The sequence below is a fragment of the Xenopus laevis genome, chromosome 3L (genome assembly GCF_017654675.1).
Source record: "Xenopus laevis strain J_2021 chromosome 3L, Xenopus_laevis_v10.1, whole genome shotgun sequence".
Taxonomy (NCBI): domain Eukaryota; kingdom Metazoa; phylum Chordata; class Amphibia; order Anura; family Pipidae; genus Xenopus; species Xenopus laevis.
This window is the reverse complement of record NC_054375.1, coordinates 37,954,532-38,026,620: the sequence shown is the minus strand read 5'-3', so window position 1 is coordinate 38,026,620 and position 72,089 is coordinate 37,954,532. Positions and strand designations below refer to the sequence as shown.

General features: G+C 38.9%; 2 protein-coding genes across 4 annotated transcripts; one reads left to right on the top strand and one right to left on the bottom strand.

Annotated features, from left to right (window-relative positions):
- The first annotated feature begins 679 nt into the window (after nucleotides 1-679).
- Nucleotides 680-6,099, top strand: wnt8a.L (Wnt family member 8A L homeolog). Its single transcript, NM_001088168.1, is given in 6 exon segments — nucleotides 680-804; nucleotides 969-1,002; nucleotides 1,284-1,422; nucleotides 1,911-2,036; nucleotides 3,119-3,261; nucleotides 5,097-6,099. Coding segments are annotated over 6 exon segments (1,077 nt in total). The 5' UTR covers nucleotides 680-733; the 3' UTR covers nucleotides 5,661-6,099.
- Nucleotides 6,100-21,591: 15,492 nt separating this feature from the next.
- fam13b.L (family with sequence similarity 13 member B L homeolog) lies at nucleotides 21,592-71,843 on the bottom strand. 3 transcript variants are annotated; one of them, XM_041586145.1, is made up of 24 exons: nucleotides 71,533-71,843; nucleotides 63,618-63,682; nucleotides 63,288-63,390; nucleotides 62,154-62,316; nucleotides 60,726-60,813; nucleotides 57,256-57,454; nucleotides 47,175-47,387; nucleotides 44,857-45,034; nucleotides 41,185-41,320; nucleotides 40,595-40,731; nucleotides 38,818-38,953; nucleotides 38,576-38,661; nucleotides 37,830-37,878; nucleotides 37,057-37,186; nucleotides 35,161-35,362; nucleotides 34,163-34,292; nucleotides 32,471-32,552; nucleotides 31,933-32,147; nucleotides 30,193-30,276; nucleotides 27,426-27,521; nucleotides 26,084-26,167; nucleotides 25,847-26,004; nucleotides 24,753-24,854; nucleotides 21,592-23,426 (listed from the first exon to the last, which is right to left on the bottom strand). In XM_041586145.1, exons 6-24 carry the CDS (start codon nucleotides 57,407-57,409, stop codon nucleotides 23,291-23,293), a joined length of 2,508 nt encoding a protein of 835 aa, XP_041442079.1. In that variant the 5' UTR covers nucleotides 57,410-57,454; nucleotides 60,726-60,813; nucleotides 62,154-62,316; nucleotides 63,288-63,390; nucleotides 63,618-63,682; nucleotides 71,533-71,843; the 3' UTR covers nucleotides 21,592-23,290. The 3 variants fall into 3 exon arrangements, with proteins under 3 accessions (XP_041442079.1, XP_018107593.1, XP_041442080.1); XM_018252104.2 differs by lacking the exon at nucleotides 63,288-63,390; XM_041586146.1 differs by lacking the exon at nucleotides 63,288-63,390 and having other exon boundaries at nucleotides 60,726-60,810.
- Between the last annotated feature and the right edge of the window lie 246 nt (nucleotides 71,844-72,089).

The window sequence follows — 72,089 nt, the reverse complement described above, 5'->3', positions numbered from 1 at the left end:
CACTAGAACTTGACCTTTTTTTTAAATGATTATTTCTAATGAAATATAATACATTGACAGTATGAGAACTACTACTCAGCATGTGCATGACAACGAGCAGTTTGCCCTTCCATGCCTTAGTAGTGGGCGTACCTAATTGGTTTTAGAGGGAAATAAATGTAATCTGATTTACGGATATCTTCCCATTAAGGAGAATTACAGGATATATCTCACATTAATGAGATTACTAACACAGAGGATTAGATATGTGTAAAAGGCCAAAGCTGTGATCTTCTCCGACAATTCACAGCGGGAAGTGACTTAAAGCCGCTTGAGTTGCTTCCCCTTCGGCCTCAGCACAAGCTCAGCCTGGGCACGGCCATATCTCAGCTCCTATTATGTTATACAAAATGTCAGGGTTAATATACTCTTGTGTTTCTATTTCAAAGGACAAGGAAAAGTCTTAACTAAGCCATTTTGGGAATCTAATATAATTATAGTGGCCTATTGTAAGTTAACACCACCTTCATTATTGCAGCTCTGGGTGTTCTCCATTGTCTTCTCTAGTGTTGCAGTAGGTGTCTCCTTTTGTTCCATTGGCAAGCGAACCGCCCACTGCCATTGGTCAGCTGGAAAGAAACCCTACTAACTCTTTTCTATACAGTATAAATAACAGGGACATGCCTCTCACTTTTCATTTTGTTCATTTGCTGAGGATACTGTTCAAGCATTACCCCGGATAGCAGCCTTCATCATGCAAAACACCACTTTGTTCATCCTTGCAACTCTTCTGATCTTCTGCCCATTCTTCACTGCCTCAGCATGGTAAGTATTTATTTTATATATATATATATATATATATATATATATATATATATATATATATATATATATATTTTTTTTTTTATAGGTATAATTTTTTTTTTTTAAATTATCAATGGCATAGTCCAGAAAAGTCTCAATAATCTGCCTTCTATTTTTGTTTACAGGTCAGTCAATAACTTTCTGATGACAGGACCCAAGGTAAGTCAGAATTTATTTCATACTTTGTATACTAAGTGGCATATTTAGAAACAGTGGGGGAAACCATAGATCTCCCCAATGCTCTCCCAAACTCAATTATGGTTTATAGAATATTTTATGGAAAACGGACTTCCCTCCCTACAAGGAATCACCTTTAAGCACTTTTGTTATGAAGAGTTTTACCCGATAAGATAGTTATGCTCCTAAACATAATACTTATGCACCATACCATTAAAAGGGGGACATGATCTTTGTTCTAAATTTGGCATTTCCTATTAAAGGCATATCTGACATACTCAGCGAGTGTTGCCGTGGGTGCGCAGAATGGAATTGAGGAGTGTAAATATCAGTTTGCGTGGGAAAGATGGAATTGCCCTGAAAGTACCCTGCAGCTTGCTACCCACAATGGACTTCGAAGTGGTAAGTGCTTACACTTTATTCCTGTTACAATTTACACGCTTACTAGATTTGGTTGAAAGTATTGGGCGACATGGATCTCTGCTGCCTTCATATGTCCCAAGACTTATGTTCCATAGAGTTCAAACAACTCACTATTCAGATAAGGCATTGCGTTAATATATATATATATATATATATATATATATATATATATATATATATATATATATATATATATATATATATATATATATATATATATATATATATATATATATATATATATATGTAATAATGAAACATAAATGCTTTATCTTGGGCATTATGGACTGTTTTTTAATTGGATAGAGAACAATTTACCCAATTGTGATGATATCAAGTTTTTTTTAGCACAATTGTTTATCTATCTTGCACTGTTTTAAAGAAACACTGTAAGATTATAATATAAGCAAAATCCCAAGAATTGGAGATATGCTAAAACATCCCTTTTCCCCACAATGTCATTACAGCAACCAGAGAAACCTCCTTTGTGCATGCCATTAGCTCAGCGGGAGTTATGTATACACTGACGAGAAACTGCAGCATGGGGGACTTTGATAACTGTGGATGTGATGACTCCAGAAATGGCCGCATCGGTGAGTTTGCATCCTACCTCCTTCCTTTACAAGCTACTGCCATTTGCTCATGTTCTTGGTCTACCATGTTTTCAACACAATCTCTGTGTGTGATAATTGTACTAGCAAATATATATAAAGGGGAGGGAAAACACAGAAGGAAAAAAATATCTAATTATTAGTTTAAAGGAACAGTGTATCATAATGTTCACATTATATATACTTAAGTCTGATATATATATATATCACTAAAAATAACATTTATCATTCAAGCAAAATAATAACCTTCAAAATACACATTGAAATAAATGTGATTTAAATAAGCTGTTCTTTTTACTCTTGTCTTAAACCAAATACTGAGCAGCAATGCAGTGATTAGCAGGGGTTCCAGGTCAGCCTCTGGCCAGGGTTTTAGGATTAGGCCCCATTCCAAAAACATCCAGGCAAGTTAATTGGCCCCTGATAAATTGGCTCTAGTGTGTGAATGTGTTAGGGACCTTAGATTGCAAGCTTCATTGGGCACGGACTAATGTGAACCATGTATTATATATTTAAAATGCCACCCTATATGTTGGCATGATATACATAAAGAATCATATTAATCAGGCACACAATTCACAAAACTAATTTAAAAAATGTTGTATTATATTCTTAGTCTTACTTTCCATATAATATATTACAATGTATTACTTTAAATGTAATGCAAGGATAAATGTTAAACTCTGTCTGTATTCTTGTCTTCTATTGTCTTTATGATAACGTTATATCATCGATAAAATGTGTTTTTTACTCATTGGCAGGGGATATGTTAGTTATAGCTTATATACATCTTGACTTTTTAATACCACGAAAAAAGACATAGCCATCAAGTTCAGACTTTGCTGAAGCTTTTAGAAATTAAAATCTTTCTGCTCTCCAGTTTCTGTTGGAGAAAGCCATTTTTGCACTCAAGAGGCAATCAGTAGATGTATACAAGTTATCTTGTCTTTATCAGGCTCCATAGATGCTTATGTACAATGATCACTCACTGTATGTATGAGATATACTGATAAGTGCCCCAATAAAAAGCTGAATAGACGTTTATTATGCCATTGTTCCCATAGGTGGCCGAGGCTGGGTATGGGGCGGCTGCAGTGATAATGCAGAATTTGGTGAGCGGATCTCTAAACTATTCGTCGATGGCTTGGAGACGGGACAAGATGCCAGAGCCCTAATGAACTTGCATAACAATGAAGCAGGAAGACTTGTAAGTCCATTAACATCAGTAATGCTAATTGTATTCACTTGGACATTGTTTTGCACAATTGAAGCCCAATAAACGTTGTGACATTTGTTAGGTTTTAGGGCTTTACAGCAAGGGCCCACGAGATACTAGACAAGAGATACAACATTTGTTTCCTTTGTCTTTATTTACATGGAGCCCATTAGGAAGCAACTGATATTGGCCATTTCCCTGAGATTTCTATAGCACCCTCCCACCCAGTATGCAGGGGGAGCCCAATGTCCAAAAAAAAAAACCCCTGCCAGTACCTTCCCACTAAGCACTCACACTTGTATCCAGAGACCTTCCATGCCCAACAATGGACTTGAACAGGTTTCCAGTGTCTGAATAATTCTAAACTCTCATTCCCATTGTCAAAGGTGTTAAAGAAGTGTGGAAGGGGCTCTAAGTATGTAGCAATGTCAACACCTAAACACCATTAACATTCTGTGCATGAGGACAATAGCTTTCTTTAACACTGTAGGTTTCAGCATAGCAGCATCCATGGCACAAATACATATTTATACAGATAACATGGAGAAAAGTCTAAATGTTACATATTCTGGCTTTTTATAATTACAACTCTGATCTACTGTTTTGCTAAATGTTTTATATTAGATGGGATGTTATTGAGATGAGTCAGATAAGCCATACTACTGACACATGCATGAAACAAAAAACAAAAAACATATATATATATATATATACCCACTATATACATATAAATATATCTATACACAAACAAATATATATATATGTATAGAATATGCATGGTTAAAAAGAATGCCACACTGTAAGGGTTTTATTTCAAAAAGAAATGCAGAAATATCTTTATTATGATAAAGCCTTCGTCATTCCTCAATATTCATTTTTATTTATTATGTTACTTGAATACCAACTTAGCAGCAACGGATATTTTGAGATGTGTGTTGAGACACATATGCAAATATTTTTGCAGCTTTATGACTATGTATGCATTTTGACCCTTTAGAAAGATGTCCCCCAAATATGAATTTGTTGAATATTATTCTGTTTCAATTACATTTGCTGTACACTTATCGCTATAGACTTAGAGCAAGAATAGGACTAACTGTAAGGGTGGTGACGCATGCTAAGATTCCGGGGAGATTAGTCGCCCCCGGGGACAAATCTCCTCTTCGTGCGACTAATGTCCTTGAAAAGCCTTTCCTCCAACTAGAATGTAAATAGCAGGCAGGATGGCACTCTGAGCGCTTCGTTTTCCGAAGTCGCCCGAAGTTTTCTCATGAGGCTAATCTAATCTCCCCGGGAATCTTAGCGTGTGTCACCACCCTAAAAATCTTGACCCCTTTGTCCCAGATTTGTCCCTCCAGTTTAGTAACCTTCGGACATTGTAACTTTAATAAATGCAGCCCCAGCCCAACGAGCTATATTGCTTGGTTGATAGGGATGAATCAAGAGTATAATTTGTACAATAACACAATTGAAATAACAACTTGTACACTTGGTTCCAACCACAGTTGTGTGTGGTCTTCAAGTTTTCCATTCCTGTCTGGCATAATTTGTGACCAAACAACAGGACTCTAACCCCAAACAAGTATTTCAGATAAAAGGTCATTGATTCTGCCCTGTGTCCAGTTCTGGCCCTAAGTTCAAATCTTCATGGCTGGGCTCCTGTTTTTTGACTGGAAAGAGCTGGACTGTACCAACAGAATGGCAGTATCCTGTTCCACTTGACAAAATAACATTACACTAATATTTTATACCACCAACAGTTTTATTTAAGTATTTATAACAAAAAGATTAATATATTTTTTTTTTTTTTTTTTTATTTCAAACAGGCAGTGAAAGAGACAATGAAAAGGACTTGCAAGTGCCATGGAATATCTGGAAGTTGCAGCATACAAACTTGCTGGCTTCAGCTGGCCGAGTTTCGGGATATTGGCAATCACTTAAAGATCAAGCACGACCAAGCGCTAAAGCTTGAGATGGACAAGAGGAAAATGAGGTCGGGTAACAGTGCTGACAACAGAGGAGCCATCGCTGATGCCTTCAGTTCTGTGGCCGGGTCTGAACTTATTTTTCTCGAAGACTCTCCCGATTATTGCTTAAAAAACATCAGTTTGGGTCTCCAGGGGACAGAGGGACGAGAGTGCCTGCAAAGTGGCAAGAACTTGTCCCAGTGGGAGAGAAGAAGCTGCAGGAGGCTTTGCACAGACTGCGGCCTCCGAGTGGAAGAGAAAAAGACGGAGATTATCAGTAGCTGCAACTGCAAATTTCACTGGTGCTGCACAGTCAAATGCGAGCAATGCAAACAGGTAGTGATAAAGCATTTCTGCGCCAGGAGGGAACGGGATTCCAACATGCTGAATACAAAAAGGAAGAACAGAGGCCACCGGAGATGACGGCATTCCAGAAAATGTCTCCGACCTCAACTCGGGCCAGTGGATTTGTTTGCCTTCAGGATTTCTTCCTTAATTTATGGACTTAAAGTAACGTCATTAAAAGTATAAGCTATAAAGGTGGTCTGTTGTAAATATTAATATATATGCACTTATGAATATTCATTATAACCCCGTGTAGAGATTTCTACACCGCAGAGTATTCCATGAAACAGAAACATGCTTCCGTTCCGAAGGATATGTTGATTTGATGAACAATATATTAATTAATTAAATGGGTCTTTTTCATGAATTCATAAACGATTGGTCTGTCCTGAGATATCGGGAGATATATATATATAAATATGGAATTTGCAGACATTCTTTGCATTGCATCCATTCAGTTTTTTCTGTGCTCATGTTTTATGAACATCATCAGTATTTAATAAAAATATTTTACAAACAGGTTGTCTGTAAAATTGATCCACTGCATATTGTTTGGTTTTGAACCTTTGTTGCTTCTTCACAATATTCTGGAATCTGTATTTTGTACTTTGGGCAGTGAGACTCTCTCTCTCTCTCTCTGGTAAATGAATAACAAAAATATTATAAAAAAAATACTATATATATTTTAGTACTACATTTTTGGTTCAAAATCTTGTGTTGCCGGTTAAGGGTGATTCTCGTTCTTCATTTATAATCGGCTGATCTGCTAGCCTTCGCTACCTCCTGTGTCTCTACCAAGAGGTGCTGTGTTGGCCTGGGAGCAGATACACGGGCAGAATTCTGCACAAAAAGACATACTCAACGCAGAGGCAGGACCACCATCAGAAATCGCAGGGCCCCATACGACAAAATTTCCTGGGCCCACCGCAAGCCCCACCTACAGGTCCGCCCTCCCCACCACACAGTAAAAAAACAAAAAAAATATTGGTTCCCAGATGTTAATAAAAAATAAAAAGATATTTGTGGTCAGGGCCCCCCCATTAAAAAATATTCGTGGCTAGGACCCCACATGAGAAAAAAAAAATTGGTGGCCAAAATTGGTGGCCAGGGCCCCCCCTCCCACATTATAAGAAAATTGGTGACCAGGGCCCCTTAAACATCCATGCCTTCCCGAAGTCAGCAGTTCTCAGAAAGACGGGGGGCCCAGCTGATCAAGTAGGTGTGGCGTGGCCGGGCCCCCTTACCCTCGGGGCCCCCTACAACTCTCCCCCCTGTCCCCCCCTGTCCCCCCCTGATGGCTGCCCTGCGTAGAGGTCCCCAACCAGTGGCTCGTGACAAGTTGCTCACCAACCCAATTGGATGTTGCTTATTTTTGAATTCCTGGTTTGGAGGCAAGTTTTAGTTGCATAAAAACCAAATGTATTGCCAAATAGAGCATCGTGTAGACTGCCAGTCCACATAGATGCTACCAATAGTCAACCACAGCCCATAATTGCCACCCCAGAAACCTTTTTGCATGTAGATTATGGGTAAAAAAGTTTGAGGTTCCCTACTGTAACGTTTCATGTGTGTGCAACAAAGCCACCACAGCTCCCCTTGGTGTAAACACAGATGGGAGCAGAGGCCAATGGATCAGCCCATTAAAAACACAGGCCAAAAATCAGCCCCATCTGGCAGAAAACCAGGGGTCCCCAACCTTTTTTACTCATGAGCCACATTTAAATGTAAAAAAGAGTTAGAAAAACTCCATGGGGATGTCAAATTGGCTGTTTGGTAACCCCTATATGGACTGTAGCCTACAGGAGGCTCTGTTTGGCATCTGGTTTTTATACAACCAAAACTTGCCTTTAAGTCATGAATCCAAAAATAAGCTCCTGTTTTGTGGCCACTGGAAGCAACATCCAAGGGGTTGATGAGCAACATGCTGCGCACGAGCTACTGGTCATGGAACACTTGAACAAACTGGTGTCCAAAGAATCCGAGTGTTTTGTTCCAACAGCAATGAATGAGTTTGTAGGCGAGGAACACCAGTTGCAAAAGGGGCCCTATTTACATGTATGGGAATGACCTGGAAACATGGGTGCACTCGATTGTAAAGCAATGGTCTTTGGGAAACGAAATCTGAAAGTCAATAACCTGCCACTGAGCTAATTGGCCCATGTTCCATTTCCCTGTGTTTCCAGCTTTGAAGCTCCACCACTGCACTCTTGTTCGTCAATTTTTAAAATTTGCGTTTGAACAATGGAAACATGATTATGAGCCGCTTTTGGGGTTTAATCTCTCCTTTGCAGTGCAGACTTTGGTTACCATGCTATAGGGTTCCAACATGGCCAAGGGCAGTATCTTGATTTCCTATCAGCCCCCCATGGTCTCTGAATTGGTCCAACTATAGTTTGGGAATTCAACTTTACAAAAAACATAGGTGAAGGGTTATGGGCACTATGGATAAACAAGAGTTCCTGTTCAAATTTGTGTGGATTAGTACGAGGCTGTGGAACATCTTGAAAAATCCTTCTAAGATTTGGTGCTGTCCATGGAATGAGCTTTCTCTGTGTTAATGAGACGTGCTGCAGGGACGCCCGCTACCTCCCTTTTTCTCTACGGGCGGGGTAGAGCTTGGCTGCGGGGCTGAGAACTGCCTGTATCAGCGCTGCTATTTTCAGCACTGAAAGATAAATTGTCTCTTCTCACTATTCTCTATTTTCTAACTTAACCCTTCTACTAGCAGATTTCTCTTTGCTTTCTAGCTTCCTCTGATACTACGGCACTTTCCTGACCTTCTTCTATGTCACTTACTTTACCTTCTTCTACTGCACTTTCTGATTCTTACTCTCCCCTGCTCTGATTACGGGAAACATTCCTAGCATAGGGAGTTGATGGCTCTATGTATGCCATATGAGTTACAACCACTCAACTCTTGTGGGGCTAGAGCTTCTAATACATCACTTTAAATTTCCCATTTGATTCGATTATTCTTTGTTCGGACCAAAATTCTTTGTGTAAGCATTTAGCAACTTTGAACCATGCTTCAGCGGTCTCTACAAAACCCTTATCATTAAGATAGACAGAGTTGTATCAGCGTCCTATTGACGTCTGGATACCACACGCATTAATCATCTAATTCTACTCTCTCAGAAAGAGAATATCACAAAACATAAAACACAAACCCGGGTAATAGATAGCTCTATACAGGTTCAATAAAGAGCTGCAGGCAAGAAAATACCTGTTGTTGCTGGCTGCCAGGAGTCGATTTAGACAACAGGTATGAACAATAATAGCAGGTTTGACACGAGTAAGAAACTATAAAAATAGGTCTTCCCGTGTCCCGGAGGTGATCAGTCTCCGTCCCGTCCTCCATTGGTCAACCTGTGTCCTTTGTATCGGCTGATGAGCAGTCTGAATCTGCAGCCTCACTATGGGCATCAAAATTGATAAGGACACAAACAGTCCTGAGGATATCTATTCCCGTCTTAATTAGATTATGGGTGTACACCAGAAGAACCATACTGACACAAGATGTTCAGAATAGAAAAAGCTTCTCCCCATCATGCTATTTTATCAACCCAGGGATCAACATAAAACCCTCCTGTGGGACTGCATCTATACACATATTCTTTACAAGTTTCACCATTAGTGGCAATTTCTTTGAATCTTTCGCACCCATATTGAAATAAAACACGCTGTTTGCTTGCACCAAATAAGTAGTGAGTTTCTTAGTGAGAAAAGAAGAGAGGGCGGATAGAAATACTAAAATTAAATGTATGTAGTGTTATATGCAACTCGCAGAATCAGTAGTACTTAAAATACAAATACATGCTTGTCGGGTACACTTGCTCTACTACAATTTGAAACATGTATCTATATATCTTTGTTATGTAATTTTACTGAAGTAGGTATTACTGATTGCACTTAGAAAGGACCTTCAAACCTTGGGTCCAAGCTGTTCCTCACGTAATTTCTAATCACTACCCAGTCACCCGGTTTAAGATAGTGTGAACCAGTATTGACATTTGGATCTGGAATAGAATCAAAAACATATTTGTGTATTTCATTTAGACATTTCTGTACAATAGCTACATATACAATCCCATTCTTAGGGCTGACCCAGACAGAATGTCATAGGGTGACAGTTTGTAAGGGCCTTTTGGATTGGTGCATATTGAAAACAAAACAATGGAAGGAAGTTAACCCAAGATTTGAATGTTTCTTTCAGAATCTATTAAATTTTATTCTATATAACACCATTTAGGCTTTCAACCTTCCCAAAACTCTGAGGGTTATTTTTATTTAAGAACAAAGCAAGGGTTACATGCCTACGTGCCGACCCTTGTAGGCCTCTGTACTTGTTTTCCTGTACGACCCTGTGCTGTCTCTTCTTGGACAACCTTGCATAAGTATCATCATGTACCATAAACAATGTTATCAGCTTGCCTTAGCCAAAATATCTCAGCTAATACGCACGCACATATTTGTCTGTTATTTCTCTCTTTCCAATCCTGAATGCTGAACCTATTACAAGACATATACTTTGCTAATACGTCACTATATTAGGATGTCTTTGCTTATACCCTATATAAGCCTATGTTTGGACTACAATAAACGGAACTTGTTATTCTGATCCACTCGTTGGTGTTTCTTTGTGCAAGTTCCCCGGATCCGGAATACTAGGCATTGTTGGTCAGACGAAATCCAAAGGTTCCAGTAGCAGTCGGTTCGTTGTCCCCTTCAATAGGGTAGACATTAAATAAATAATAGATAATAGCGGGCCCCCAAAATGGCATTAGAAATATATGTAATAATATCCATATGTGTAACTATTAACGTATAAGAACTACCTACATTTGCTGCTCCAAGCAGACTCTTTATCAGCAGGGTTGCCAGATCCCTAAACATTCACACAATCATTTATGGCAGAACTTCCAATTCTAGCAGAGCGGGGACAAGGGTCAGAAGTAGTATGGGCTTCGGCAGGTCTGCAAGAGGGGCATATACAGTGTCAACTTTTATCTCTTACACAAAAAAAAAAGCATTTTGTCTTTAATTTGTTCCTGTCGGCTGTTCGGACTGTCACCATTAACTTTCATTTATTAGGCAGAGTGTCTGAGAACTGAGCAGAACAGGGACACGAGACTCATTGATCTTCCAGGCCAGCCCCAAGCCCCCTACTGGTTTTACAACACTATTTAAAGCTATTCTTATTCAACCTACGGGCCTGCAAGGCCTTATCTGTTCTTGATAAGGTTTCCTCTGCTTTGCCAGCCCTCCAGCACTGCATGGGATCTCCAGAACCCCATGCATATTAATGGCATTAGTCAGGGTAGATATAAGCAATGCTAAATGCATTCTTCTAATGACACATGGCTCATTTTCTCCACTGGTGCCTATCAATTGTGCAACTCAACTGGTAACTAATCAGTCAGCTATGTCAGTATCCCATGGGGCTAGTATTAGGATACAGTAAATTGTCATATGTAATTAAACTATAAATTGTAGACTTCCCTTGACCTTTTTGGGCAGAGACAGACGAGAATTAGTCGCCCGGCAGAAAATCTTTCCATTAACAAACCCAAGGGTGCTAATCCCAATGTGTACTGATTGTTTCATTATTCTAGCAGTTTACAAGGAAATTCAATCTGTTTACTCTGTTTTTACATATTTTATATCTTAGAAGTGTCAAAAAATTGGGACGAATCAAAGTTAAACAGTGTTTATAGAACTGGACTTCTGATGGTATTCTTTCCACTTCAGTGTTAGTAACGGGCACCTGTTGGGCTAACAGAGCCAAACTCCGGTTGGGGGTAACACCAGGGGGAGATTACAGTACAAGCGGCCATGTTGGGGCACATACATGCGCATAATGAGCAAATGCTGCAACTTTCTCATTATACGCATGCGCTTTGTACGACATGTCTGCTCGCATGGTGGTGCAGGTGGCCTAGCGATGGCAGGGTCTATTAGCATCTTTGCTAATAGACCCAACATCTTTGGTTGGGGATATTAGTTTGTCCAACAGGTGCTCTTTAAAGGAGAAGGAAAGCTAGTTGGCGCAAAAACCCTCCCCCTCCCGTGTGTTGCCCACCCTCCCCCCTGGCCTACCCGTCCCGCTGGGCAAATGTCCCTAACTTGTTACTTACCCTTCTGCGCAGGTCCAGTCCACGGAGTTCACAGACGACATCTTCTTCCTGCTTTTAACGGCGTTTTGGCGCATGCGCAGTAGGAGCATTTCGCCGGTATGGATCTACTGCACATGCGCCAAAAGTCACAAAGTTTTCCGATTTCACTTTGTGACTTTTGGCGCATGCGCAGTAGATCACACCAGCGAAATGCTCCTACTGCGCATGCGCCGGTCAAAGCAGGAAGAAGATCGCTTGGAAGAAGATGGCGTCGGTGAACTCAGTAGACTGGACCTGCGCAGAAGGGTAAGTAACAAGTTAGGGGCATTTGCCCAGCGGGTTGGGTAGGCCAGGGGGGAGGAGGGATGGTGGGCAACACACGGGAGGGGGGAGGGGATTTGCGCCGACTAGGTTTCCTTCTCCTTTAAGTAATATTGCTATTTTTTATTTTCTTGAAAATTCTTGAAAAAAAGAAATAGAAAGTTGATTAAATATAAGTGGCCTGTTTATTAAAGGTCGATTGTGTGTCGTTTTTAGAGGTTTTTTTCAACCACAACTAAACTCACATTTTAAAAAAGCAAGAATGTCTACTTATTTAATAAAATATCTGAATAGAAAAGCTCCCATTAATAAAAATGTGGATGAATAAGAATATGAAAACCTCAAACTCAAATTAATCAAGTTTACAGCAAAGAAAAAAAACATCAAATCGCTTGAGTTTTCAGCCAAAACCCTCCGAAAAAAACTCAATCGTGCAGGCTGTTAATATCATCAAATGATTCAAGGGACCTCTGCCATTGGCTCGTACATGACCTTGACAGGTTTTAGACGGTGTATTTTCTGATTCGAACTTTTTACAGGATCAGGGTATAATAAATCTCTAAAATCTGAGTTGTTTTTTTTAACTGAAAAATAGATTTTTTGACAAAAAAATACCCTTGAAAAAACAACTCAACCGTTAAAAAATCTACCCCTTAATTCAAACCATTTCAAGGCTTTATGAAGCAAGCTCAGAGCCCTTGAATGGACACAAAATGATGTGCAGGTACATACGCACTATTTACAGAGGGATCTCGCTCCTGTGCACTCTCCTTCCAACTTGCACTGAGCTCCAATCAATCAGTGAGGAATTGCATGTGATTATGCAAAAGTACAGGATGCGAGGGAGGAGGGCAGATTTGCCACTAAGTGCGGCCCTGAGGCACCTTACATGATGCCCCCCTCACTTACATTTTAAGGGGCAGATTTATCAACGGTCGAATTTCGAAGTAGAAAAAGCTTCGAAATTCGACCATCAAATTGGAATACTTCGTCTTCGAATATCGAAGTCGAAGTTTTTTACATCGAATTTGGCCGTTTGATCCATTTGATCGAACGTTTTTTCTTCGACCTCTAAAAACTTAGAAAATAGTTTGTAGAAGGTCCCCATAGGCTAACATAGCAATTCGGCAGCTTTAATTCGGCGAAATATTGAAGAGGCAGTACTCCGAACTTTTTTACTTCGAATCAAAGTCTAAGTCGTAGTAACCTATTCGATGGTCGAAGTACCAAAAAATTACTTAGAAATTCGAACTTTTTTACTTCGAAAATTCCCTCGAATTCACTTCGACCCTGGATAAATCTGCCCCTAAAGGTGGCCATAGACAAAAAGATCTGCTCATTTGGCGACATTGCCGATCTTTCCCCAATATGCCACTAACGGGCATGACTATATCGGGGGTAATCTGAACTTTCGGCCCTATGGCTGAACGATCAGATTATGTTGAGAACGCAATGGGCTCTGGCGGACGAAAAATGTCGGGACTCTCCACACACGATCCAAAAATTGTACAAATCATCGACTTGTATGATAGGATCTTTGCGTCTATGGCCAGCTTTAGTATTGGAGTGGGTTGAGGGCTGCAGAGAGCGCAATTGGGAGGGAGAGTTAGAGAATGGGTAGCTCTTGAGGTGGCAGCCCTTGTGAAATGCTGAACCCTTAGAATGTCTAACCACGAACTTGACCCGCTGTAAGAGGTACCTGATAAGAGTCCAAACGGGAGAGTTCCAGGTCATAAGGTTCCATAACTAAGTGACCACAAATAATAAATTCAGAAACGCTGAAAATTTCTCTTTACATTTGCTTTTAAAGGACAAGGAGTACCAATATATTAGGCACCCCCAACTGGGTGATCCAACGGAATCATCGGACAGTCTCTGGCAAGGGTGGGAGCTACAACATGGATCTGACCATTAAATATTTTTAGAAGCTTCACGCATAAAATGTCTCAATGTCATTAATATATTGATATTGGGTGCAGAGTATCTCTTGTATTTGTCTGTATGAATTTTGTGGTCATAGCCTCATTGCACCCCGCTTAATGGTTTAAAATTTAGATTCCACACTTTAGTAATGATGCCCCTATATTTTTCTATGCACATAGATATTTGTTTTGCATGAGAGGGAGCTGCCTTGTTACTTGCCAAGCTTGATGTATTCAACTACAACAGAAAAGCCCCAAGTGGGATGCAGGGATTCCTAAACCATGGCTCCTCATTTCCATGCAAGAGATAACAGTAATTCCAATAAGGCCCCCTGATAAAAGCAGCACTAAGGGTAGAGACACATGGGAAGATTGGGGGAGATTTAGTCGCCCATCGACTAATCGCATCTCCTTCGGGCGACTAATCTCCCTGAAAAGCCTTTGACTAGAATATAAATCGCCGGCGGGATGGCAATCAGTGCGCTTTGTTTTCCGAAGTCATCTGAAGTTGCCTGACAAGGAAACTTTGGGCGACTTCGGAAAACAAAGTGCTCTGAATGCCACCCTGCCTGCGACTTAGAAGCGGGAAGGCTTTTCGGGGAGATTAGTCGCCTGAAGGAGATGCGATTAGTCACTAGGCGACTAAATCTCCCTGAATCTTCCTGTGTGTCTCTGCCCTAAACACACACACAGCTGCAACAGCTTTTCTCATTCAGATACACTGGGAACACACGTTTTAATTCAGATATTCTTGCGGATATTCAGAGATCCCCAACCCCAAGGCGACTCTGCATCGCTGCAACAGCATCTCCCATCGAGTGCAGGTAGTTGGGGCTGTTCTGATCTGTAGGCTCGAAGACCCCCCAAAGCCCCTATTGACTGTACAAATGCATGGTTCAGTCTAAAAGATATTATGCCTTCCGTCAGTTAATAAATGCACTTAAGCATTAAAATGTTCTCAACTGGTTTCCAGTGTAACGTGAATACACATAGGACTGGGATTCTTTCTCTCTCTCTACAGAAGGGTAATGCGATGTCACTTACATGCAGGAACTTGGTTCCTTAAACAATGCCAGGACCCTATGGAGATCACAACTTTGATATGTTAAATGTCTCTGCCACAAGTGAGAATCATTATTCTAACTAATGTATTTAGCCCTTTGAACCTGGAGATAGAGATTTCCCCTATGAAAAGGCTGCAAGGTCAATTTGCTGTGCTAGCCTCGTCTCCTGCTGTCACTAGCCTACAGCCCGATGCCATGCCAGCAAAGCCCTTTCCTTTAGTTGCCGCTTTATAAGGGGAGGAATATGCAAAAGCAGAGAAAACCCGTCTTGCAACAAAACCTCAAATCACAGCAATCTGTTTACTGAAAACGCCAAATTAAAGAGCCACAGTGTCATGTAAAACATTAGGAAGACTTTGAAATTATCCTTGGAAGCATCTCTGGTATTATAGGGGTATGTTAGGATGTTGATTGCAATGGCTATGTTGGCTAATGGATGCAAAAATTGTGGCCTTAAAGGTGGCCATACACGGGCCGATAAAAGCTGCCGGCCCGTGTATGGGGGCCCCTGACGGGCTTCCCCGATCGAGATCTGGCCGAAAGTCCCATCGGATCGCGGCCGCATCTGTTCGTTGATGCAGTCCCGCGATCCAACCGCCCGTTTGCATTCGCTAGGATCCGATCGTTGGGCCCTAGGGCCCGCGATCGGATCAGCCCGATATTGCCCACCTCATGGTGGGCATATCGGAGGGAGATCCACTCATTTGGCGACATTGCCAAACAAGCGGATCTCTCCATGTATGGCCACCTTTAGAGTGCAGCTCCAACGTGCACCACTGATCTGGGGCAAGAATACAAGGGAGGCCTGGAATTAACACTCATCTCAGGCACGTTGGATGTACCCGGTGCCCAATGCTGTATCTTCTAGTGGCTGAGGCATGGTACTAGTTATGCACGTGGACAGTTGTGGGTCCGTGGCCTGTTATTTAATGTCAAAATCAAAAGATTCCATGTCAGTTGCCAACTGGAGGTACACAGCTGTTGGCAAAAAATGGAGGATTCCCGGTGGTAACATGCACTTTTAGACCACCACCCTATTAAATATGTGCCATGGCCAACAAATTCACAAAGGTGCAATTCAATTATTTGCACAAACACCATTGTCTTGTGGGTCATAGGGAGTTCTCCAGAATTTCAGCATCCCTTGTAACGTACACAATTTAGTTGCAAATCTAAGAATTGGGTCTGATCAGATGGAAACCTGTAGAGCTTAAACACATGCACGATATATAGGAATCAAACCCCGTGGTCTGGGCTCGCTGGATTCACCACTTGTCGCACAGCCAAGTATCCTCCATGCTGATGGTGACTATTTTTTGTTTATTGAGGGGCACATGGAAGTAGCCAGACAGAGTTCTGTGTCAATCCACATGCCCTTTTGAGGACTCCATTGTGCTGAAAACAGAGAGAGCATCAGCATTTTTATGGACCGCACTGAACATATAAAAGATTGTACAGTGAAATCAGAATAGTCTGGAGACCCCCTGTTGCTCCAGCAACTCCTTCCAGTGGCTTTTCAGTTACTGCCCAAACTATTTCCAGCAACTCCAATGTAAAACAATCATTTGCTTGGTTCGGCTCACTAGCCATAGGCGACCACTGCTATAAACAATCCCTTTTCTGTCATCCACCAAACCCGCGTTAGTCTTTGAGACCTATCAGTCATATAGGAGACATGATTCATTGCTTAGGAGAAAGTTATTTCCACCTTTCCAGAATCCTCCTGTCCCTTTAATGGTTTTGACAAATGAGGAAGCTCTACTGGAAAACAGGCGAGTGGTTGGCAACTGGAACAAGTTTGACATAAACAGGCCCGGACTGGCAATCTGTGGGTTCTGGCAAATGCCAGAGTGACTGCTGTAAGATGCCATAGAAAGTGACTATTGAGTGGGCTGGTGGGGACTGTTTGGGCCTCTGTGTACTTGGAATGCCAGGGCCTATTTTGAATCACAGTCCAGGCCTGAGTTACATTTAGGCAGGCACAAAGTAGCAGACATTGGGTCATCATTAGGGAAGACAAGGTACAAGGGCAGAATGCACCAGGCCAGGGCTTTAAAATAGGCCCTGGCATTTCAAGTACACAGAGGCCCAAACAGCAACCCTAAAAGTCCCAATAAATTGTGACATCTTACAACTGCCCCTTTGTGATTTGCCATTATCCACAGATTGCCAGACCTGGTAGGCACCGAAAAAAAGTTAAAAAGTAGTTCAGGAAGGGGAAAGTGCAAGACACAGTACAGTATGAGTTAAAAAGGCTCAGTGCTGGGTCAGGCAGCTGGAGGAAAGCTGGTAGGAGCCTGGGGGTCATGACACAGAAACAAAATGCTGGGGAGCTGGCACTGGAGCAAAAGGCTGGCACTGGAGCAGAAGCAGCAGGGAAGCGGAGAATGAATCATACAGCATAGCCTCCCATAAACAATTGGATTCTTCTATTGGCTTGAATCAGCATAGTAGGTTACTCCATGCATGCCCCAGATATTGCAGCTATTTTCATGGATTGAGCTCCATCTGTGGCCTTCTTGTATCGTGTTGGGACCAGGGTCCTCTACATACTGCCAGGATTAAGCAGCAAAAAGCAACTTGAGAAGAGAAATAAGCTTTATTGCAGAACATAAAACGGGATGGTAGGCACTGGCACAGGCTGGGTAGAAGGCAAGACACGGGTCAGATTAATGGGCAGTGTAGAAGGCAAGGCACAGGGAATTAAGCAAATTAAAGGGTTGTCAAAGCTGAAAGCAACAAGTTAGGACAGGCAGACTGAGAAGATTGAGAAGCAATAGCAACAGACCTACCATGGGCACAGCAGTGACATAGGCCAATGAGCTGATATTTCCTTGGGTCTGGTGGGCCTGTGCCATTCTACAACAACTAAATACATTGGTCTCTTTGTATCCAATCCAAACCTTTATGATGCACCTTTTAGTAGACTTCATCTAATGTCACAGAAAGTTCAGTTTATTTAATAAGATGTTATTGAAGCCACCATGTTGATTACCTCTTATAATCCAGAAACCTTCAAATAACTTCCAAATGCAGGTATCACACTAGTCTCAAATGGAGGATGAGACCAAGGACACATTTAAAGGCTTGGAAATACTGTAGATCCATTTTTATCCAATCAATTTGATTCTGGGATGGCAGTGGATGTGATTTACTTAGACTTTGCTAAAGCATTTGATACAGTGCCACACAAAAGGTTACTGGTTAAATTAAGGAATGTTGGCCTGGAACATAGTATTTGTACCTGGATAGAGAACTGGCTAAAAGATAGACTACAGAGAGTGGTGGTAAATGGAACATTTTCTAATTGGACAAGTGTTGTTAGTGGAATACCACAGGGCTCTGTACTAGGTCCCTTGCTTTTCAACTTGTCTATTAATGACCTGGAGGTGGGCATTGAAAGTACTGTTTCTATTTTTGCAGATGATACTAAATTGTGCAGAACTATAGGTTCCTTGCAGGATGCTGCCACTTTGCAGAGTGATTTGTCTAAACTGGAAATCTGGGCAGCAAACTGGAAAATGAGGTTCAATGTTGATAAATGCAAGGTTATGCACTTTTGCAAAAATAATATAAATGCAAGTTATACACTAAATGGCAGTGTGTTGGGAGTTTCCTTAAATGAGAAGGATCTAGGGGTCTTTGTAGATAACACGTTGTCTAATTCTGGGCAGTGTCATTCTGTGACTACTAAAGCAAATAAAGTTCTGTCTTGCATAAAAAAAGGCATTAACTCAGGGGATGAAAACATAATTATGCCTCTTTATAGGTCCCTGGTAAGGCCTCATCTGGAGTATGCAGTGCAGTTTTGGACTCCAGTCCTTAAGAGGAATATAAATGAGCTGGAGAGAGTGCAGAGACTAAGTGCAAATAAATTGGTTAGAGGGATGGAAGACTTAAATTATGAGGGTAGACTGTCAAGGTTGGGGTTGTTTTCTCTGGAAAAGATTAGAGGACATTATAGACAAATAGCAGGGGACCTTTTTACCCATAAAGAGGATCACCGTACCAGAGGCCACCCCTTTAGACTAGAAGAAAAGAACTTTCATTTGAAGCAACGTAGGGGGTTCTTCACAGTCAGGACAGTGATGTTGTGATGGCTGATTCAGTTAATGCCTTTAAGATGATTTCTTGGACAGACATAATATCAAAGGCTATATATATCTATATCTATAGTTAGAATAGGTATGGGTATATAGAATTTAATGAAAAGTAGTAAGGGGTGTGTGTATGGATGCTGGGTTTTCATTTGGAGTGGTTGAACTTGATGGACTTTGTCTTTTTCAACCCGATTTAACTATGTAACTATGTGACTATGTAACTATGGCCTGACCAAACCTGAACTAAATCTCAGGTCTTTTCCATCAGGCCCAGACACGTGACATGAATTGCCTCGAGTTCCTCAGCCCAGTGCAGTGATACAAAAGTTATTTGGGATAAAAAGTCAGAAAACTGGAAGGTTAAGATGTTTTTATTACAAATGATGAGAGGGAGAAAGAGCTGTACATCTGATGCAATAACATATACCCATTTAGCTCTGCCCAGTAACAGGGAACTCAAGAAAAATAGATCATATGAAATATATACATTCGCAGTGGCAACGGTTATGTATTGCATCACAGTCACGACTCACACAAGGTCGGCCATGCTGGTCTAATATCAGAGGCCACAGGCTAATAATCTATAAGCAACAAGCACATACTCACATCAATAGGAGCCATCAGCATTGCACAGTTACAACAGTTGCAGGAAAACAACAAACTGAAATGGGGGGGGGAATATATTAAAAATATTTGAGGAAAGCCATTTATCAATGCCTGCCTTACGTGTTATTGGAAAAAAAAAAACCCAAAACATTAAAATTATACACAGGTAGCAACTCTGTTTATTGGAGTCCGACCCCCGACCACTTCTCTTATTTAACGCAATAACAGATCTTAAAGTGAGACATTTTTATTTAAAATCATATAGAAAACTGTACGATGAAGCGCTGGAAAAGCGCGAAACGCATTGGGCTCCATGTGGGGGTCACTGTCATTTTATACGATGTAATTAACTTTTGCATGAATATAGAGACATTTTTTAAGTTTAGTTTTTATTTAAAACAAACTCAGAATTATATTTTTAATGTAACACTGTTTTTATTATTGGAAAAAAAAATTATTATATTAGAATGGGTTTTGCACCCCCATATGTAATAACAGGGTAAAGCCTTTCTGCTAACAGGAACACCTGCAGGGGTGATTCTAATCACCCCGTGTGCATAACATTTGGCGCCCCCTGCAGTGATTATACCTCTCCTTCTCCTATAGGGAAAATGGCTCAAAATTATAGCATAAAACGAGTGAAAATCCATCTTAAAATCAGTGATGTTCCCCCTTTGAAATAAATTATAACACAAAAAACCCCCCCGGCCACATAAATGGGGGAAAACATAAAACGAGGGGACTGTAGTGCCACCATTGGCAGTTGGAGAGAGATCAGGATTTGATTGGACCACTGCACGATATTCACATTTCTGTTCATGAGCCACTGCAATGTTAATTCAGTCTTGTGCTTGAAAAAACTTAAAAAAATAAAAACTCCCAAACTGCAAGTTTTTGATTTAAACTCTTTACTGATTATTTCCCTGCATGTCTCTCTGTTTATTCTATTTCCCTACAGGTTCATTGGTGTGTGGCAGGAAAAGATGAATGTGTTATAATATCCCATTCACAACTAGGGATGCCCCGAATCCTTATGTTTGGGATTTGGCCAAATCCAAACTGAATGTGAAACCCTCATTTGTATATGCAAATTAGCTTGAGGAATGGAAAATAAAAAAAACAGGTCACGCTAGCTTTCATGTTTGGATTCGGCTAGGCACTTAGATTCACCATTTTTCCTGCTGGAAAAAAAATAAGGTTTGGATTTGCCTAAATCCTGGATTCAGCACTTCCCTATTCCCAACTCTGATCTCAGTCCAACTGATAACTTATGGCACTATTCGGAAGGAGGCCATTGGCTGTCTGAATAATTTGAAAATATCTGCCTGGAACCTGGAAGAATGAGTCCAAATCAACAGTGACCTTGGTGGAAAGCTGCTAGCTACTTACACCCAAAAAGATTTAAAGGAGAAGGAAAGGCTAAAATTAAGTAAGCTTTATCAGAAAGGCCTATATAAATACACCAGTAAAGCAGTGCTGTGCGGAGTCCTCTGTCAAAAGAAACATCACATTTCTTTCCTTCTATTGTGTACACATGGACTTCTGTATAAGACTTCCTGTTTTCAGCTTAAACCTCCTTGCCCCGGGCGTGAGCATGCTCAGTTTGCTCCTCTCCACCTCTTCCTGCTGTAATCTGAGCCTAAACCTATGAGATACAGGAAGTGGTCTCACCAAGCTAATATGGCAGCTGCTATCCTAAACAAACAGAGAGCTTCTACAGCTGTTTACTACAGGTTTTGTAAAGCATTCTGCAGAATAAATACAGTATAGTGTTATAGCTTGCACTATTGTGGCTAATCTATTGGCAATAAACTGCCTCTGTCGCTTTCCTTCTTCTCAAAGCTATTCTTGCTAAAAAATTATTGGGACGGAATACTCACACATACAGCACATTTCTATTGATTTTATTTTTCATAAAATATTGGAAAAAAAACAAAAACCCCAATGCAAATATATAAAGTGAGCGTGTTTGGAAATATAAATATGGGTGGGAACAGCATTTCAGGTGCAGATTTATCAAAATTAGTGAAGAGCGAATCCGTCCAGTCTCACTGAAAAAAAAATATGGCAAAAATTCTTAAAATGCATTGAAGCCGATAAAAGGAAAGATTCTGCTCATCACAGATGGAAAACTGAATTGTTTTTCCTTGTAAAATAGACTTTCTCATGTTTGATCTTTTTGCCCCAACGATTATAAAAAGCTTTCAGAAATGGTTTCCAAAAAAAAAAAATGATTTTCTACACGGTCAGAAATATTTTACACTGCAACTATGCAATTGAATCGGTTTTTCAAATCTTTTTGCGATAAACAGTAGGAGAACAATCATACATTTGGGATATTTTCGCACAACTCAACGTTTTTCCCTGTGATGTCACAAGAGAGGATTTGTTTGGAACGTCGTGTTCTCCAGTAACTATAGGATATATATAAATATCCAGTTGTGAGAAGAGGAAGGAAATTTTCTATTCGCCTGCAATAAACACGTCCTCGCCAGTGAGCGGCTACATTAAGTGCTATCAAATGCAAATATTGCATACAGGAAAAAAAAAAATACAAATACAACACAAAAATACCAAATTGTGCCAGAAATAAACTTGAAAATATGTTCAATACCAAGACAGTTTAACTTAGCGGTGATATAAAAATGTTTTCTCAAAACAAAACGTTTTAAAGTCAGTACAACTGTAGAACAAATTATGAGCTCTAGAGATAGAATCGTGTGCTAATGTGATGAGCAAGAGTAGAACAGAAGCATTAACCAGATCCAATATGGCAGAAGTCCGTTTCAAACTTCAAATTTAGATATTGTCACCTGCTCTTGTGTCTTTGACAGACTGATGAACATTTTCCACCATTTCTTCCTGGAATGAACCAAGTAAAGGAGAATTATGGCAGATTTAAGGTGGCCATACACGGAGAGATCCGCTCGTTTGGCGACACATCTCTCTCCGATATGCCCACCTTGAGGTGGCCAATATCGGGCTGATCCAATTGTGGGCCCTAGGGCCCAACGATCGGATCCTAACGAATGGGAACGGGCGGTCGGATCGTGGGACCGCATCAACGAACAGATGCCCCAGACGTCCCATCCGATCGAGATCTGGCCGACTTTCACACAGCACAGGCAGGTAGCGTGGAATTTCTGCCTTAAATAAATAACATTAGCAATCAAAGCGATTATGATTGGTCTACGTATGCATACTAATAAAACAACACTCTAATGTCGATTCTATCACACTACACAGAGGTCTATTTAAGGGTTTTCCGAACATCGGTGTTTTCTCTATGAAACAGAATCCTTCCACCAATGCTTTCTCCAAAACTGGGAACAAATGTAAACATTGGAATCAATGCATTCTGACCACAAACTGTAAGAAAGAAGTTAGAAAAAAAAAAAGGAGTATGAATGAGAGGTTTGCGTATCATCGAATGCATATAAAGTGTTCATTCCTGTTAATGATCTTCTGCGAGTGGGAATATAAAAAGTGCATACACTTCAGTTTAACCCCGCGAGGCAGGGAAATAAAAGTTCCAATAACATAGCTTCATGGAACATACTTCTCTCTCCGACACAGCAGGTGTTAATAAGATTTCGCATAATCTTGCTTGCTGATCAGAACTTCCAAAAGTCTCAGTTTGGCTTTAACCTTCTTGTACTCTCTGTATACTTCCAACATTGGCGCTCGATCATCTTTCTGCACATTCCTACAAATATTACTAAAAAAAAAAACAGAGAATGTAACAACAATCTGTAATGCCGATAAGAGTGGGACACTGGCATAACTACCATAAGACCCTGCAGTTGTGAGGGGGGCAGGGTACAAATTGCAGGGTCTGTTGTATGGTAGCTCCCCCTTACCAGCCACTTCCAACATCAAACTCGGCACCTCCAAAAAACTGAATGGGCTGCAATACAGGGGGAGGGGGAGCCCTTCACCAAAGATTTTTTTATGCAGGGGGATGGGGAGACAACCTTGCTTTATGTCGGTGCACCACTAGAGTGGGATGATGAAGACTCATCCCAAAATAAATGATCTTCTAGATGACAAACTCAGTATCTTTTAGGCACAGCAAAGAAACGTGGAAAACCTTTAAAGGAACAGCAATACCAAAAAATGAAAGCAATTTATAGGAATGACAATATAATGTAGTGTTGCTCTGCACTGGTAAAACTGGTGTGTTTGCTTCAGAAATACAACTATAGTTTATATAAACAAGCTGCTGGGTAGCCATGGGGGCAAATAGAAGCTCCTCTCGCACTCCCTGGCCTACGTGTTGATTGCCCGGTGCACGGTGACAAAGGGATCGGCACCCTCCAACTGCAAGTAGGTAAGAAATCACTGGCACTCAAAGGGCAGGTGCAAGCAGGGACAATCCCTTGCGTTTTATTAGCAGAAAATGCAACGTTTCGGGGTCAGGTCCCTTTAACACTTGATATGCGAAAGAAATTTCTTTTGCATACCAAGTGTTAAAGGTGCCTGACCCCCGAAACGTCGCATTTTCTGCTAATAAAACGCAAGGGATTGTCCCTGCTTGCACCTGCCCTTTGAGTGCCAGTGATTTCTTACCTAACCATAGGGGCAGCCATTCAAGCACAGGATACACAGTAGATAACATATAAATCCTGAATAATCCCATTGTATACTACAGAGCTTATCTGTTATCTACTGAGTATCCTGTGCCTTTTCTCCTTTTTTACTGAGGAATGGCAGTTCCCATGACTACACAGCAGCTTGTTTATTTAAACTATTGTGGAGTTTTTGAAGCAAACACACCAGTTTTACCATTACAATAATCCATTTTATGTTCATTACTTTAAAGCACTCATATTTTGGTGTTACTGTTCCTTTAAATCGTTAAAAGGAAAAATGCTCCCTTATTGACCACAAGTTCATTCAGTTGGACTCATGTAAAGGTGCATTGCCAAAAATACATACAAACTATCTATCTATCTATCTATCTATCTATCTAAATATACTTCAAGTTCCTGAATCTCAAATAGAAAACATTTTTTTCACACATAAGTTAAAATTGTATTCAAACCTTCCATTCTGTCGATGAAATTCCTCTTCAAACTCCCGTAAAGACTGACGCAGTTTCTTTTTTTCTGCCTTTGTTTTCCAGAGCTGCTCAAGCAATTCTGTCCTAAAAGGTAAATGACAAATACACAGTTAGACTCTGGAAGCAAGAGCAGCCCTAGTGGGTAAAGTCAGAACAGAATTTACGCCCTGTGATATGAAGCTTGAAAATAAGATTATTTATACTACACCAATATATTTATTCTTTTCAGATATTACTTTCTAATGTTCTAGAACAACAATGTAAAGTGAATGGCCCTGTTCAGAAGAGGAATGAGTGTGTTTTTAACCGCTCAAGGGAAAAGATTAACAAATAACAGTGCAGAGTGGCCTTCTACTTGTATCCATTAAGGGAAATCATCCAAAGTATTAAAGCTATTAGCTTGTTAAATATAAGGAAAGAAAAGACTAAGTAAGATAACAATCCAGAGACCTCCAGTTATTACTGAACTACATCTCCTCCCCATCCTCTCAAGAGCTCATTTTATTAATATTAAGGTGCTCTTTAATATTGGGATACAGTCTAAACTATCTTACTGAAATTCCCTTAGTCCTAGAGGGGTCATAATACTTAAGGCCACAATTCCTAACCATTTTCATTTACCTAGTTATGTTTCCCCCAGCACCCTTGTACAAAATGGTGACATTTTTGGAATGGGCCTGGTCCCAACCACTGTTATCATTCTCACATACCTGTCTGCCTGCACATTTTCATACCCCTTACTTTCCAAAAGCTTAAAATGTTTGCACACGATAGGGCTCATTTATAAACACTGGGCAAATTTGCACCTGGGCAGAAACCCATAGCAACCAATCAGTGATAAGTTTTTTCCAGCCAGCTGTTGGTTGAACAGTGAGAGCAAACATCTTATTGGTTGCCACGGGTACTGCCGAGGTGCAAATTTGCCCAGTGTCTAACTTGAAGGTAAATGACGCCTTTTACCTTTAATTGCACATACTGTGTAGGATTTCTTGTGTTTCCACTATTTCTTTATATGGCAGGCATCTAATATGCTTTCTTTTAAGGAGTATAAAAGCAGGCAATATAGAATAACTTACACAGACGTAGTCCTAGAACTTGATAACCTATCTCTTGACACTTTCACTTGAGGTTTCATTAAGGGAGTTTCATCCTGCCTCTGCAAAGACTGCTCCGTTATACATGTGTTGTCCCCGCTGTCTGAAATCAGGCCGCTATTTTCATCCTCTTCTTCTTGCTTTAGAACAGAAAGGACAATGTTACCAGGGGTTACCGGTTGGTCTTAGGGTATAGGAAAAGAAGACTATTAGCCTTACCTTTATGTCATCAAAAAAATTAGATGTTTCGCCTTCAATGATTGGTGGCAAGATTTGAGCACGTCGTTTTAAAGAGGGTGAGCCCTAATAAAACAAAACAAATCGAAGTGCTATAAAAGAAACAAATATGGTGCCCAGGGCTGGGTAAAGGGTCTGCATTTGGGTAGAAATCCAGATAGAGAAGAGATTGGTTGTGACTACAGCAGACATTATGGGTCAGGGGGTTAAGTAGAGTTTCACATTAGTAGTCCCCATCACCTCACTTGTCCCCCCAATAGGTCCTTATTTTTATTACCTGTAGAGAAAAATCAGAGTAGCATTGGGGGGTTGTCGGGTGCTGTTTTAGGCACCTGATCTTTTTCTGCATGATATTTAAGTTATGTATCATGCACAACAGAAGCCGGGTCTGGACTGCCTTAGCTATACATTCTCTGTGTTGCTGATTGTTTGCAGGAGAAAATTAAGTGGTGTGAGATGGCGGCCACAATCCCCACCATGCTACAGATTTTTACAGGTTTTGAATAATTTGCCTTTTTTCCATTGCCTATTTCAAGCTTTCATATCCGGGGTCAGAGACCCTGCAGCCAAAAAAAAAAACAAACTATTGCTCTCAGAAGCTAAATGTTATTTTTTTCCTTTTTATTCAGGCCCCCTGCAACGTATCAGTTTTATCATTCAAACCCCTGCTGGGTTGGAGAGTTATTTTTTTTTTTTAACAATAAGCTAAAGAATTAGGGATGCACCGAATCCAAAATTCGGTTCGGGATTCGGCCTTTTTCAACAGGATTCGGCCGAATCCTTCTGCCCGGCCGAACCGAATCCAAATTTGCATATGTAAATTAGGGGTGGGGAGGGAAATTGTCTGACTTTTTGTGACAAAACAAGGAAGTAAAAAATGTTTTCCCTTTCCCACCCTTAATTTGCATATGCAAATTAGGATTTGGATTCGGTCGAATCTTTCGCTAAGGATTCGGGGGTTCGGCCGAATCCAAAATAGTGGATTCGGTGCATCCCTATAAATATTAATAAAAAAAGCATTAACAAAATAAATGCAGACCAAACTGCAACTGACTACATTGCACTAAATGTCAAGTTAAAGATGAATTAACTCGGCCCCTTTTAGTTTTTGTTTGACATGTCCCTCAAGATCGGTTATGAAATAAAGTCTTCTCAAAGTCTAGTTGAGCCAGAGGAAGGCAAAATAACCATACCTGAAGAAGAGGTCGTTATATGCTCTGCAAAGACTGGTGAATAAGGCATCAGAAACTTTATTGCATGAAATATTTAGTAAGCCTGCTTCAAAATAGTGATATTTATAATGAAAAGAAAAGTGGTTACTTACAAGAATGGGAGCGATGGTTGCGCGTGCCAGCATCTGCTTCACAAGACGGTAGCGATCATACAGAGGTTTCACAATTTGTCTTTCTTCTCTTGTTACCTTTGAAATGAAAAGTGCAGCTACACGTTACTATAAGTACATGCCATTTCTATAGGCAAAATTTGGGGACACTGGGGATACTATTCAGTTCTTAGCGGCACATTGATCAAAGGTTGAATTTGGAATTCATGTGAATTTTTAAAAACGCACCTAAACTCCCATAAATTTGAAATTCGACCAATTGAAATTTATTGAATAGAATTTTTTTTAAATTCGGATGAATTAAATTGACCCGAAAAATCGAATTCAAATTTTAAAAACTCGATTCAAGTTCTTTTCTCCGAAAGAAATTCAAATGTCAGGAAGGCTGCTAACAACTTCAAATTGATCCCTGGACCTCTCCTAATTCAGCAGGTTTTAGGTGGCGAATAGTTGAATTCAAGTTCTTAAAGGGCCAGAGTATGATAAATCTTGAAAAATCCAATTTTTTAAAAAAAATTCAAACCGAATCTCAGTAACTCCCTAGTCGAATTTGACAGTTTTGACCATAAAAAATGAATAGAAAATGCGAATTTCAAATTTTCAATTTGACCCTTGATAAATCTGCCTCTTAGGGGCATATTTATCAAGGGTCGAATTCAAAAAGACCAACGAAATTAAGTCAAAGTTTTTTTGGGTCGAATAGGTCAGTTTTTGATTGAATAGGTCCGTATTCGGCAGAATTCGAATCGTACGAATCAAAGGAATAGTGCATTCGATCGAAGTCCACCAATTGACTCCAAATGGGTTCTAAGAGGTCCCACATAGGCTAAAACAGCAATTTGGCAGGTTTTAGATGGCGAATGGTGCAAGACAAATTTTTAAAGAGACAGTACATGATACATTTCGATATTCTAATTTTTTTCAAATTCAGATCGAATTTGCACTATTCCGTAGTCAAAGTACACAAAAAATAGATTGAAACTTGATTTTTTTTTTCATTTGAAAATTTACCTCAACCTTTGATAAATCTGCCCCTTAATGTATTAGTCAAAATTGCTGTGGTGGAATGTGAAAAGGACCAATGTAAAAGGCAGAGTCTTGAAAAAGAGACATTGAGGTGCACAAATTCATCCTTCACGGGCAGCATAACACAGTAAGTAGCATTGCTGACTTTCAGTGCTGGGGTCTTAGGGCAGAGACATGCTCGGATTCAGGAAGATTTAGTCAACAGGCAATAAATCACCACTTCTTTGGGGCGACTAATCTCCCCGAACTGCCTCCAGCTGGCTAGATTCTAAATGGCCGGCAGGATGGTACTCAGATCGCTTTGTTTTCCCGAAGTTTCCTCGTGAGGCAACTTAGGAAAACGAAGCACACGGATTGCCATCCCGCCGGCCATTTACATTCTAGCCGGCGGGAGGCAGTTCGGGGAGATTAGTCGCCTCGAAGAAGAGGTGATTTATTGCCTGTTGACTAAATCTTCCTGAATCCGAGCGTGTCTCTGCCCTAAGACCCCAGCATTTGTCGTGGGGCAACTACTCTCCCCGAATTGGAGCGTGTGTCTCCTTAGCTTTAATTGCAGCCAGGGAACTATTTGCAAGGCCTTTGTATGTTCTCTCCGTGCCTGTTTGGGTTTCTTTCAGATAATTAGATACAGACAGTTTAATTGGTTCCTGATATAGTATTGATAGGGACTTAAGATTGTAAGCTCCACTGGGCAGAGACTGGTGTGAATGAAACCAAAGTTTGTAAAGCACTGCAGACTATTTTGGTGCTATCTAAATGTAAGTGTAAAAAAGTACTGAAAACAAATAAAGAAAATAAAAACAATTGTGGAACTGCTCAATCAATTTTCCATTGTTATGCAAGTGGATATATGCGCCCTATAAACTGGGTACCGTATATACTTGAGTATAAGCAGAGTTTTTCAGCACCCAAAATGTGCTGAAAAAGTCTACCTCGGCTTATACTCGAGTATAAGAGTCCTGTGCCCCAGCACCCCGGATGGGGCCCGCAACCATGGTGGCTGTGTATAACTTGAAAAGGGGGAGCACTGCACCCCTGCCCTATTACCGGGGAGATCGGAATGCTTCTCCAGCTGTTGTTGAACTGCAACTCGGCTGCCGTGCTATATCGTATATTGAGAGTTGTAGTTGAACTAGCTCCTGCTTTGGGATTTCTCAGCTCATGATGAGAAAGAAGCAACTGGATCATGATAGGTGTGTAGTAGACCTACAATCCGATTACAAAGGGATAGGTTTGGTTGATTCTGTATGATAACCTGTAATACCAAGCCTTTGTAAACAAGTAAAATGCCTGCCTGTCAGTCTTTGTTGTGCCTCAGGCACCAACTGGCAGCCTAGTGCTGAAGGTACCGTTTATACCTGCTTGTCCAACGGTCTTAGTTGTGTCTAGGCTTATACTCAAGTCAATGAGTTTTTCCCAGTTTTCGTAAGTAAAATTAGGTACCTCGGCTTATACTCGGGTGAGCTAATACTCGAGTATATACGGTATATGCCTGCCAGTTCATTCTGTCATTATTGGTAACCCAATTCCCATACTTCTATAACTACCCATAACTTCTAATAGTGAGCTAGGTGGCATCCAGAAATGCTAGCTACACTTGTATATGTAGACTTTTTTTTTTTTTTTTTTTATAAATTGCTTTGCATTCTGCTCCTTTGGAGATTACACTTAAGTATCCTTATCCATACATGAAAAAAAAGCAAAGGAAACAAAAAATGCTTACCGGGCGCCCATGTAAACTTTCATAATAAAGCAGGCTCTTCTGGAGAGACATCTTTTCTTCTGCAAGGTTGTCTTTTGACATTTTCTGGGAAGACAGAGAAACAAATTCAAACCTTGATTAGTATGTTAAGATACAGATTTCGGTCAATTGATGACACTTTTTAGAGAAAGCCCTCTTTTTTTTAGCCACTCCGAGGTACCTGTCACTAAGGCATGTTGGAAGCTGGGTTCCTGCCTTCATTTCCCTATGCAAACAAGCAACCACTCAACTTCTTTATATATAAATAAAGAAAAAAAAAAAAAATTATATATATATATATATATATATATATATATATATATATATATATATATATATATATATATATATATATATATATATAAATCTATATCTATCTATATACACACACACAACAAAAAAACCTATTATACGAATGCAGTGCAGGGTGGAATTTTTTTGGAAGCAATCCTCCAAAATGAGTAAGTTTTGATTTGTTTTTATGAATTGGGCGGTAGTTGCGTTCGAATTTGCAGACAGGGGATGGAGTAATTTCTAGCATATTAATGCATGTGGGGTTAATAACAGTAATAGTGTGCCATTTGCTCAGTGTAAGTCAGTAGCAGTTATTGACACTACCTGCTAGTGAAAGTAGTAATTTACTAGCATCAATGTGTGTATGTGGCAAGTGCTTTTTATGAATACAACTTTGCATTTTACCATGCCAAGGAGTCAGTTTATAGTGCTGCTAAAGCAGAATTCTGCACTGAAATCCGTTTCTCAAAAGAGCAAACAGATTTTTTTTTATATTCAATTTTGAAATCTGACATGGGGCTAGAGATATTGTCAGTTTCCCAGCTGCATCCAGTCATGTGACTTGTGCTCTGATAAACTACAGTCACTCTTTACTGCAAGTGAGAGTGATATCACCACCTCCCCCCAGCAGCCTAACAACAGAACAATGGGAAGGTAACCAGATAGCAGCACTCAATAGTAAAATCCATGTCCCACTGAGACACATTCAGTTACATTGAGTATGAGAAACAATAGCCTGCAAGAAAGCAGTTCCATCCTTAAGTACTGGCTCTTTCTGAAAGCACATGACCAGACAAAATGACCTGAGATGGCTGCCTATACTTGTTGGTTAAGGAATAAAATGTTATTTTGTAGAGTGAATTATTTGCAGTGTAAACCGTGTAATTTAGAAATAAAAACTACATCATAAAAATCAGGACAGAATCCCTTTAAGTCTAAGAAAAATATTGACATACACATTTGCACACCTGCAGACAAATGTTCATACATGCACAACCAATCTTTTTCCCTCTGGGACTAAACTACATTGCTTACTAATGATCAGTTGTTCCTTTCAGTCCCCAAATGACTGTAAAGGTTCCCAAACTTCCCACTCAGGTTCCCAATCAGCCACCTCATATTGATACTGCTAAAAAACTGTGCCAAAAGTTATATTATGAGTTGATTGCTCAGTAATTGCTCAGTGGCATCCAGAATCTATTTTACACAGGGATTAAAATTCTGAAGACATACAATTTTCCTTTTCAACTTGCTTTTCATCTACTGAAAAAAAATCAAATGAAGAAAAAAAAAAAAAAACAACAAAAGAGCTGCAGTAAAGTTATGTAGGTTTTCATGCAGACACAATATAGTGAGGGAGGCCCTGCACAGAGTGATCTGATTGGGCATTCCAGCCATCTACATCGAGACCCATTTAGCAGAACATACCATATTAATTTTCTCAGGAAGGCCTTTTTCAGTTCTGTTTTCTTGTAATCTTTTAAGAATAAGTTCAAAGGTTGCTTCTTGACTGGGCTTCTTCTCTGATTTAGTTTCATCCTCCTCCTCATGTTCAAGAGATGACCCAAAGCTTTTTGGAAGTGTGTTGCTTCGTGGGCGCGTTTGAGGTAAAAACACGTCATCCAGGTTTTTGTGCTTTGCATCTAAAGGACATTTAAAAAAAAAAAATGCATTGTGCCTTAATTACCTGCACTGTTTGTACTGTATAGTAAATACCAAAGCACATTACTTACGACTCCAGTTTTGTATTCTTTCACATGTACTATTTTTAATATTGTAAGGGGCAATTATATTTTGCAAACTTAGTAAAGCAACATAAGTTATCATCAGAGACCAAAGTATTATGGTTTTGCTGTTTTCAGTTAGCAATAAACAATCATTCCTCATCTAATTATCTGAAATAGCTCCATACCTAATGTAATGCGACCTATATAGAAGCCTTAGTTATGAATACAAAAATATATACCTTTTATTTGCCTTTTCAGTTTGGTGAGGTCTGTCATCCACTTAAGAACCTTTGGGTTGGCAGCAATGTCATTATATGTTGGCTGAACGAAAAACAAAGAAGTTGCAAGAAGTTGTCAGTTAGAAAGCAAAGCAACAGAAATGATCAAATAGGCCAAGGAGTGTGTATAAATTATGGCAACGGATGCATAGATTGTAAGCTTGCATCACTTTTCATCAATGGTGCTAAGGATGGGCATATATAGGCTGATATAGGTGGTCTGTTCATGGGGGCTTTGCAGAGGGCTGTTGATTGATAACTGGACAAAAATCAGTCGGACAATTATTGGGCAGGTCTGAAAATCCAGTCAAGCGAGCATGCTTTGGCACATTGATGGGGTCCTTGACTGAGGAGTCTGCACTGGCCCCTATTACAAATTGATTGTTGGCCCCGGGGGAAACGACTGAATCCGCCAGCACATGGGTGGCCAAATTATGCATTTGTCATGAGGTTTCTCATTTGGTGATGTATTAGTGTACGCCCAGTTTTAATCTTTGATACTGTACAGGTATGGGGCCTGTTATTCAATATGCTTGGGACAAGGGGTTTTCCAGATAACGGATCTTTCAGTAATTTGGATCTTTATGCCCTAAATTTACTAGAAAATCATGTAAACATTAAATAAACCCAATAGGCTGGTTTTGCTTAATTATATCTTAGTTTGAATCAAGTACAATGTACCGTTTTATTATAACAATAATTTATAAAAATTTGGATAAAATGGAGTCTATGGGAGACAGCCTTTCCCTAATTAGAATCTTACTGGATAACGGGTTTCTTGATAACCATTCCTATACCTGTATATATTTACAAACAAGAGACTCTGGGTGTGTGAGGGTAGAAGGTAAGATATAGAAGTATTGTAAACGAAATCGCAGATGATACCCACACTCCTTCACATCTCGTTTTGCCGGGTGCTTGGTCAAATTAGGTATATAAAACTGCAGAAAGGACCAGCACTCCGTTTTCCAAAAAATTCAATGATTTATTCAAAACTCACAGTGTCTGACACTGTGACTTTTGAATAAATCATTGAATTTTTTGGAAAACGGAGTGCTGGTCCTTTCTGCAATTTTATATATATATATATATATATATATATATATATATATATATATATATATATATATATATATATATATATATATATACACACACAATAGCTCTTGGACGGTTGAGCTATCTAATACGAGCAGTGCCTGCTTTTTAATATTAAATAATTAATTTACTATTAACTGACTTATTTTGAAAAACATTTTTTTATTTTTTTCCCCATGACAGTATCCTTTTAAAGAAAGTAAAAATAGGATTTTATTTTTTTGCCTTTACATCCCCTTTAAGGATTGAGAGAATATTACATACCTATGAAAGGAGCACTGAAATCATACTGTATAGCTGGTCAGTTTTATAAACCATGGATAGTTTTATCAATTTTACCCACTTGTAAGTTTGGGCCTGCTTTTAGTATCTATTAATCTATGGAACAAAACTAGACAGACTGAAACCAGGGCTGTCCACTAAGGCATTTTATTTCCCAGCCTGACAGAATACCATTTTCATATTAATATAATGCAGCTAAAAAAATGTGTCAGCATTATCGGGCCATCTACCTAGAAAGCTATTCCGGGGCAGTAAAGTGTTTTATGCTCTCACCTTAATATTTTTCTCCATTTCAAACTGTTCTTCATACTGACGGATTTTCTTTTGCAATTTCTTAACTAGCTGATATGGCGCTTTGTCTTCTCGTTTGTCATCTTTGGAATTGCATGAAGCTTTTCTTGCCCTAGTAGAAAAATAAACATTTAAAATCCACCTCATTCTAACAGAGAACAGTGCTCCGCTATATAAAAAGCTGAAAGATTCACACCTGAGTTATTTCATCTGCTACTGGGACCAGAGTCCACATCATGAATAGGCTTCATTGTTCTCTATGAGCACATCTGCCCTTTATCATGTTCTTACTACTATCACATCACAATGATACACCCATGATATCTGACGTTTAGCATTATTTACTTAACATATTACATTTCCTGTCCCTGCACTATGCTGTCCTGTCTTGCAGGAGTTGCATATTTCTGCACTTGCACTTTTTGTCTGTTGTCCGGTACATTTATGTTGTGTGTAGCACCATGGTCCTGGAGGAACGTTGTTTTGTTTCGCTGTGTACTGTACAAACGTATATGGATGAAATTACAATAAACTCACTCTTGACTCTTGAGACTGTAAGAAAAGCCAAGACAGCAAGATATGGGCAATATGAAATACATGTACATAGGAGTATGTCGTTTAGTGAAACCAAGTCTAGAAAATTGGCTGGCAGCATACTGCCCTTAAAATATCAGAATTTGTAATACACATACAAAGTGAGTGTCTTGTTCCTTTTTTTTTTTTTTTTTTTTTTTTTTTTTAAAAAAAAACCTAGCAGAGGATCAGGATGTTTCATTGACTTTGCTGTCTGAACTTTCTCCAACATCTCTCAAGCAACTTCGTGTGGCTATGAACAAGTCATTTCTCTAGGACCTTAGTCTTCAATCATGAAGGGCAGAAAAAAAAAAACTAGCATTAGACTCAACAATGTTTGTGCCCCCACAGTTCCAGCATACCTTGCATACTAAAAGGTCTTTCTGTGACTGAACAAACAATTGTACCTAATATAAACTGTCATAGATGAGCAATCTGACTCTGGATTATGCAAAAAGCGTTGACTCTGTCCGAAATCCAATGAACGGTGCGATCGAACCGGATTGGGGTCTTCTTCTACATAATAATTCATTCTTCCAGCCTGAGGTGACAGCAAAGCTTCTCCATACTCCAGGTCCTGCTGCCAAGATTTGAAGTCAGGAAATGGTTCTGAAAAACAAAATGACAATAATATGCAATAAATTAACATTTTGCAGGCCTAGGTTGAATAATTAGTACAATATTCATTTATAATTAAGGGGATCTAAATTCAAAACATGAATTCAAATTCAGCATACTCAGGAATGTCACCCCATGGTATATTTGTATAGATCAAAAACCAACTGCTGGGCATTGCTAGACTACAAAAGCCCTGAACCTGAAATAAGCATTCTTTAGATTACAAGGGCTAAAATTCCACTACCTACTTGGGTGACATGAAACGCATAAGGCTTTTATTTTTATACATAATGTAAAATAAAGACTTTTTGTATTGTTGAAATTTTGGGCTCCTGGATTCTACTATTTTTTCTTTTGGTGTTCCTGATTGGTGCCTGCCTGCAATCAAAATTCTGTGAATTAATCCCCTTTGCTGAAGGTCTGGGGCATGAGCACCCGGACCCACCATGGAAAGCGGTAAATTTATCCTATAATCCAATAAATTCATGCTTCTTATGGTTTCTAAATATTTATACTAAAATTCCCCTTGCCTTAGGTTTAACCCAGATTTCCACATATTTTTAATAAAATAAAATTAATACATAAAATTAGTACCTAAAAATATGACTCTGTATAGTTTTTGTTACTATTAAATGGTACAATCTCACTGATTAGATGCAAATCGTGGGTTTTTGGGCTTAACGCAGTTTTGAGCTAAAACGGAGGCTCCTTTCAAAAGTCCTAGGTGAATGTTATGTCCATTGTCACAACAGGCTGGTCCAATCTAATTGGTCAGATAAGCAGACGTGATCTTGGGGTAGAGTCCTGTGCGGGTCCATTTTTTTGGAACCTGTACCCGACCTGTACCCGCAATCTGCAACCCGGACCCACATTCTTACCAGCTTGGACCCACTACCCGACCCGCAAGTACCTTATACGCAACCCGGACCCGCAACCCGCTGACCATCAAGAATTAGGAAGTGCGGTCATTGTAAACCGGAAGTGACCTCATCGGAAGTAGGCGTGATCAGGAAAAAAGGAGTAAAACAGGGAGTGCTGTCATTGTTAACCGGAAGTGACATCATCGGAAGTAGATGTGATCAGAAAAAAGGAGTAAAAATCACTATTGAGAAGACCCACGGCCCGACCCGCAAACCCATGTCCTTTCCCCACACCCGGAACTTCTACCTGCAACCCGCAGGGTACCGCAGATTTTTGCGGGTAACCCGCGGGTACCCGACCTGCTGCAGGACTTTATCTTGGGGTAAACAGCTGATGCAAACTTAGGCTTAGGGGAAGCATAATATGAATGTACAACATTTGAAAATGTTTTTGAACTAGACTATTTGTGTTATGAATTTAAAATGTGATGAGCCAAATACATTTCATGTGAATACACATATTGAAGCGAATAAGTTTCTTAAAGGTTCAAATAAAATTTGAACCTTTAATGGTGACATTTATCTTCAAAACAACTTTTAGAATGATTAGGTCACTGATATTCTGATACAATTTGTAACATGCTTCATTTTTATATCTGCAGCTTCTGAATTATCTCTCAGTTCTGCCTTTCCCTATATGGTCAGCATTGTTTTTATTACAAGTATTATTATTTTTATTACTTATCTTTCTCTTTGGGCCCTGTCTTTTTCATAGTCAGCACTTCAAATTGCCTGGTTAGTGAGACCCTTAACTCCATACTGTACCTTCCAGATCATTGCTGGAAATGTTTCTTAGCTCTAGATGATGAATGCTCATAGATTGACATCTGGCAGAGACACTTGCTTGCGACATCTCAAAATCAAGGTTTGCATTGTAATCACAATTACTGGAATCCTGTATAGGCCAGACACAAAATTAATTCAAATAGTAAATATGCTTAGAGTTAACAAACCCAAAGATTCATGCTATACTAAAGACCTTTATCAAGCCATGTGTTTAGCCAGAAACATTGCTAAGGGACATTTTGCATTTTAAAGTTTGCATATGTATGGCCAGCTTAACCTATATCAGGCAGCTACACCAGAGGATGAGATTTCAATCTTTTGAGGCATTAGTCTTGCCTTTTCATTTTCATTTTTTATTTTGCTTGTGTTAATTTTCCTAAATGATGTTAATATTTCACATGCCTTTCTTCCTAATACAATATTTACATTTAAATTAAGCAAGGCAGTCCATTTATCATCTTATGTTTCTCTCCTAAGGAAACCAAGAACCAAAATCTCACTATTTTTTGTTCAGTTTAGGATTTGTGATGCTGCATTTTTGATGTGCATGTACGTCATATTTGATTGAATAAGGCACTTGCAAGAGAAGTATTTCATTTTATCAGGAGACTGGGACATTGAAACGCCTGTATCCAGGCATTTTAACTTGTTAAAAATTATTTAAATGCAGTACAAAACACTAGTCTGGAAGTACATTTCTGAATCTTGTACAAAATAAACAGAAACTGAACTAATGAGAATATCAATTTTACCATAGTTGGAGAATCAGGTCTATAGCAGTCATCAATTGGTTTCTCCGGGCTGCAATAAAATAAAAATAATTCATGACAATATTAAGATAAAAACAAAATCAGATGTTAACTAGTAGCTGCAAACAATCATTAAGGGTAGAGGGCATTATCCTTGCAAGGGGGATCTTGATAAACCAAGGGGAAGATGAGAATCAATGTTGATAAATGTTTGAAGGACATGGATTGGTGATTTAAGGGTGATGGAGATGCGTCACCCATAATATATCTGCACTATGTTAGACAAGGGAGAAATACTTCTAGGAAATCAGTTGCCTGTTGTAATGCTGGTCTGACAAGCAATTTGTACCTTTAATAGTAAATCCTTGATAAAGAAGAGCCAGGTGTTATTTGTGGATAAAAAAAAACTAAACTGCAGAAAGCAATGCCAGTTAGCAGCAGAAAAGTATTGCCTTGTACTAAAGTTGTCCTTCTTTCCCTTTACAAAGCACTGGTAAGGCCAAATCTAGAGTAAATGCATCTCTACCTTTGTGTCATGGGGTAAAAGGTTTCTGCACCTTCCTCTAGACGCTGAAAATCTGAATGACAAAATACTCTTTATTTTAACTTTTGTCCTGTTGTTTTAGGGCTGTCCTTCCTATGCTGTACCATAAGATTAAAACAGAACACTCAGGAACAAAGCACTGAATCATTTTAACAAGGGATTATTATTGCTGTGAGAAAACAAAGGTGTTATAAATTATACTGACCTGTCACTTTCAATAAAAATATCTTTATCCATAACAGCATCAGAATTTGTTTGCTCATCAGTTATTTCCAGTAAAATATCAGACACCTATTGATTAAAGAACACAAAAAACGTATTGAGAAAAAGAATTTACCAGTACAAAGGATACACAAGATATATGTCCAAAGTACAGAATCACAAGAATGCTTTAAAATAAATGGGTACAAAGTCAGATGGTTTTAGAGTTAGATATGATGCCTTTACCTGTGTTTGTTCCTGTCCCAGATAAGAAAAAACACTTATATTTTCAGCATCTTCATATTCAGAAAAGGCGCTTATCAGAGGCTCGGAGTATTCAGTATCATCACTTTCAACATTAGCATTGTCCGTGATATCTTGCCTTAAGCATAAAAAATTGTTAAGAATCCATTCTACACCAACATTAAAAAAAGAAAAAAAATTGTTGTATTACACAAGATCTTGCAGCATTTAAGGGAAACTGTATTTTATTTTCCCTAATGATTTGTAGATATGAAATAGAGTAGTAGTGCTGTCAACACATTTATTGGAAATAAAGTGTTTGATTTTGCTGCATAATATCAGGAAGATCGTTCCAAAAATATAAGCTGACCGATGAATTGCTTAATGGTAGTCCTGCTGGGTATCCTGTGTTGATACCCAATTGAATTGCTCATAAAGGGTTAGAATGCAGGACAAATCCGCGGCAGTAGTCTAGTCTGCAAAATTCTTTTATTGGGGAGTGAATATGCAAAGTCACACTACATGTTTCGGGCAAGGCCCTTTATCAAGTGTATCAGGAGGATTCAAACAGAAGCCATGATAAATTGCCTCCCGCGGTCTAGTTGGTAACAACCAAGAACATTAGAAACGTGCACAAAATAGACATAGACTCTTTAAAACCACAGTGCAGATTGTTACATATACATACCAGCAACTTACTTGCTGCTTTCAAAGTAAAAGCTCCCACCCTTTCCAGCTAGAGTCAGGTGATCCCATTGGTGGCCAATAAAAGGACAACCAAGTTTGGGAGTTTTAACCTTGAAAGCAGCAAGTAAGTTGCAGGTAAAACTTAGTCCCTGTTTAAAATGTATAATTAAGCAATATAATTCCTAAAAGAAAATTGAGCGTAGGTCTGGTCAGATATGGGATGATTTTGGTGTAATTGGCCATCTTAAATATATTGCATTATATGGACAAACACAATCCCTGTTTTGTTTAAAGGGCAAGGCATTTTTAGTAGCTTAAGGCACAAAATGTCTAAATATATTGATAATGGGTTAAGTGCAGAGGACAGCTTGTATTTGTCTATGTGAATTTTGTGGTCACAACCTCATTGCACCTTGAAGTGGGCGATATCGGGTTGATCCGATCTTGGGCCGTCGGATCGAGGGACCGCATACACGTATAGATGTGGCCGCGATCCGACAGGATTTTTTTAACCTGCCTGATCGAGATCGATCGAGGAAGCCCATCGGATGGCCCCACACACGGGCCAATAAGCTGCCGACTCTGTCTGTCGGCAGCTTTTACTGGCCCGTGTATGGGGGCCTTGAGACATGTTTTTAACTCAGCTATCCAAGATGTGTGTATGTGATGATCCTTTCTTAGGGTCACCTGGGCTTAGGGCAGTGTAGGGGAATGTAGTTTTATCAAGCAATGTAGCGTTAAGAATACAGTCCTGGTGTTGCTGGACTACAGCTACCATAATGCTTTAACCCTCTACACTTGAAGATGCAGGCCACTGGGATAAGGCCTCCATCAACAAGCCAATGTGGTCCACGCCCCAACAGGGCCTGATGATTCGGCCAGATATTAGTCAGGCAGGCCCGTCAGAGGGCACCATACAGAGGTCAATAAGCTGCCGACTGGAAGGACCAAACCCGCAGTTTTCATTGGCCTGGACACCTTACACCTTTAGATCACTTACATAGTTCAGATTGCCTTTAAATGTTAATTATTTTCCAAAAATCATTACAAATTTTTAAGACACCTAGAGTGATCTCAGTCAGATGATCCATACCTTGTGGAAGCAATATCATCATTTAATTCCAAAAGGTCCTCAGAAATATCCACCTTGGTTACATTAGGTTCTTCCATTACTTCAAAGCATTCTCCAGATGTGACCTCTGCATGTTCTTCCTTTTGTAAATCATTATTCTATTAAATAAATAGTAAACATGTTTGTGAGCAAATAAAAGAAACCTACAAAAAATACAATAAAAATACCCAGAAACCCCTACATTTTATAATTTCACTCACACCCAGAAGTTTCTATGGGCTGTAGATGTGAGAAATACAGACTATCAGAGTTGACTGACCAATAGAAAGGCATAGCAGGAGGGGAGCTGATTGTATATAGTATACGGAGACTGACCAGTAAAGAAATCATTGATGTCTACTTAGGAGACAAGCAGTAAATGTTGGGGGTCTGGAGAAAAAGTCAATAAGCAGAGCTTAAAGGAGACATTGCACAAACTCTGGGGCACATTTACAGCATAGTTAACATGTCGGAGGGTTTACCACTTTAACAAAATACCGACTACAGATTTTATGCCTGAGTAATCAGTGTAAAGAAGTAAAATTAGTAGTGTTATATAGGAAAAGCTTTACCTGCTCAGTAATGGAACTGATATTGTTTGAAGAAAATTCCTCTTCTGTTTCAAAAAAATCACAATACCGTTCCAGAAGCCCAGTCATTATTTTGGTCACTATATCTTGTTCCTTCATATCATCATCAGAGTAAATACTGTTAAGAAAAAAAAGTAGAGAATGGTACAGAAATATTTAATACAAGTACATTTATTTATTATAAATAAATGTAATAAAAACACTAAGGGGCCTATTTACGAACATTCAGATTTCCTTTCTTTCTCTAAACATTAGTGTTATTTTATTTCTTTAATACTCAAAAAATTCGAGACTTATCAGGAGTAAAAACCATGAAAAACGCTAAAACTTCTCCAAGTTAAAGCAGTCGAGGACCCATAAAAGTCAATGGGAGCTGCGCTGATCCTATTGGACCTTTTATTTAGCCATTTATGGGGAAATATAATAAAAGTCGCAAAGAGCAAAACAATTAGCACAAATAAAAATAAAAATGGGCATTTTGCAATGTAATATTCTTCCTTAAACTGTTATTGCATTGCGAATTTTAATTGCGCATTGCCCACTTTTAAGAAGTGCTTGAAGGTGTCGTAATCTTTTAGAGAAAACATAACTTTTTCAGTAAGAAGTTTTATTACATTCACTGCGCACTGGCGCAAACTATAAAATTCGCAAAGCTTCTTCCACTGTCGGAAGTGGTCGCTAAACAGTTTCTGGGTTCGCAAAAGCTATATTAAATCCACACAAAGGTTTGTTCGCACAGAGGCATAAGTTTTCGCATTGTGAATATTTTTTCCGTTACCGACTTTTATTACATTCCCCCAATAGACTTGTAGAAATTTCTGTCTATCTTTCACTTGTAAGTGCCCGAAAAACTTACATCTTTAGAGGTTTTAGAGATATTTGTATTTTTTTCAGATTTTTTAATAACTTTCATGGCATTAGTGGCACAGGTATGGGATCCATTATCCGGAAACCCATTATCCAGAAAGCTTTGAATTACGGAAAGGCCATCTCTTATAGGGGCAAATTTACTAACCTTTGTAAATTCGCCAGCGATGGCTTCAATCACAGCGCAACACTTCACCAGGCGTAGATTCGCCAGGACAACGCTAATTCACTAAAATCCAAAGTTGCGTCCAGGGCGCCGAACGCTGGCGAAGTTGCGCTAGCGTTACTGCGCCAAGCCAAGCCAAGTTGCGCTAGCGTTGGCTAATTTGCATATGGCGGGAAGTTAAAGTTGAATGGACGTATATGTTGCAGCAAATACATTACACTACACAAGCCCGGGAAACCTTAATGAAATAAAATAAAGTTGTTATATTGCCCTACACATGAGCCCAGTGTATAGTTTATGTGCCGTATGTTAGGAAATGTAGGGGGGAAGCCGGTTACCCCAAAAAAGTTTTACGCTCTTTTGCAGCCTATTACCCTGAAAAAAGGAAAAGACGCCAGCGTTTTTTTGAGACTTAGAGAATTTCGAGAAAGTCCTATCTACTCTATTGCACTTCGTCTGGTCTGAGGTGGCGAAGGCAAGTCTGGAACAAGAGGTAACATTTAGTAAAATCCGCATCTTAGTGAATTTGCGCAGTTAGGTCCATTCGCCAGAGCGCAAATTCGCCAGGCGTTAGGGAGCGAAGTACCGCTAGAGTCTATCTCCTTCTCTAGCGAAGTTACGCCAGCGACCGTTAGTAAGTCGGCAAAGTACCGAAATGACGTCGCGCTGGCAAATTTTCGCCAGCGTTTGTCACTTCGCCCTTAGTAAATTTGCCCGCTAGACTCCATTTTATCCAAATAATTCTCATTTTTTTAAAAATGATTTCCTTTTTCTCTGTAATAATAAAACAGTACCTTGTACTTCATCCAAACTAAGTTATAATTAATCCTTACTGGAAGCAAAACCAGCCTATTGTTTTTATTTTATGTTTAAACTATTTTCTAGTAGAAATATCCAAATAACAAAGATCTGTTATCCAGAAAACCCCAGGTCCTGTGCATTCTGGATAACAGGTCACATACCTGTATTAGAGAAATAAGGGGGAATGTAATTAAAAGTCACAAGCCTTATTTAAAACAGCGTGTTTGTGAATGTTTAGCACTGCTCACAATGTATAATCAGTTGCTGGCGAATATTACATTGCACATTTTCGCTAAGCAAAGGTTTAATGCGAACACCTGCTCTGGAGTTTCGCTTAATATTTTGTCGCTAAAAACATGTTGGGATTGCGAAATGTAATTATATCAGCTGAGAATGTTCGCAAAAGCCATTTGTTCGCAAGCTTTGCCATTAAGTTGTTGAGGTCTTTAATCAGTAAAAAAAAAAAAAAAAAACGCAAACATGGTAGCTAACATTTGTCTTTGTCTTTGCGCAGGCAAGACATAGAGAGCCAAATCATCAAAGAGAGAGAGAGTCTGTGTGTATGTGTAGCACACTGAATGAAAATTCTGTCGAGGCAAGAACCCCATCAGTTTATTTATGTGGTCGTCACCCCAACCACTGCAGTGATCTGACAGCCTGATATTGGCCAGCTCAAAGTGGGCATATTGGGGGAAATATTCAGTTGTTTGGCAACCTTCACTAAATGACCAGAACATTATGTGTATAGTCAGCTTAAAGGGGACCTGTCGCCTTAATAAATAATTCCAAATTTTTTTGATCATGTTTGTTGGGCAAAATAAAACTTACTTACACTACATTTATTATTTACATTTTGTTTCCTTCAGTGTATGTGCCCGAATGGGGGGCCTAATGCCCATACACATTGCCCTACACAATTAGAGTGTGAGGAGGGCAGGGGAATGTCAATATTTGATTGACAGCTCAGATATTAAAACACCTTTATAAAAGGTATGGCTACTTCAATGAAAAAAACTATTTAGGTTCCACGTTTAATTTGTGTCACTTTAAGGGGCAGCTATATCAAAGGTCGAGGTGAATATTCGAATGAAAAAAAAATCAGATTTCGAGCTATTTTTTTGTGTACTTTGACTAGGGAATAGTCTGAATTTGATTCGAATTTGAAGAAAATTAAAATATCGAAATTTATCATGTACGGTCTCTTTAAAAATTAGAATTTTGACCATTCACCATCTAAAACCTGCCGAATTTCTGTTTTAGCCTATGGGGGGGGGACCTCCTAGAACCTATTTGGTGGATTTGGTGGATTTTTTTGGGGAAAAACTTTTAATCTAATTCGATCAAATTATTCCTTCGATTCGTATACGGACCCATTCAAACGAAAACATGCCTATTGGACCAAAAAAAAAACTTTCACTTAATTTTGGTTGGTCTTTTTGAATTTCAAAGTTTCTTTCAATTCGAAATTCGACACTTGATAAATATGCTCCTAAGGGTATATAAAAGCTATCAGTGACTAACAAAAGCCGAGAAAATTAAAAAAAAAAAAAAAAGCTTTGCGAGGAACTCATGCCTGCTGTGAGTTACAGAGTGCTTTACTTAATTCAGTCAGTGTATTGGAAGTATCAGCTTCTAAACATCAAGACAGAGTAAACCTTACCAAAAACTGTAAGAAAAAATAATAAATAACAAATAAACTGAACAAATGCTACAGTTTAACTGCACGTTTATAGCTGTGATGTTATCCCTTTAGAAAGAAAAAGGCTAAAGATAAAATAATCATAACATTTAACGAAGCAGAAAGGAGGATGTTTACTCACTGAAAAAGATCCGGACCAAAAACAGCAGCCAAAGCAGTTGTTGGCCACATTTCTTCATGATTTGATGCTACGTTAGCTAGAAATCTGCAGAGAAACTTGAGCAAGCTGTAATTAATGGGCGGTAGCTCCTGCAACAGGTACTGCAATTTCCTGGAAAACTCATTTTCATTATCGAAATCTAAAGGAAAAACATGGCATGTAACAGGATTATAAATGGATCATGGGCAATAATGATAAGCGCAAACGTTCACCAAAGAATTGTATTTTTCAGCTAAACAGATTTTAATAAATTCTTGCTATTTGGTATCACTCTAAAATGGCAAAAAGCTGTTAAACTAAACACAAACTTTTTTTTTTTTTTTTTTTTAAGAGTTTCTGGGTCCTGAACAATAAGATGGTAGAAATGTCCAAAGTAGGGCATGACATTTATTTTGTATAGAATAAATCGTATAACCTATCCCATTAAGAGAAGACTGCTATTATATTCTATAAATAGAATCCACTATTTTAGATTTGGCCGAACCCCCGAATCCTTTGCGAAAGATTCGGTCGAATACCGAACCGAATCCTAATTTGTAAATGCAAATTAGGGGTATAAAGGGGAAAACATTTTTTACTTCCTTGTTTTGTGACAAAAAGTGACGAGATTTCACTCCCGCCCCTAATTTGCATATGCAAATTAGGATTCAGTACGGCCGGGCAGAAGGATTCGGCCAAATCCGAAACCTGCTGAAAAAGGCCGAATCCCAAACCGAATCCTGAATTCGGTGCATCCCTACTTATGAATTGATTAACAACAGTTTTCTGAAGGTACGCTAGCTACACAGCAGCATTAAACAGATTTTCTGTATCTTGTCTACATGCAGCATGGCTGATCAGTACAGGTATGGGATCAGTTATCCGGAAACCCGTTATCCAGAAAGCTCCGAATAATAGAAAGGCATTCCTCCATAGACTCCATTATAATCAAATAATCCAAATTTTTAAAAATGATTTCCCCTTTCTCTGTAATAATAAAACAGTAGCTTGTACTTGATCCCAACAAAGATATAATTAATCCTAATTGGAAAAAAAAAAACAGCCTATTGGGTTTATTTAATGTTTACATGATGTTCTAGTAGACTTAGGGGCAGATTTATCAAGGGTCGAAGTGAAAATTTAAATTTTCAAGTGAAATTCGACTAGGGAAGAACAGTTAATATTCGATTTGAGTTTTTAAAAAAAAAAATTAAATTTCGAAATTTATCATGTACTGGCCCTTTAAAGGACCAGTAACATCAAAAAATATTTTTATAAATTCATTAGCATATATAGAAAACACCAAGACAAATTAAACTTTAAAATCGCAAAGCCTTTATTAAGAAATAACTTACCAAAACACTGCTTCTGCGCCTCTTGAGAAAAGGCGACAATCCATCGTGTGGCACTCCTGGCTATCTCCTATAAAGAAGGCAGGGAGGAGAAATCGAGTGCCAAACAATGGATCACCCAATCGCTTTCTGATGAGGAGCACAAATGAAGTTTTGGTAAGTTATTTCTTAATAAAGACTTTGCGATTTTAAAGTTTAATTTATCTTGGTGGTTTTTCTTAGATGTATACTAACTATTTTTTTTAACACATTTTTTGATGTTGCTGGTCCTTTAAGAATTGGACTATTCACCACCTTAAACCTGCCGAATTGCTGTTTTAGCTTATGGGGGACGTCCTGGGAACGATTTGGAGTTGTTTGCAGCCTTCCTGAAAATAAGAGTTTTTTTCAGAGAAAGAACTCTAATCAAATTCGATTCAAATCAAGTTTGCAGGTCGATCCCATTCACCTGAGTTTAAAACATTTTTTTTTTGGATAAATTTCGTTTTTAATTCGAATTTCAAGTTCATGGGAGTTTATGGGAATTTGTGGGAGATTTTACTCCCATTAACTCTAAATTCGACCCTTGATAAATCTGCCCCTTAATGTATGAATATCCAAATTACGGAAAGGTTCCGTTATCTGGAAAACCCCAGGTCCTTAGCATTCTGGAGAACAGGTCTCATACCTGTATTTACTTTAGATGCATGGATGTTTAGGAAACTAAACCAAGCAGTTTAGTACTATATTGATCAGCAATGCAATATGTGGATATTGTATTTATCAGAAGCTTCCAATGATGGGAAACACATTAGGATATTTTTTGGATACATTAATGATAGTAGTAGCTGGTAGTTCAAATGATTAAATTCACCCATCCCTAATCTTTTGTACTAATGTGTATGAATGACGAATGCTGCCTCTCGGCCTTGTGCATTAGAAATTATTTTCAGCCAGAATCTCAGTTACCTTGTGAGAGCTGCATAAAGCGATGATGAAGGCTATGTAGAATTATGGGTTGTGGAAGTTCTTGAAGAAAATATCTCAGCAAACTAATAGCAGATGGCACATCTGCTTCTTTGACCAGGTCCACCTCTTCTCCATTGTCGTATCTTTGCCTGAGCCATTCTACGGTCTCTGCATCTCCATTTACTTGGAACAGTCCTTCTTGCTCGAGGCCTCCTACACAGCAGGAAAGTAACAATGTAATATAGTTAATATAGCTTAAGTCTTTACAAAATATTCTCCATGTCGATTTAATCAATTTCTTTAAAATTTCTTTTAATTCAAGTATTATTTAAAAGGGGTTGTTCACCTATAAATTAACTTTTAAAATGATGTAGAGGGTGATATTTGGAGACAATTTGTTTTTATTTTTTATTATTTGTGTTTTTGGAGTTATTTAGCTTTTTATGCAGCAGCTCTCCAGTTTGCAATTTCAGCAATCTGGTTGCTATGGTAAAAGTTACCCTAGCGACCATGCATTTATTTGAATTAGAGACTGGAATGTGAATAGGAGAGGGACCTGACTATAAAGATGAGCATTAAAAAGTAGCAATAACAATACATTTGTAGCCTTACAGAGCATTGTTTTTTTTAGATGGGGTCAGTGACCCCGATTTGAAAGCTGGAAAGAGTCAGAAGAAAAAGGCAAATAATTAAAAAAACTATTAAAAAAAAAAAAAAAAAAAAAAGATCAAATGAAAAGTCATTCTATAACCTACTAAAAGCATAAAGGTGACCCACCCCATCAAGTCTGATTTTATAGGGTTCTGTTGGTGAAAGAACGATGTTCATGTAAACATGAAGTGATACAAAAAATGAAAGCCAATTGAAAAGTTGCTTAAAATTAGCCATTCTATAATATACTAAAGGTTAACTTAAAGGTGAACCATCCCTTGAAAAAAATTCAGTTTGAGGGAATATTGTGCACTGCAGAGCATGATTTAAAGTGATCCAAGTTGCAACAATCCGATTCAGTTGAGCTGCCGAAACAGGGAGGAATAATCGTCGAATATGATTAATTCCATACAATTAAATTTAAATCACCAAGAGGTTATTTAAACAATTTAATATTACATACAGTAAACTGAGAGAAAGGATGATTGGCATTCAATATTACAATTTAACCCTTTAAAATTAAATATGTACATGTTAAATATAATTCACCCGCCACTCTGTAACTTAGGTCTGAAATGTAGAGTCTACGTCACTGATAGTTAAAGGGTTAAACTGACAGAAAAGTGGTTTGCTCAGACAATAAAGTAGAAGGCAAACGGCAATTACAGGAAGTGCAAGAGGGTGGTTGTGAACCCGTTCATATTACCTGGATTTATACATTAATAAGGTTGTCTGATCTTCAGCTAGGTCACTACAACAGACAATGTGCAGAAACTAATGACCCACAAATAATTGTACTTCTTGTAAATACATATCAGTTACGCATTCAAAGTCCAAGCTGGAAAAACAAAACATTGTATTGTATAACTGGTAGAACTGCTTTAGCAGCAATAACAACCAACAAACATTTCGTGTAGCTGCTGATCACAAAGGCACAACAGTTTGGAGGAACGGCAGATCATTCATTATTATAAAGCAGCCTGGGATTCCTCGTGTTTGGGATGAGGTTTTGGTGCTAGTGTATGCTGTTCTCTCTCTGCAAGTTACTGCTAACTTATGTCCCAGCCAACCACAGAGCACTGTGATACAAACACTGTGAGGTTTCAGTTTTGCAAACCTATCTGTGCAGTAACGCAGTGTCCTCCCATTAACGCCAAATCTTGTTCATGGTTTTACTTACAGTGGAAACATGCACTAAAATGGACACATTCAAGAGACTTCTTCAAGATGTCCTGCTGTTATTCTAAGGTTTTTCCATGTGCTGCAATCTTAGCTGTACTCCCATCATAGGGAGATACACGGGCAGCAATTTAACCCTTTAAGTGCCAGCAGAATTTCACATTTTGGTTACGCGAAATGCCAGCCGTTTTTGAAACATTTTGTGCTCTCTCACTTTAGGGGCATTTTCTGAGGGGAAACCTATAGTTTACCTAGGAAAACTATACATTGTTTTTTTCGGTAGAAACTGAGCTTTCTAAATCTGCCTGAGTTTTCATGTATTTCCACCTGTGCAAAAAAATTTATAGTGCTAAATACCAAAAAAAAATGAAAAAATTACCATTTTTCATCGTATATCAATTTATACCAGAAAAATATTTCATTTTACGGATGAAAATCCAACTGATTTGGAAAGCCTTATGTCTCTCGAACGTGCCAATACCAGATATGTATAGTTTTAGGGAGATTTAGGACTTCTGTACCTCAAAAACTCCCGGCAGTATATTGCCGAATTTTGAAAGCACTAAGGCAGAAAACGGCATGCTTTAGATTCCAAGGCAAAAACTCCTGAAACCGTAGGTTTACCCCAGAAAACCATACATTTTTGAAAAGTACACATTCTGCCGATTACAAAATGGGTAACTATGTCTCTCTAATCCCAACTACCAAACATAAAAGCTTGTCTGAACATAGCGGTTTTTCAAAAAAAAATTCAAAATTCTGAAAAATCATTGCAAAGGTTTTATTTTGCTGCTCCGCATATCCCAAACTATATTAGGTACCAAGAAAAAGCACCTGAAATATGATTGCCAGGGGTCCACTGAACAGTTTGACACCCATTATGCATAGGTTTACCAAAGTATCTGGCATTTAGAGACACCAATATGAAGTTAGCACATCCAAATTGATCAGGACTTTACTTCAGCTACTGAGAAATCAACACATTGACTGCATTTTTTGTGGGGTAAAAACACAGAAATATATGTTTACCCCCCAAACCCATATATTTTTGGAAAGTACACATTCTACAGAATCTAAAATGGGTACCCATGCCTTTCTGCTCCAAACTACTGAGTCGCAAGGCTTTCCCAAAATTGTCGGTTTTGGTGAAATATGTGAAAATTGCCTCAAACCTTCAACTTCCCAGCACCATATCACCCATGTATCATTATGTACTAAGAAAAAGCACCCTAAATATGATTGCCAGGGTTCCTCTGAACATTTTGGTGGCCATTGTTCATAGGTTTACCAAAGTATCTGGCATTTAGAGGCCCCAAAATGAAGTTAGCGCATACAAACAGTCCCGTGGGTAACTTCAGCTAATGAAAAATCAAACACATTGACTGCATTTTTGTGGGGTAAAAACACAGAAATATATGTTTACCCCCAAAACCCATATATTTTTGGAAAGTACACATTCTACTGAATCTAAAATGGGTACCCATGCCTTTCTGCTCCAAACTACTGAGTCGCAAGGCTTTCCCACAATTGTCAGTTTTGGTGAAATATGTGAAAATTGCCTCAAACCTTCAACTTCTCAGCACCATATCACCCATGTATCGTTACACACCAAGAAAAAGCACCCTAAATATGATTGCCAGGGTTCCTCCAAACAGTTTGGTGGCCATTGTTCATAGGTTTACCAAAGTATCTGGCATTTAGAGGCCCCAAAATGAAGTTAGCGCATACAAACAGTCCCGTGGGTAACTTCAGCTAATGAAAAATCAACACATTGACTGCATTTTTGTGGGGTAAAAACACAGAAATATATGTTTACCCCCAAAACCCATATATTTTTGGAAAGTACACATTCTACCGAATCTAAAATGGGTCCCCATGCCTTTCTGCTCCAAACTACTGAGTCGCAAGGCTTTCCCAAAGTTGTCGGTTTTGGTGAAATATCTGAAAATTGCCTCAAAGCTTCAACTTCCCAGCACCATATCACCCATGTATCATTACGTACTAAGAAAAAGCACCCTAAATATGATTGCCAGGGTTCCTCTGAACATTTTGGTGGCCATTGTTCATAAGTTTACCAAAGTATCTGGCATTTAGAGGCCCCAAAATGAAGTTAGCGCATACAAACAGTTCTGTGGGTAACTTCAGCTAATGAAAAATCAACACATTGACTGCATTTTTGCGGGGTAAAAACACAGAAATATATGTTTGCCCCCCAAAACCCATATAGTTTTGGAAAGTACACATTCTACCGAATCTAAAATGGGTACCCATGCCTTTCTGCTCCAAACTACTGAGTCGCAAGGCTTTCCCACAATTGTCGGTTTTGGTGAAATATCTGAAAATTGCCTCAAAGCTTCAACTTCTCAGCACCATATCACCCATGTATCGTTATGCACCAAGAAAAAGCACCCTAAATATGATTGCCAGGGTTCCTCCGAACAGTTTGGTGGCCATTGTTCATAGGTTTACCAAAGTATCTGGCATTTAGAGGCCTCAAAATGAAGTTAGTGCATACAAATAGTCCTGTGGGTAACTTCAGCTAATGAAAGATCAACACATTAACTGCATTTTTTGTGGGGTAAAAAAACAGAAATATATGTTTACCCCCCAAACCCATACATTTTTGGAAAGTACACATTCTACAGAATCTAAAATGGGTACCCATGCCTTATTGCTCCAAACTACTGAGTCGCAAGGCTTTCCCAAAGTTGTCGGTTTTGGTGAAATATCTGAAAATTGCCTCAATGCTTCAACTATCCAGCATCATATCACCCATGTATCATTACGTATCACAAAAAAGCACCCAAATTGTGATTGCCAGGGGTCCTCCAAACAGTTTGGTGCCCACTGTGCATAGGTTTACCAAAGTATATGGCATTTAGAGGCCCCAAAATGAAGTTAGCACATACAAATTGTCCTGTGGGTAACGTCAGCTAATGAAAAATCAGCACATTGTCTGCATTTTTGTGGGGTAAAAACACAGAAATATATGTTTACCCCCCAAACCCATACATTTTTGGAAAGTACACATTCTACAGAATCTAAAATGGGTACCCATGCCTTTCTGCTCCAAACTACTGAGTCGCAAGGCTTTGCCAAATTTGGCGGTTTTGGTGAAATATCTGAAAATTGCCTCAAAGCTTCAACTTTCCAGCAACGTATTGTCCATGTATCATTACCAGCATAAAGCATCCTAAATATAAACATAGGGGTCTACTAAATAGTTTGATGCCCAATGTGCATAGATATACCAAACTATGTGGCGCACAGAGACCCCCAAATGACAATATGTATAGACATTTTCACGGCTGACGCGCTGGCTGCTGCAACATAACCACCCGGTGTGTGTATTATGCGACATTAGACCACCTAACAGTACAGAGACCCCAGAAAACCATATATTTTCAGAAAGTACACATTCTGACGAATCCAATATGGGTAAATAAGTGTTTCTACTACAAACTGCCAAACTGCAAAGCAATGCTGAACATAACGGTTTTTATCAAATTTCTGAAAATCATCACAAAGCTTGAATTTTACCCCATTATATGCTCCACGTTTCGTAACGTATCAGCATAAAACATCCTAAATATGAACGCCAGGGGTCTACTGAACACTTTGATGCCCAATATGCATAGATATACCAAACTATGTGGCGCACAGAGACCCCCAAATGACAATAGTGTATATACATTTTCACGGCTGACGCGCTGGCTGCTGCAATATAAGCACCTGGTGTGTGTATTATGCGACATTAGACCCCCCTAACAGTACAGAGACCCCAGAAAACCATATATTTTCAGAAAGTACACATTCTGACGAATCCAATATGGGTAAATAAGTGTTTCTACTGCAAACTGCCAAACTGCAAAGCAATGCTGAACATAACGGTTTTTATCAAATTTCTGAAAATCGTCACAAAGCTTGAATTTTACCCCATTATATGCTCCACGTTTCGTAACGTATCAGCATAAAACATCCTAAATATGAACGCCAGGGGTCTACTGAACACTTTGATGCCCAATATGCATAGATATACCAAACTATGTGGCGCACAGAGACCCCCAAATGACAATAGTGTATATACATTTTCACGGCTGACGCGCTGGCTGCTGCAATATAAGCACCTGGTGTGTGTATTATGCGACATTAGACCCCCCTAACAGTACAGAGACCCCAGAAAACCAGATATTTTCAGAAAGTACACATTCTGACGAATCCAATATGGGTAAATAAGTGTTTCTACTACAAACTGCCAAACTGCAAAGCAATGCTGAACATAACGGTTTTTATCAGATTTCTGAAAATCGTCACAAAGCTTGAATTTTACCCCATTATATGCTCCACGTTTCGTAACGTATCAGCATAAAACATCCTAAATATGAACGCCAGGGGTCTACTGAACACTTTGATGCCCAATATGCATAGATATACCAAACTATGTGGCGCACAGAGACCCCCAAATGACAATAGTGTATATACATTTTCACGGCTGACGCGCTGGCTGCTGCAATATAAGCACCTGGTGTGTGTATTATGCGATATTAGACCCCCCTAACAGTACAGAGACCCCAGAAAACCATATATTTTCAGAAATTACACATTCTGACGAATCCAATATGGGTAAATAAGTGTTTCTACTACAAACTGCCAAACTGCAAAGCAATGCTGAACATAACGGTTTTTATCAAATTTCTGAAAATCGTCACAAAGCTTGAATTTTACCCCATTATATGCTCCACGTTTTGTAACGTATCAGCATAAAACATCCTAAATATGAACGCCAGAGGTCTACTGAACACTTTGATGCTCAATATGCATAGATATACCAAACTATGTAGCGCACAGAGACCACCAAATGACAATAGTGTATATACATTTTCACAGCTGACGCGCTGGCTGCTGCAATATAAGCGCCTGGTGTGTGTATTATGCAACATTAGACCCCCCTAACAGTACAGAGACCCCAGAAAACCATATATTTTCAGAAAGTACACATTCTGACGAATCCAATATGGGTAAATAAGTGTTTCTACTACAAACTGCCAAACTGCAAAGCAATGCTGAACATAACGGTTTTTTATCAAATTTCTGAAAATCGTCAGAAAGCTTGAATTTTACCCCATTATATGCCCCACATTTCGTAACGTATCAGCATAAAACATCCTAAATATGAACGCCAGGGGTCTACTGAACACTTTGATGCTCAATATGCATAGATATACCAAACTATGTGGCGCACAGAGACCACCAAATGACAATAGTGTATATACATTTTCACAGCTGACGCTCTGGCTGCTGCAATATAAGCACCTGGTGTGTGTATTATGCGACATTAGACCCCCCTAACAGTACAGAGACCCCAGAAAACCATATATTTTCAGAAAGTACACATTCTGACGAATCCAATATGGGTAAATAAGTGTTTCTACTACAAACTGCCAAACTGCAAAGCAATGCTGAACATAACGGTTTTTATCAAATTTCTGAAAATCGTCACAAAGCTTGAATTTTACCCCATTATATGCCCCACATTTCGTAACGTATCAGCATAAAACATCCTAAATATGAACGCCAGGGGTCTACGGAACACTTTGATGCCCAATATGCATAGATATACCAAACTATGTGGCGCACAGAGACCCCCAAATGGATATATAGTAGATAAAATTTACAAGGCAAAACAAAATAAGGCAGTAAAGAGTGAAATGAAAAAAAATCCAATAAAACCACAAAAATCAATGTTTTTTTTCCAGAATAGTGTTATCGGCCATCAGAATCACAGTTTGAATATTTTAGCTGGGCCAAACAGGTTATACGGCTAGAAACAAGTGAACACAACATATGCAGAGCTGAAAATGCAATAAAATGGCTAAAAATTCAATAAAATGGCTAAAAATGCACCAAAATACCCAAAATTGCAATATAATCACCGAAATAACATACAAAAGATATTGCACAGTACGGTTAGCGAATACGCTATTCGTAATGGCAATAAAACATTTTTTTCAGCCAAAAAAAGAGACGATGCGATAAGAAAAAAAAAAAAAAAGCCACAATGCCATGTATGTGCGTGTGCGTGTATACAAATGGTAAATTACATGTTATGTGCGCGTGTGTGCGTGTGCACATGTGTGTAAGTGCAGTGAGTGTAAGTGACCCCCCCAATCCCCAAAAATGTATGTGTAAGTGTGTGTAAGTGTGAATCTAAGTGTGTATTACTGTAATAAGTGTGTGTTGGTGTGTTTGTGTGTGTAATTGTTGCACTAACCTGAAAAAGTCGCTGAAGACTGTTGCACACGATGTGGAGGGGTCCCAGGAAGACATCTGCGACGATCCTCGTGTTCCTGTGCTGTGGGGGCGGAGATCAACGGCGCAGTGCAGGCTGCAGCAGCAGGACACGTAAGTAACACGTGCCTGCTGCTGCTTTTGGGCCCCTGGGCGATCGCGCCCCAGGGGCCACTCGATCCCCTGCTCTGCTCGTTGCCTAGGGGCAGGGGATCGAAGCGGAACGGAGCGAGCGGCTCTAACAGCCGCTCCACAACCCGGAAGTGCTGCAGAACGTAGAATCTACGTTCTGTGGCATTTCAAGTTACTTTTCCACAGAACGTAGATTCTACGTTCTGTGGCACTTAAAGGGTTAAAGTTTGAAACCTAAAAGATTTGGTATATAATTCATTATGCACCTTATTTGTTATTGACTGTTGCACGCTAACATCTCACTTTATTAATATTAATCATGGAGAACCACCACAGACTGCATAGCGAGCCAGTTTAGGTCTCATGAGAATTGCTCATCTAGATACTTTAGGGCTCATTTATGTCCACAGACGCAGAAGGCAACTTGCTCCTTTCCCCACAGTGAGTTCGGTGTAAAACCACTTTTATTAATAGTACTTGCTTCAAAATGCGCTCTGTGCACTTCCGTATAGTTGCACTCCTTTCTGCCTTCTGTTCCGAATCAGGCATTGCTCCACCTATTGATGCAGGGAGCTCAGGGAACTCTGTTGTCAGTGGCGGAACTACCGGGGGAGCAGGGGGTGCGAGCGGGCCAGGGCCCGCACCCCCTCAGGGCCCCCTGGCAGTCCATGCGCCACTGAGAAATGCGGGCTAATGCGGTGGGAAGGAGGGGACAGGGCCCGGCTGCGCGTCACGCACCAGGGCCCACCCCCCTCAACGAACGCTACTGCCTGTTGTTACTACTTGGTCAGGAGGTGGCCTGACTAAAAATATATGAGTAATAAAAACTTGCACTAAAAATACATTTGTAACCTTACAGAGCATTTCTGTTTTTTAGATGGGGTTAGTGACCCCCATCTGAAAGCTGGAAAGAGTCAGAAAAAGGCGGCACATTATTCAAAACTAGGGATGCACCAAGTCCAGGATTCGGTTTTGGATTCAGCCGAATCCTTCTGCCCGGCTGAAGCAAATAAAAATCCTAATTTGCATATGCAAATTAGGGGCGAGGAGGGAAATCGTATGACTTTGTCACAAAACAAGCAAGTAAAAAATATTTCCTCTTCCCACCCCTAATTTGTATATCCAAATTAAGGGCTCAGATTTGGTTTGGTAATTGGCTGAACCTTTCGCGAAGGATTGGGGGGGTTTGGCCAAAATAGTGGATTCGGTGCATCCCTATTCAAAACCTATAAAATGAAAAGTCATTATATAACATAATAAAAGTTAACGTACAGACGAACCACCCCTTCAAGTCTGATTTTAAAGTCTGTTGGTGAAAGAACCATGTTCCTGTAAAAAATTCTGGGGTTATATTCACATTAAGGGGCAGATTTATCAAGGGTCGAATTTCGAAGTCGGAGGATTTTATACATTGTATGATCGTATTCCGATCGTAGTATGCTCATACGATCGTACTTCGAATCGAACGATTTTATCGTACGATCGGATGATTTTCCCAAAAAAATCTTAACCTTAAAAAAACTTAGCAAAACACACAGGAGGTCCCCCATAGGCTAAACAGCAATTCGGCAGGTTTAAGTTGGCGAAGTATTGAAGTCAATTTTTTTTTAAAAGAGACAGTACTTCGATTATCGAATCGTCAAACGTTTTTTACTTAGAATTGAAGTCAAAGTAAATTCAAAGTTGTAGTATCCTATTCGATGGTCGAAGTATCCAAAATATTACTTTGAATTTCGAATTTTTTTACTTCGAAAATTCCCTCGAATTCACCTGGACCCTTGATAAATCTGCCCCTAAATGTAAAAAGACCTGGTAAAGAAAAAACACCTACCATGTGCTTCAATATAGTTCACAATATGACGAACTATAAAAGGGACTTCATGGTCTGGCTGCCTTTCCCGTTGTAGCTCAGCAAGTGAGATTCCAAATATCTTGTTAGCAATAATATTGCAGTTTTCCAAGGAAGGATAAGAACTTTTCCTCATATCTTTTAGGCCAGAAGTTACAGCTGCCTTTTGTGTAGACCGATGCTAAGAAACAGATGCAGAAGAGAAAACCAAGTGTTGTAGGCGTTGCGTTAAATAACAACACACTTTATTTGATAAAGTGTCATTTAGATGTATGCCCACATTTTGAGCATGAGCATTTTAATTATAAAAAACAATTTGAAAAAAATCAAAACAAATATGTTAAACTTTATTTAATAGGTCATATCAACTTCTTTTCATTTAAGAGATATTATAGTACAACATGCAAACTGAAGATTCACTTAAAGGGCAAGTCAATCCCAAAATAAAAATTTGCCAAATAAAAGAAAACATTCTAAGCAACTTTCCAATGTACATTTATTAAAATATTTCAGTGCTTTTAAAGTTATTTGTAAAAACAATTGCAATTGAAAGCAGCATTGGCTTAACTGCTACTTGTTATTTTTTTTTTAAACAATTTTGCACAAGTCTAAATTTCCCAGCAAAGACAGGTCTGTTAATCAGCTGCCTTGCCTTGTATCAACAGTCTGAGCCATCAGGACAGAGAACAGAAAGGGACAGACAGACACTGCTTTCAATAGCAATACAAATAACTTTAAAACCATAGAAAATGTGTAATGAATGTACATTGCTTAAGTTGTTTAGAAATGTAACATAGTAACATAGTAAGTAAGGTTGAAAAAAGACACATGTCCATCGAGTTCAACCTTTTTTTTTTTTTTGTTTATTAACTACCTATCTGCCAGTTGATCCAGAGGAAGGCAAAAAACCCATCTGAAGCCTCTCCAATTTGCCTTAGAGGGGGAAAAATTCCTTCCTGACTCCAAAATGGCAATCGGACTAGTCCCTGGATCAACTTGGACTATGAGCTATTTCCCATAACCCTGTATTCCCTTACTTGCTAAAAAGCCATCCAACCCCTTCTTAAAGCTATCTAATGTATCAGCCTGTACAACTGATTCAGGGAGAGAATTCCACATCTTCACAGCTCTCACTGTAAAAAACCCCTTCCGAATATTTAGGCGGAACCTCTTTTCTTCTAATCGGAATGGGTGACCTCGTGTCAGCTGGAAAGACCTACTGGTAAATAAATCATTAGAGAGATTATTATATGATCCCCTTATATATTTATACATAGTCATCATATCACCCCTTAAGCGCCTCTTCTCCAGCGTGAACATCCCCAATTTGGCCAGTCTTTCCTTATAGCTAAGATTTTCAATACCTTTTACCAGCTTAGTTGCCCTTCTCTGTACCCTCTCTAATACAATAATGTCCTGTTTGAGTGATGGAGACCAAAACTGTACGGCATATTCTAGATGGGGCCTTACAAGTGCTCTATACAGTGGAAGAATGACCCCCTCCTCCCGTGACTCTATGCCCCTTTTAATACAGCTCAAGACCTTATTTGCCCTTGATGCTGCTGACTGGCATTGCTTGCTACAGCCAAGTTTATCATCTACAAGGACTCCAAGGTCCTTTTCCATAATGGATTTGCCTAGTGCAGTCCCATTAAGGGTATAAGTGGCTTGGATATTTTTACATCCCAGGTGCATGACTTTACATTTATCAACATTGAATCTCATTTGCCACTTAGCTGCCCAGATTGCCAGTTTGTCAAGATCATGTTGCAAGGATGCCACATCCTGGATGGAATTAATTGGGCTGGATAATTTTGTGTCATCTGCAAACACTGATACATTACTTACAACACCCTCCCCTAAGTCATTAATGAACAAGTTAAATAAAAGAACCTTACTCCAAGTAGAGAATGTCCCATTAACAACCACCCTCTGTACCCGATCCTGTAGCCAGTTTCCTATCCATGTGCAAACGACTTCATTAAGCCCAACAGACCTTAGTTTAGAAAGCAGTCGTTTGTGCGGCACAGTATCAAACGCTTTGGCAAAATCCAAATAGATCACATCTACTGCCCCCCCACTATCCAGAATCTTACTTACCACATCATAAAATGCAATCAAATTCGTCTGACATGACCTATCCTTCATAAAGCCATGCTGATTGTTGCTCATAATGCCATTCATTAGGACAAAATTTTGAATGTGATCCCTTAACAAGCCTTCAAATAATTTGCCCATGTGTTTTCTTTTGTTAGCCAATTTTTATATTGGGGTTGACTTGCTCTTTAAGTTCACAATGATATACATGGATTATTTCCCAAGCATGGATGTATAGAAGATAAGGGGGTAAATTCACTAAGATCCGAAGTTTCGCCAGCTTCGCTGCACTTCGCCAGGCATAGTTTCGCCAGCGCTACGCAAATTCACTAAAATGCAAAGTTGGGCTCAGGGAGGCGAACGGTAGTGAAGTTGTGCTAGCGTTAATTCATGAAGCAAAGCAAAGTTACACTAGCGATGCCTAATTTGTATACGGCGCCAAATTAAAGTACAATGGACGTATATGTGGCAGTAAATACATTACACTACACAAGCCTGGGAAAGCTTCATAAAATAAAATAGAGTTGTTATTTTGCCCTATACATGTGCCCACTGTATAGTTTAGGTGCCATATGTTAGGAAATGTAGGGGGGAAAAGACACCAGCGTATTTTAGGACTTAGAAAAAATTTCAACTTTTTTTGAAGCAATCCCTATCTACTCTATTGCACTTCATCTGGTCTGAGGTGGCAAAGGCAAGTCTGGCGCAAGAGGTAACGTTCAGTAAAATGCGCAAGTTAGTGAATTAGCGTATTTACGTCCCTTCGCCATAGCACAACTTCGCCTGGTGTAAGGGTGCAAAGTAGCGCTAGAGTAGGTCCACTTCGCTAGCGAATTTACGCCAACGCCCGTTAGTAAATCGGCAAAGTAACGTCACGCTGGCAAATTTGCGCTAGCGTTAGGCGCTTTGCGTTTTAGTGGATATAACCCAAGAAGTAAAGTAGTACTCTGGAAGCTCCTCCCCCTCACTTTCACATGTGTGCTATTTATACTAGGGATGTACCGAATTCGCTATTTGGGATCTGGCCGAACCCCCGAACCCTTCGCGAAAGTTTCGGCCGAATACCGAACCGAATCCTCATTTGCAAATGCAAATTAGGGGTGGGAAAGGGAAACATTTTACTTCCTTGTTTTGTGACAAAAATCACGCGATTTGCCTCCCCATCCCTAATTTGCATATGCAGACAGAAGGATTCGGTCGAATCGTGCTGAAAAAGGCCGAATCCCGAACCAAATCCTGGATCTGGTGCATACCTAGTTTACACATACACAAAAAAAGATTCATTTACTTTAGAACTCATAACTCTTGAATACCGAGTATAGACTCAAATGTTAAAACAAATAAACAATCTTTACCACAGTTCTTCCACGTGTGGAGAAGTTTCCTTAGTGCGGCATCATCAGACAGCTGAGCAAGTGCACGGAGATGTGTATTTATACACTACTGATTGAAATAAATGGTTAGATAAACATTAGAACATTGGAAGGAAATGTAAACCGAATACAACTAAGTTAAAGTACATCATGAAATAACAGCTCTGTTCAGTGGGGCTCATTAACACTGGGCTAATCTGCACCTGGGCAGTAACCCATGGCAAAAAATTAAGTAAAGAGGTTTGGCAATAACAGAGCTGGGATGAATACCATCTGGCTCGAACCTATGTGTATCTTAACATGTTCTTGTCTCTTTTGAATTTCCTCATGTGTGAACCATGCATCATTAGTTGTATTACTAGAATTGAGACTATTAAGAAGGAAACCTTCATTACCTGGTTCCTCATTTGTGTAGACAGATGAAAAATATGAGTTCAGAACCTCTGCTTTTATTTTGTTCTCATAAACCAGCTAACCCCCTTCTGATATTAAGGGTCCCATCCCTTCCTGCTTAATATTTTTACTATTAACATATTTAAAAAATAATTTGGGATTCTTTTTACTGCTTGCTGCAATATCCTTTTCCCATATAGATTTTAGCTTTGCAACGTCGTTCCTTGTTTACAAGTGGAATATACTGACATGTATATTTATTAAGCAACATTTTAAAGACTTCCCATTTTTGTTCCGTGTTCAACCCTGTGAAAAGCATTTCCCACTTAATATGTTGCAGAGAAGCCCTTATACTGTCAAAGTTTGCACGTCTGAAATTTAGTGTTTTAGTTACTCCCTTAAAGAATTGCTTCTGCAACAGAATCTCAAAGGAGACCATGTTATGATCACTATTCCCTAAATGCTCACCCACACAAATGCTAGAGATGAGTTCAGTATTATTAGTCATTACAAGATCCAAAAGAGAGTTATTCCTAGTAGGTTCTTGAATGAGCTGGAATAAAAAGTTGTCATTCAGCATATTTACAAACCTATTAGCTTTTTCTGTTTTGGCAACCCCATGACTCTAGTTAATGTCTGGATAAGTGAAGTCACCCATAGTAATAACTTGACCTAGTTGTGAAGCCGCTTCCATCTGTAAGAGTAGCTGGGCTTCATACTCGTCACTTATACGAGGAGGTTGATACATACACCAATGATAATTCTCTTTGTAACCTTTTGCCCAAAATCTTTACCCAGAGGGATTCCACACCGTCACCAGTCACAGCAATGGTTATTTCTTTAGTGCATGGCTTCAGGCTTTACATACAAATATTTACAATATTTATTTCTTAGATATCACAAGATACATGGTTTTATACTGTAATTGATAATGCTCGTGTTTATTTTTCAAATTTTACAAAATAATAAGTAACGCAAACTCCGGTGGACACTAAATAAACTGTTAGGTACACTTACCTCAAGACCTTAAGCAATAGTTGAAAAAATCTACCACTGACAGTTAACTTCAATAAGCACAAACTTTTTGGTACTTTATGGCTGCTTAAGATTGTGGCAGAAGATCAGCCTATAGTTCCTCATTGAAGAAATCCAAAGCTCGATTAGCTCTTCAGCAGTATGTCTGCAAAGGAAACACCAGATGGATTTTTCACTTTGTATAATGTTGACAACAAATAATTCAAGAGAATCAGAAAGAAACATTAAGGGGCAGATGTGTCAAGGGTCGAATTTCGTGGGGTTAAATCACTCAAAATTCGACTGGGGAATAGAATCGAATAGGCAATTCGGGAAAATTTACGCGCTGGCGAATAGTCGAATGGGCGAATATTCGCCCGGCGAATAGTCGCACTATCGAATATTCGATCGAAGGATTTTCATTCGATCGAATGATCGATCGAATGCCTTTTTATTCGATCAAAAACTTAGAAAACAAGCCTATGGGACTTTCCCATAGGCTTTTAAAGCAATTCGGTAGGTTTTAGGTGGCGAAGTAGGAAGTCGAAGTATTTTTAAAAGAGACAGTACTTCGACTATCGAATGGGCGACTAGTCGCAGCGTTTTTGCGCTCGATCTATTCGAATCATTCTACTCAGGCGAATTTACGCCAATTCGATAGTCGAGGAGCACAAAAAACTACTCGAAATTCAAGTTTTTTTCCCTCTATTCATTCAACCGAGCTTGGTGAATGTGCCCCTAAGGGGTTTATTTATTAAACTCTGGTCGGGCTTTTTGGGACAAATCAATAATTTTTAATTTTTATCTTTAAAAACTTGATTTTTTTTTCAAGATTTACTAAAGCCCAACGCAGCAAAAAGCCAGAATCAGAAAATCCGGCATCTCAGACCTGCTGAGGTTGAGTATAAGTCAATGGCAGAGGTCCCTATCCTATTTTTTCTAAGGGGCACTTCTGTACTGGCTATTAAAAACATTTTGACATTCAGAACCTAGCAGGATGTTTTTGACACCAATAAGGATGTATACTGCTCAGTTGTGATCAAGTACAAAAAAAGGAAGGAATTTGGTTATGATGCTGAAACAGGACTCTGGATAAAGGGTTTTGAGATCCCCTACTTGTATTAAATGTAGAAATACCTGTAGCTTTGATTTTGTTGAGGTTTTCTTTTTGACAATCCTTTCAGTTCTCTTTGACCCCAACAATCCCTTTCAGTAAGAATCTTGTGTATACATTTAAATGCTTTTAAAATGAGAGAATGGGTTGTTATGTTATGACACCCTTCATGGTTTACATACATTTCAAACATTTTAACCAATGCCTGTAGGTCAATGCAACAAGCAAAGTAAACATGGAATAAGAAGTTATTGTTTATGCAAATGTAACGCTGGAAAAGGATATTCTTCCCCATATAGGTTTTGCATAGCTAACAAGTAGGCTTTGGAACGGAGCTCCAAACAAACACTCACCATTAACTGCTAAAGGGCCACAATCTGAACAAGATGTAACCATAAAGGACCAAAATGATTCAGTCCTAAAGAAGAAAAAGAAACATGTTGTTATATGAAGTATGGTTTTGGCTAAAAAAACCAAAACAATTCTTAATTGACTTTGTCTTTGTAGTGGAAAAATATATATATATATATATATATATATATATATATATATATATATATATATATATATATATATATATATATATATATATATATTTGTAAAAGCTGCAATAAAGGGTTTCATATATACAGATATGGGACCTGTTATCCAGAAAGCTCGGGACCTAGAGTTTTCCGGATAATGGATCTTTCCGTAATTTGGATTTTTATCCCTTAAGTCTACTAGAAAATCCTGTAAACATTAACCCCAATAGGCTGGTTTTGCTTCCAATAATGAATAATTATACCTGTACTGTTTTATTTTTACAGAGAAAAAGGAAATTATTTTTTAAAATTCAGATTTTTTGATTATAATAAAGTCTATGGGAGACAGCCTTTCCATAATTTGGAGCATTCTGGATAACGGGTTTTCGGGTAATGGATCCCATACCATAAGGAGATTTGAAAAAGATCTGTGACAGGAACATATATTCTATGTTTCTGTGAGGCTTCTGTATCTGTGCCGTGTGTGTTTGCCTCTCAAGCTACACTAATCACACAGTCAACTACTGACATGAAAATGGTTAAATATAAGGTTTTTATTCCATTTCCTACTGTTCGTAAAAGACGATGTTGTTACCGATGAGCAAAAAAAAAAAAAAAGTGCAGCACCAAATCTTATATACATATACGCTATACTAATATGCAAACGTTTATAATGACCCAGAAATTTTAATTTTTTAAAAAATTCACCAATATAGTATTGTATTAATCAGAAATGACATTCAATACATTGACAATGTTATAACATTATTTTAATTTCATATTTGTTCTATTCATCAAAGCAGAAAGATAGCCTTTCAGATAGTTGTCATTCTACCACATTTCTGGCAGACCTTACCACAATAGAGAGGGACTGGGGTCTGTGCTGGCCAGTCCAATCTATGTAGTGCCTACACTTAACAGAGAATATACATCACTCCCATCAGTTCCTGCCCCAGTGGAGCTTACAATCTAAGGTTCTATCCACATTCAAACATGCCTGAGTCAATTCTATTAGGAGTGGTTGTTCACCTTCTGAACACTTTTTTACAGTTCAGTTGTTTTCAGTTTGTGCGCCAGAAATAAAAAGACTTTTCTGAAATGCTTTCCATGATTTACTTTTGACCATTTTTTTCAAAATTGAAGTTTCTTTTCCTGCCTTAGTGTTTCAGTCTGGCAGCTCTGTGATCTGGGTGCAGATTCTGAACTGTTACAATTTTGCAACATTTTGTTGATACATTTCTCAGCAGTATCTGTGGAATATTAGCAACTATTGTATCAATTCTAACAGCTGCCTTTAAAGAAACTCAGGGATTCTGCTCAGCAGGGACAAAGATAAAAAAATGTATCAACTAATGTAACAGTTAGTAACTATTTCAGCACAAAGACTACCCACTTTAAAGGGGTTGATCACCTTTAAGCTAACTTTTAGTATGACGTAGAGAGTGATATTCCGAGACATTTTGCAATTGGTTTTCATTTTTTATTTGTGGTTTTTGAGTTATTCAGCAGCTCTCCAGTTTTCAATTTCAGCAATCTGGTTGCTAAGGGTCCAAATTACTCTTAACAACCGTGCATTGATTTGAATGAGATACTGGAATATGAATAGAAGAGGGCCATAATAATCAAAAGTAGCAATAACAATACATTTGTAGCCTTACAGAGCATTAGTCTCTTATATGGGGTCAGTGACCCCCATTTGAAACCTGGAAAAAAGTCAGAAGAAGAAGGCAAATAATTCAAAACCTATTAAAAAATAAAGACCAATTGAAAAGTTGCTTAGAATTAGCTATTCTGGAACATAATAAAAGTTAACTTAATGGTGAACAGGGGAGAACTGGTAATAATAATTCTTTATTAATGCATATTTTCTACAGTAAAGAATCAAGGCCTGTCATTAGGCTTGCAATTATTATCAGTTTTTAAATAAATACTTATGCTCATTTTATTTTTCATTTTGGCCTGCACTCAGGCCTTTGTCAAAGTGCAAATACAAACAAAAAGAAGTCCAGATAAACACTGAGTGGTAGATAGTGAGACCTACGTGGTGACGTCAAACCGTGTAATTTTCATTGGAGCAAATACAAAAACTAGCAAAAAAAAGTTCACAACGATAAAAACATAGGGCAAAGGGGAAATAATTCAAATAAGCCTATTGAGGGCTTTACCAAATTGGTCATGGAGAGGAAAATATGTAATGACAGATTCACCCAACAAGACTAAAATGGGTGTATGTTCTCTGAGTTACCACAAGTACAAGATACTGTTTTAGTACAACAGAGAAAAAGGAAATGTTTGCTTAAATTAAACTCTAAGGAAAATACCACTGCTGTATTTCGGAGCTTCCTGGATAATCAGTTTCCAGATAAAAAATACAGGTATGGGGCCTGTTATCCAGAATGCTTGTGACCTGGGGTCTTCCAGATCTTTCAGTAATTTGGATCTTAATACCTTAAGTCTACTTAAAAAAATCTTAAATAAACCCAACAGGTTGGTTTTGCTTCCAAAAAAGGATTAATTATATCTTAGTTGGGATCAAGTACAAGGTACAGTCTTATTTTAACAGAGAAAAAGGAAATCATTTTTTTAAAATTTGGATTATTTGGATAAAATGGAGTATATGGGAGATGGCCTTTCCGTAATACCCATACTTGTACTATATTATACCATGTATTTATCAATGTGTGGGTCAGTGATATTCGATTAAATATGGTGCAAAATAACGTGCATGTTAAAAATGCTATTGTCTACCACACTTAAGCTGGTTATCTGTAAAGAAGAGCTACTAAGTTTCTATATTTTTCTGAGGAAAGATAGAAACCACTCTCCTATAAAATATTTTAGTGCCATTGTTTAAAAGAACGTTTAATTCCACTTTTGTGTTTAAGTAGCGAGCCCACTGTTGTGGCAAGTCAGTGAATGTGACGGACTGTACAAAAACAGTGTCATTTTCAGACATATAATGTCCCTTTACATAAAGTGCAAATGAGAGCTATAATACACTGCCATATTTTGACATCTTTCCTATTGTTTTAAAACGTAAAAATGTGGAAAAGGGGTGAGCGTCTCTTTAAGAAGACAAAATGCATATACAATAGGAGCCTGCAGTGATGCGAACGATTCCTTCACTAATTCAATTCAATGTTTAAAGGCACGCACAACACTGTTGATAAACATTTTGCAGATTGTAAAAAGCAGAATTAGTTCAGAAACAATAATTTATAGTATAAACTAATTTTAAAAAAAAATCTGCCCAATACATTTTAGGGGGGCATACTTGGTACAAAGCATTGTGCTACTACTCCCTCTTTAGTCATGTCTTTAAAAAGCCCCAAGTTCTGTATGTATTTCATACATGCATACTGCATTGCTCAGGAGACCATATACTATTGAAACCAAATATGACAGAAAGAGGAGATAGGTAGCACTTAATATAAACAAGGCTAACAGGATAAAAATAGGACCTAAGACTTGGATACCTTCCCACTAACTGAAGAGGGTACCGGTGAGGTTTGAACTCATCTGGACAACAAGATGAATGCTTGCCCTAAAATGTTTTGTGCACTGCTTTGATGAATAAGTCACCTCAACCTGTATCTCTGTAGAAATAAGTCAAATCAACTGGGCCGATTCTACATACCCTACAAGCAAACTGAAAAAGTGAACACAGTTGTCAAGTGTGTCACAGCCAAATGCATGACCCCCTTTCAGCGGCGTAACTACAGTGCGCCAGGCCCCCCTGCAAAAATATCATCGGAGGGCCCAGTGCACTTCGCTTCCAACCTTCCATCTGCACTTCCCCGACCAGCGATGGAGCAGCCTGCATCCCCCTTCCACGGGCAAAGGTAAGAGGTGCCAGGGGAGTTTCCATTTAACTATAGAGCAAGCAGACCCTGTGCTCCGGGCCCCCCCTTCAACTGCAGGGTCTGCTTCCTCTATAGTTACGCCACTGATCCCCTTCATTTCAAAATCTGCATCACATTTACTTAACGCAGCCCCCATTGACTATTCCCACACAGACCCTCTGCCATCACCTGTTGACCCCCACTGCAGGGTTCAGGGTGGGAGACAACCAACTTATTAGTATAATATACTCTTAGTCATTGATCAACACCAGGCATATTTGCTAACCCACAGCCACCAACAAGATGTTTGTTTTCTTTGTTCTACCGCTAACTGAAAAAAAAAAAGTTATCCACTGATTAGTTGCCATGGGTTACTACCCATGTACATATTTGCCCAGTGTTGATAAATGATCCTGAATAAGTTTTGCAGTTTCCGCTCCCTCGTCACAGCAAACAGCATTGGCCAAGGAACATTCTCGGACAATTAGTTTGCTGCTGGATAGGGGCTTCAATCTGCACAATCTTCCCAGAAAGTGGGGGTGGGCTTGTCTAAATATTTGACTCTAATTCTAATTACAGTGAGACAAAACTGCATTAAAAACAGTCATTACATCACATCTTTGTTTCCCACACAGAAAATAACAATAGGCCATTCCTTTAGAGCCAAGTAACTGAACTTTCACTTGAAGGAAGACGAACCTCCTTGGTGATGGTAGAATCCATAAATGCTTTTTTTTTTTTTTTTTTAAAGGGCCTTGGATGTCTTTTTGGACACGTATAATATCCATGGACAGGCTGCACTAAATTCTCACACACATATATAATGTACAGGTATGGGACCTGGGATCCAGAATGCTCGGAACCTGGGGTATTCCAGATAATGGATCTTTCTGTAATCTGGATCTTCTTTGAATAAGAATAAATTATATCTTAGTTGGGATCAAGTACAAGGTACGGTTTTATTATTACAGAGAAAAAGGAAATCGTTTTTAAAAATGTTGGATTACTTGGATAAAATGCAGTCTATTGGAGATGGCCCTTTCATAATTCGGAGCATTCTGGATAACGGGTATATATATATAAATATATATATATATAGTTCTTTAAAGGAAAACTATACCCCCCAAACAATGTAGGTCTCTATTAAAAGATACTGAGTAAAACAGCTCAGGTGTAAAACCCTGCTTCATGTAAATGAACCATTATCATAATAATATACATTTTTAGTAGTATGTGCCATTGGGTAATCATAAATAGAAAATTGCCATTTTAAAAAAATAAGGGCCGCCCCCTGAGATCGTAAGATTCACTGTGTACACATACAAACCACATGTAAGGTCACATGAGCCAATTAACAGACAGAGTTCTGCCTTTTGCTTCAACACTACTTCCTGTTACAGTTAGGGGCAGATGCATGAAGGGTCGAATATCGAGGGTTAATTAACCCTCGATATTCGACTAGGAACTAAAATCCTTCGACTTCGAATATCGAAGTCGAAGGATTCAGTGCAAATCCTACGATCGAAGGATTATTCCTTCGATCGAACGATTAAATCCTTCGAATCGAACGATTCGAAGGATTTTAATCCAACGATCGAAGGAATATCCTTCGATCAAAAAAACTCAGGCAAGCCTATGGGGACCTTCCCCATAGGCTAACATTAACTTCGGTAGCTTTTAGCTGCCGAAGTAGGGGGTCGAAGTTTTTTTTAAAGAGGCAGTACTTTGACTATCGAATGGTCGAATAGTCGAACGATTTTTAGTTCGAATCGTTTGATTCGTAGTCGTAGTCGAAGTAGCCCATTCGATGGTCGAAGTAGCCCAAAAAACACTTTGAAATTCGAAGTTTTTTTAATTCGAATCCTTCACTCGAGCTTCATGAATCGGCCCCTTAGTGTTGTAGTATTTCTGGTCAGGTGATCTCTGAGGCAGCACAGATAGAGTCACGAAATGGTGGTTCAAGGCAAGAGATGTAAAAGGGCAATATTTATGTAAATATATATTCCAGTTTGGTAAGATTCTTTAATATGTCATTCAATTTGATATAAACTATCTGTTGCTTAAGTATTCATTTTGGGGGTATAGTTTTCCTTTAAGTACCTGACCTCTTCTTCCACAGTCCAAAATGAGTGCTCTGGTCAAATGTAGTATGTAGCTTTCAGAATGGACCAGCAATCGAGAAATTTTTTATATACAAGAGGTCCTCTGCACTCAACCCATTATCAATATATTTAAGACAGAGACATTTTGTGCATACTGCTACTGAAAAATGCCTTACCCTTTAAACAAAACAGGGATTGTTTGTCCATATATTGCAATATATTTAAGCTGGCCAACTACATCAAAGTCATCCCACATCTGGCCAGTCCTATGCTCAATTTTATCTGATTCATTAAGAATTCTATTGCTTCATTATACATTTTACAAAGGGACTTGGTTTTACCTGCAACTTAACTTGCTGCTTTCATAGTAAAACTCCCAAACTTGGCTGCCTTTTTATTAGACACCAGTGGGATCACCTGACTATAGCTTAATATAACATAAAGCAGGATGTGGCACTCACAGGGACTAGAAATAACAAAAATTCTTTATTGGACTCAAGGTTTCGATCCCCCACAGGAGAAAAACAGCAAACAGCCAGGGTTTTTCTCCTGACGAAAATCCCTGTGGGGGATCGAAACGTTGAGTGCAATAAAAAAAATTTCGTTTTTGCATCAAGTCCCTGTGAGCGCCGCATCCTGCTTTATGTTCTATATATCCTTTGTGCTGGCAGCCAGGCAAAAACATATATATATATATATATATATATATATATATATATATATATATATATATATATATATATATATATATATATATATATATATATATATATATATATACCCAAATCCAAGGTGCACACCGTTGACTAGGTTTTTGCCTCCCTGACGAAGATTCCTGTGTGGAATCGAAACGTTGGTCCACAAATAAACCTTCACTTTATTTGACCTTTCTGTTTAAGCTGATTGACTTTGAAGTGCCGTCATTGGTGGAAGTTGTTTACATATTGACTGACTGGCACTCAGCTTTCATTATTTACTCACGGTTGTGCGTTCCTATTCAATGGGTATATATATATATATATATATATATATATATATATATATATATATATATATATATATATATATATATATATATATATATATATATATATAGTCGGTACAGTGAACGCACTCCTCCCGGATATAGTTCAGTCGATGGTGGTGCGTTGGTCAAAGCTTGATAATACAATCCAGTAAATGGACCCGCACTCGTTCATATTCAGTGAAATAAATGTATCTTTATATCTTAGGGAAATGAACCTGTGAATATATATATATATATATATATATATATATATATATATAGATTTATACCAACTCAGGGACAAAATCTAAAACATATATTTTACCTTGATCCCCAGCATGCCCACCCTAATAGACCATCTGATTCAAGGCACTAAATAAAGTGCAATTCTTGCAAAACTAATTTCCCCTATCCGGATTTCACGAATCTCCGGTGAAAATTTGATTGTGATTAAGGTCCCCTTTAATGATGTCAAGGTCTCATTGGTCAGGCTGCAGAGTTTCCAGCACTGGCATGTCTTTTATTAGTAGAAAAACACCAGGCACCAGACAAATGGTTATGGCCGTGCATCAATGTCAATGATCAGCCGGAGCTCAGCATTCTTCAGATATCTGACTCATGATGAAGGCTCAAAAGACATAAACAGCCATTAAATAATAGGCGCAATGTAAAGCACTGAGCATCCTATTGGCCTCTGTCCTGAGCGATACACACAGGGATTTGTTCATAAGCAGCAGCCAGAGGAGACAGTGACATATAGAAACATGTTACACACATCTACCAGCGACACTTACTTGGTTAGAAAGCCTAAGATCCAAAGATGCTCGCAGACTCGCAGTAGCACCTGCAAATATGGCACAGGCGCTTGTCCTTAATCAAAACAATATCCCTTCGCGGACGTTATGCTTCCGGCGCAAACAAGAGGGGGGTGATAGCGGCAAGCGTTGGAAACAGGCGCTAAATATAAACACAACGCTATATATAACGACAAGGAATTGACCTATTCTCCTATCCTCACACCCACAGCTCGTCACTCAGCCAAATCCCGATGCCTTCCTTGGAGATGCGCATGCGCGGAGCAGCAAGGCGGACACTTCCTGCAAAATGGGTTTCAATTTTGGGCCTTGGGTGCGGTCACGTGCCACCGCGCACGCGCCTTAAATGACGTTCGGGTTGTGAGGCAGAAGTGCTATGCTCAGCCCCTGCTGTTTGGGGGGTGGGGGTGGGGTGTTGTGTGTTTGTGTTATTGCCATAGAAATAGCACGTAATACAGTAGAGTTTTTCAATAAAAAGATTATTGGCGTAAAAATGCTCGCGTACATTGAAATTCAATCAAACACGAGGCTCCTCC

Excerpts from the sequence above, each read along its gene's own strand:
- fam13b.L (XM_041586145.1), bottom strand. The coding sequence starts at position 57,409 with ATGAGGAAAAGTTCTTATCCTTCCTTGGAAAACTGCAATATTATTGCT. Across the intron at positions 37,187-37,829 it reads GACCTGATTCTCCAACTATG|GATTCCAGTAATTGTGATTA; the intron begins GTAAAATTGATA and ends TGGCCTATACAG. Across the intron at positions 27,522-30,192 it reads AAAGTTTACATGGGCGCCCG|GTAACAAGAGAAGAAAGACA; the intron begins GTAAGCATTTTT and ends TTCATTTCAAAG.